Source organism: Vanellus vanellus (assembly GCF_965231255.1).
Source record: "Vanellus vanellus genome assembly, contig: HAP1_SCAFFOLD_45, whole genome shotgun sequence".
Taxonomy (NCBI): domain Eukaryota; kingdom Metazoa; phylum Chordata; class Aves; order Charadriiformes; family Charadriidae; genus Vanellus; species Vanellus vanellus.
The window spans coordinates 502781-573069 of record NW_028128545.1 but is presented as its reverse complement, the minus strand read 5'-3'; the positions used below and the strand labels follow the sequence as shown (position 1 = coordinate 573069).

The following is a 70289-nucleotide window of genomic DNA, read 5'->3' as shown; positions in this document are numbered from 1 at the left end:
CACTTGCCCTTGTTGAACTTCATTATGTTCCTCTCCGTCCAACTCTCCAGCCTTTCCAGGTCTCGCTGAAATACAGCACAGCCTTCTGGTGTGTCAGCCACTCCTCCCAGTTTTGTATCATCAGCAAACTTGCTGAGGGCTGCAAGCACACATTGCCGGCTCATGTCCTAGTTTTCATTGGCCAATATCCCCAAGTCCTTTCCCACAGGGCTGCTCTCAGTCCATTTATCCCTCAGTCTACAGTGACAGTGAAGATTGTCCTGACCCAGGTACAGGACCTTGCACGTGTCCTTCTGGAACTGCATGAGCTTTGCATGGGCCCACTCCTCCGGCTTGTCCAGGTCCCTCTGGATTACATTCCTTTCACTCTTGACTGCATGTCAACTGCACCACTCAGCTTGGTGTCATCTGCAAATTTGCTCAGGGTGCCCTCAACCCCACTCACTCTGGCACTGTTGAAGCTATTAAATAGTATCAGTCCCAACACAGACCCCTTAGGAAACACCCTCATTACTGGTTTCCAGTAAAAACTGAGAGTGTCTGTGCCCTGAAGCAAAGCCTTTGCACGTGTGGGGTCCTGGGCCCTTGTTCCCATGTTTCCCTGTAACAAGTCTGTGCTGGGCCCCCGTGCCACAGCTGAGGTGCTGCAGCTCAACTGTGCACAGGCAGGAGGAGCTGGAGAAGAGCCAGGAGGTGCTGGAGCCTCACAGCGCTGTGACATTCTTTGGTAACATGAGATGTGGTGGGACAGCTTGCTCACCTGGGGCTCTGCAGTGGAGGGATAAAGACTCTGCAGGAGAGAGTGGCAGAGAGGATGCGGAAGGGGGACGCCACTCTGTCCCTTCATCCAGGTCATTGATGAATGTATTGAACAGGACCAGACCCAGTGCTGACCCCTAGGGAAAACCACTTGTTACAAGCCTCCAACCAGACTCTGCACCACTAACCACAAGCCTCTGAGCTCTATCTGCCAGCCACTGTTCAATCCACTGCACTGTCCATTCATCTAACCCACACTCCCTAAGCTTGCCTGTGAGGATGGTGGGGGAGACAGTGTCAAAAGCCTTGCTGAAGTCAAGGTAGACAACATCCACTGCCCCCCCCGCCCCCCATCCACCCATCCAGTCACGCCACCATAGAATGCTATCAGATTAGTCAAACATGACTTCCCCTTGGTGAATCCATGCTGACTACTTCTGATAACCTTCCTTTCCTCCAGATGCTTGAAGATGATGCACCGAAGAAACTATTCCATCATCTTTCCAGGGATGGAGGTGAGGCTGACTGGCCTCTAGTTTCCCGGTTCATCCTCCTTGCCCTTTTTGAAGACAGGACTGACAGTGGCTCTCCTCCAGCCAGACACCTCACCTGTTCTCCAGGATCTACCAAAGATGATGGAGAGCAGCCCAACAATGACTTCCCTCAGCTCCCTCAGCACTCACACGTGCATCCCATCGGGCCCCATGGACTTGTGGATATCCAGTGTACTGAATTGTTCTCTAACTTCTTCTTCTTCAACCAAGGCAAAGTCTTGCTTCATCCAGACTTTCTCTGTTACACGCCAAGTCGGGGACTCCCGAGGACTGGCCCAAGCAGTGAAGACAGAAGCAAAGAAGGCATTCAGCAACTCCACCTTCTCTCCATCATCTGTCACCATGGCACTTGTGTCATTCAACAGTGGGCCCACATTTTCCCTAGTTTTCCTTTTGCCTCCTATGTACTTCAGGAAACCCTTCCTGTTGACGTTGACATCCCTCACCAGGCTCAATTCAGAGGTTGCCTTGGCTTTCCTCATTACACCCCTGCAGACCCTGACAGCATTCTTTTACTCTTCCCAAGCAGACAGCCCCTTCTTCCACGTACTGTAAACCCCCTTCTTCCAAAAGAGATTTTTCAGAAGGTCCCTGCTCAGCCATGCAGGTCTCCTGTTTCATTTCCTGATTTCTAGCTCTTAGGGAGGCACCAATACTGAGTTTGGAGGAAGTGATGCTTAAATATCAGCTGGTTCTCTTGAGCCTGTGATTGTGAGGCAATTCTCACCTGTCTGTAGAAGGCCTCATCGTCTTCCCCATCCTGATCAGGTGGCAGGTAATAAACATCCGCAACAGTGTCTCTCCTGTTACCCTGCCCCTTAATCCTTACCCACAAGCTCTCAGCTGGCTCTTTGTCCACCTCAGGGACAGCTCGATGCATTCCAGTTGCTCTCTCACATAAAGAGCAACCCCACCACCTCGCCTCGCTGGCCTATCTTTCCTACAGAGAACATAGCCCTCCATGACAGTGTTCCAGTCAGGTGAGCTATCCCACCGTGTCTCAGTAATTGCAATGAGATCATGGCCCTGTGACCACATACAGATCTCTAATTCTTCTTTGTTTGCCATGCTGCATGCATTAGTGTATAAGCATTTCGGAGAGGCCATTAAGTGAGTAGTTTTTGCCCTTGAGGGGTGGTGGGCCTTCCAATCCTCAAAAATACTAGCACTCTGCCCCACAAGTGCTGAGCTCCTACCCCCAGGCGCCTCTCTAGCGAGCCCAGTTACGTGCCCATCCCCATTCCAACCTAGTTTAAAGCTCTCTCAATGAGCCCTGATGACTCAAGTCCTAGAACAGTTTTTCCCCTGAGAGACAGGCTTTTACCACCTGCTACCAGCAGGCCTGGTGTTGTGTGAATCAGGCCATGGTGGAAGAACCCGAAGCCCTGCTGGTAGCACCAGACTTGGAGCCAGTCCTTGATCTGCTGGCAGATGGTGAAGGAAGCAAGGCAGAAAGAGTGCAAAAGAGAGAGGCCTGGTCTGTGCCATGTTTCTTGGGCACCCCAGAGAACCTGCCCCAGGAAAATTGTCCCAGACCAGTCCCACACACCGGCCATTGCTGTCTGTGACCATACACCTCACCTCTGGGTCTTCCTTTATTTTCCCTTTTTGAAAACAGGGGTTATGTTTCCCCCTTTCCAGTCAGCAGGAAACTCACCAGACTGCCACAACTTCTCAAAGTCACACTCAAAGAGTTGTGGTCAAGAGCTCCATGTCCAAGTGGAGACCAGTTACGAGTGGTGTTCCTCAGGGGCTGGTACTGGGACCGGTGCTGTTCAACATCTTTGTTGATCAAGGTTCTGCTTGGAAATACATACAGAATATGGAGGGATGTAACTTGTAGCGTCCTGCAGGGGTCTATACCACAACCTGCATGGGTTAATGCGTTTCTAATGACTCAGAGGAGTCAAGAGTGCTTATTCTTAAGATTTGTAGAAGACATCACATCGAGGAGAGCATTATCTTCTTTTCCCGGTATCATTTTGAGAAGGGGGAGCAAGTGAGCAGCTGGTTGTCTGGCTGGCTGCTGGTCAAAGATAACCCTCCACAGAACGGCATCAGCTCTGCTGTGCCCAGTATGGGGCTCCCCAGCACAAGACAGACCCTCGCAGACTGGAGCAAGTCCTGCAGAGGCCGGAAGTATGGTTGTGGCCTGGAGCACATTATGGACAAGGAGACCCTGGGAGAGCTGGGTCTACGTTCATATTATAGATGATGCTCAATCCCGACAGCATATGCCCTCTTTTCTGCCTCCACCGGCCAAACTCGGCAGAAGAGCACGAGCACCCTGGGCTTCCGCAGGCAGCTCCCGTATCTCGTATCCCATATTATAGCAGCTTTCCAGTATCTGAAGGGGGCCTACAAGAAAGCTGGAGAGGGAATTTTTGCAAGGGCATGTGGGGATAGGATGAGGCGTATTGGCTTCAAACTAGAAGAGGGGAGACTTAATGTAGACATTAGGAAGAAATTTTTCACTCTGAGGGCGGTGAGGCACAGGAAACTTGTGGATGCCCCATCCCTGGAAGTGTTCAAGACCAGGCTGGATGAGGCTTTGAGAAACCTGGTCTACTGCCCATGGCAGAGGGTTGCAGCTAGATGATCTTAAATGTCCCTTCACACCAAAACCATTCTATGATTCTATGATCTCACCAGTGTCCCTTTCCTCTTCCTACTGGGTGTCCAATGACTCCCATGGAACTTGTTTGTGGGTACCCCGATTGTATGCTTTACTTTTGAGGGACTTCACCTTTGAGGGTGTTTCACCTTCTGAGTCTCCATTCACTCCCAGCTCAGGAAACGTGGCCAGTGCCCATCCTCTCCTGACCTCTCCAAATTCATTTCCAGAGAGACCTCTACGTGACATCAGTCCTGTCATACAGGATGCAGCCAGAGGTCATTGGGAGCTCACGCACCACCTTCTGCCATCGGATACCAAGCAGAGCCTGTAAAAGCAGAACTGTTGATACAATAGAACCCAAGGGTACCGTGTGCTTAACCCCAAACACAGGAAGAAACCAAAGAGAGCAGAACCTTTAAAAGAGAAATTTGTGCAGCATTTTTTTTTGGCAGTAACTCTGGAGGAAGAGTCCAGGCTTCAGGCACTGCACCCAGGAGATGCCCTTTTATTGAAGACCTGCTATTGGACATTGCTCGTCTAATTCAGTAATGTGAAAGTGTCAGACACAACATGATCAAGCCTGAGGAGAAGTAGTATAAGCCTAGAATATGATCTATAAGAAAGATTATCAGAAGGGAAAAAATTAGGCACCTGGCCAAAGATAAAGTCCAGAAAAAAGTGCAGAGAAGGGGAGAGAGGTTAGGGTTGGTGAAACAATGTCCATTGAGCCAGTTTCCATAGGGCATCCTTGAGCTCCTGGTTCCTAATGCTGTAGATGAGGGGGTTCACTGCTGGAGGCACCACCGAGTACAGAAATTACACGAACAGGTTCAGGGACAGAGAGGAGATGGAGGGGGGCTTCAGGTGGGCAACCATTCCAGTGCTGAGAAAGAGGGAGACCACGGCCAGGTGAGGGAGGCACGTGGAAAAGGCTTTGTGCCGTCCCTGCTCCGAGGGGATCCTCAGCACCGCCCTCAAGATCTGCATATAGGAAAAGAGAATGAAAACAAAACACCCGAATCGTAGTAAGGCACAAACTAGAAGGAGCCCAGCTTCCCTGATGTAATCTGAATGTGAGCAGGAAAGGTTGAGGATCTGCGGGATTTCACAGTAGAACTGGTCCAGGGCATTGCCCTGGCAGAGGGGCAGTGAAAATGTATTGGCTGTGTGCAGCACAGCATAGAGAAAAACACTGCCCCAGACAGCTGCTGCCATGCGGACACAAGCTCTGCTGCCCAGGAGGGTCCCATAGTGCAGGGGATGGCAGATGGCAACGTAGCGGTCATAGGCCATGACAGTGAGAAGATAAAACTCTGCTGAAATGAAAAAGAAAAAGAAAAAGGCCTGAGCAGCACACCCCTGGTAGGAAATAGCCCTGGTGTTCCAGAGGGAATTGGCCATGGCTTTTGGGAGAGTGGTGGAGATGGAGCCCAGGTCAAGAAGAGAGAGGTTGAGGAGGAAGAAGTACATGGGGGTGTGGAGGCGGTGGTCGCAGGCGATGGCGGTGATGATGATGCCGTTTCCCAGGAGGGCAGCCAGGTAGATGCCCAGGAAGAGCCAGAAGGTCAAGAGCTGCAGCTCTCTTGTGTCTGCGAATGCCAGGAGGAGGAAGTGGGTGATGGAGCTGCTGTTGGACATTTGCTGCCTCTAAGCATTGGGCACTGTCCAAGAAAGAAAAGGCAGTTCAAAGATAGTGAAGACTTTTATAAGAAAAAAAACTGCTTTCTATCTCTCTGAAGCTTCAGAGACTGCATTCTGCTCTTAAAGACGACCTTTGGCACGTCCCTCTTGTGAGCTCTGCTTTGTGGTGGCTGAGGGTGCCCCAAGGAGCAGAGAACTCTGCTGTGAGCTCTGGAGGGGTCAGTCATACCTTGCAGAAATGGGCAAATAGGAACATGTTGTTATCTCAGATTAAATCCACTCATAATGTCAAAGAGCTTTTTAGCATTGTTGCTCCCAGTTCACCTGACTGCAGAGCAGAGCTGTGGGGATCTTGGTTTGTTTGTACTGTTCTTGTTTCCCCCACGCACCTGAGGAGTGTTTTTAAGGCAGAAATTGTTGGACTTTCTGCCGCACTCCGTGTGAAGCCTTGTGGGTCCTGAGAGGCCGAGGGGCTGTCCCTCAGTGTGGGGTGAGGGCAGTCGGTCTGTCCAGCAGCCCTGCTCTCAGCTGCCCTGTGCTGGCACCTCTTGGAGCTGGATGATGATGGACTCAGCTGTTCCCCTGAGAAGGAACTGGCCACTGCTGGGACCAGAGGAATGCATGTTCCATGTGCCCCTCTCCAAAGCCCTCAGCCCGCCTCATCGTACCTGAGGAGGATCTCAGCCCTCCCCTCCCAGACAGGGACACAGAGGACTCCCTGCAGCTGCCTGCGCCAAGATGCCCGGCAGCATTGCCGTGACCTCAGCACTGAGGGGTGTCCTCCATGGGGCTGCTGGATAACACAGAGATGCCACAGGAATGCTGTGACCGTCTGGAGATGAGCCTGCAGCCTAGCACGAGCCCCTCCGAGAAGGATTTAAATGTCCTATGGGTGGGGTGTCTGGAAGGGAGAATTGGGTCATTTGTTTTGCCCTGAGCCCACAGATTATGAGGAGACTTTACTCCCATGGACATGTCGTCATGGCAGAAGCCAGAGGGTTGGTCTGTTAACTGCAGCTTAGCCCCAGCCCTCATCCCAGCAAGGCAAGTGCTGACAAGAAGGGGAGCAGACAGAGGAGGGGAAAACTGGAGAAATGCCCCAGTGCTGCTGCTGAGGGCGGCAGAAAGGGACAGGCGGTCGGGGATTGGGTCATTTCCCCTCTGCAAGGGTGAGGCCGCTGGGCAGGTGCCCCATGGCCGTCAGGACAGAGGCTGGGCTGGGTGGGAGAGGAGAGCAGGGGTGGCTCCAGGGAAGGCGTTTGCCCTGCAGGGGATGGTGGGAGGTGCCGGGATCCCCCCTGCCCGGGCATTTCTGGCAGCAGCTCCCTCTCTCCCTGCCCATGTCTGGGCTGCCTGGAGCTGCCCCTGCTGGGAGTCTTTTCTCTGTCCCCATGTCTCCTTGCTGTCACTACTCATAGACCCCATCCCACACTCTCTCCAGCTCTGCCCCGCAGACCCCTCCTGGCAGCAGGGCAGTGCCCAGGGGCATCTCTGGGTCTGTGTGGGATCAGGAGAGGCTCAGACAAGTGCTAACAAGAAATGGGTGCCAGCTCTGGAGTGGAGAAATCCATTCCCACCTTGCACTGCCCACCCAGCCAGCCAAGAGGGTGCATTTCCAAGCACAGACTCCTTCCTTTTCAGCTGAATGGTGCCTTAATGTCCTTCTTGAGAAGGACCCTCTGCAAATGACCCTGGGGTGATCTGGAGCTGTGAGCAGCCCTGACCCCCGCAGTACCCTCGTCAAATCAAAAGGAACCTGCCCTGCCCTGCCCTGCCTCGCCAGCGATCACTCCTTCTACCCAAAGATATTTCTCACACCACGGTGGGGAGGTCTCCGGGCAGGCAGAGAGCTGACCCTGGCAGGCGGCAGAGGTCCTGCCGCAGCACACAGCCCCCGGGGTGCAGGGACCCTGCTGGCAAGGACAGCCCTGCCCACCCCTGCCTGCACACCCCTACGCACACCTCCACAGCCATCCCCGGCAGAAGGCAGCTCTCAGGCTCTCTTCCTCTCACTGGGCAGCAGGGAAGCCCTGCTCTGGAGCACATCCTCCTCCTCTACAGCACAGAAACTGAGAGAGTCCTCCTACACAGAGCCCATCAGCAGTCAGATGGACCAGCTTGAGAAGGTCTCTCCAGGAACTGGAGATGCATTGCCCGGCACCCAGAGACTTACCACGCAGAGGGCGGTGAAGAGTTCTGCCCCTTTGAGCTCTCAGCACCCCCCACTCCCAACTGCCTTTAAGCTCTCTCTGCCTCGCAGGTATCCTCTCGCTGCCTGCAGGAAGTGCCCTCAGCCCTGCTCCTGGACAGAGCTGTCTCTCTGCAGCGCTGCCCACTTGCCAGGAGCTCCCTCCGTCCCATCAGCGCGGCCCAGCTCAGCAGCAGAGGACCAGCCCACGGTGGCACTGCCTCTGTCTCCTCTGGGCTCCCTGGAGGTGTCCTTGGGGCTCCAGGGGAACCTGCTGGGACACTGGATGAAGTCATCTCTGGTGTTCCCTCCTTCAGCTGGGGAGAAACTATTCTTTCCAGCAGTGTTGTTTCTCTTACCAGAGTCAGATTTCGGTCCTATAATGCCTTTTTCTTGTCCTGTCATTAGATGGGACAGTCAGACAGGGACAGGCAGGGATCTCTACCCCTGCTGAGGGAAGGGATTCAACAGACTCAGCTGAGGCTTTTGTCCTTGAGATCAAATCTTTGGGCTGTAAAGGGGACTGAGCTCCCTTCTGTGCTGACAACAAACCCATAGAAGTTGGGGTTCCTCTTGCTTAGTTTCTGGCATGCATAAAATCAGCACCTGCATGTGAGCTCCTTGTCTCAGCTCCCATGGTAGTTAATCACCGTTACAGTTTGAAGGGACCTTGAAGATCATCTAGTTCCAACCCCCTTCCCTGGGCAGGGACGCCTCCCACCCGCCCAGGTTGCTCCAAGCCCCATCTGTCCTGGTCTTGAACACCTCCAGGGATGGGGCCTTCACAGCTTCTCTGGGCAACCTGTCCAGTGCCTCACTACCCTCACAGGAAAGAATTTCTTCTTAATATCTAATCTAAATCTACCCACTTCCAGTTTAAAAGGGTTACCCCTCATCCTATCATGACACTCCATGATCAAGAGTTCCTCCCCACCTTTCCTTTAGGCCCCGTTTAGGTACTACAAAGGGCTATAATGTCTCTCCGGAGCCTTCTCTTCTCCAGGCTGAACAACCCCAACTCTCTCAGCCTCTCCTCATAGCACAGGTGCTCCAGCCCTCTGATCATCTTTGTGGCCTCATCCGGACCCTCTCCAACACGTCCTTCTCCTTCTTTTGTTTGGGACTCCAGAGATGGACGCAGTACTCCAGGTGGGGTCCCACGAGAGCAGGGTGGTTCCCTGAGTGGCACGTTTGACCTCGATCAAAGTTGGGTCCAACACATGCTTCTCCGCTGTCACAAGAGACCCCCACCAATCCAAAGACCTTTCAAAAATTATATTCCACAGAAGTATCGATCTTCCCCTGTAACTTCATTGCCACTACTCTGTCTGTTACATGGTGTTTTTAATTTCTCTTATCTTTCAGACCTGTATCACCTGTCTTGGTACAATGACCATTTCTAAAGTCAGCTTTTCAGATGCAGACTGTCTTGACAAAGGCCTTTTCTATTGCACTCCACTTTTCTCCTTCCCTTACTCTTTCTTCATTCAGATTCCTGTCACCTATCCAGCTGCAGCTTTGAGCTTGAGGGAGTTAAAAATTTGCCTGTCTTTCAGTAGTCTGATTATCTTCTTTAGCCAACTCTATAACTGCGTTTATATCTCTCTTTTTGTACGTATCCATCTAAAGCATTTCAGATAAGATCATCCCTTGTAGCAAATCACCCTCATTAGAGGCAGCTCGTCCTGAGCACCTCATTGCAGAGTGCGTTTTATTGTTTATCAAACTTGATCATGCTTTACTTTGCTTGCAAAGAGGAAAACTCCTGTGTCTGGGTGCAGCCAGGTCCCTGAGGAGCACAGGTGGTAGATGGTGCAATGGAGCTGTGACACCCTGCTGCAGACTTCAGTGGAGAAGTCAGAGGTAAGGGAAAGTGATGCAAATCCCAGTTGGCCAATGACAGGGGTGGTGAGGGAGGGGAGGTGAGGAGCAAGGCTGTCCATACAGTGTCAAACCTCAAGGGACTTCTTTTCCTGGCTGTCCAGACCTCCTGAGGGGACACTCTGCATCAATATCAACTGCTGACTGCTCCTATCACCTCTTCTCTAACTGAAAACTAAATAAAAAGAACCTTTGAAATAAAAAAAAAATATATATTTTTTTCTATTAGTTTCTCTTTAAAATCTTCCTTCTAAATTACACTATGAAACAAGTCCAATTAGCTGTAGAAGCATTGAAGATTGAAAAAAATTACAGGAAGAGAAATAGCTCGTTAGGACTTTCTGTACTTTAACGAGCCCCATGGTATATTTGGCCCTGAGTCCATCAACCTCAGATACTGAGAAGAGACTGAACAAACTGCTCAAGAAGTCCAAGTCAGAAGCAAAGTACCTGGAAGCCTTGATTGGCCCCACTGAGGGTCGTTACTGCCAAAGCCCCCCCAGGGACTCGTTAGAGGAGATAACTGGAGGCTGTGGTTGCAGGTAGGCAGAGGCACTGTGCAGGTGGCTGTAATGCTGAGGAACCCCTTGGCTTGTTTGATGCAGCAGAAAGGCCAAACCCTGACCCCCAGGCCCTGGGAAGGCAGGTCTTGCCCCTCACTGCTGGCTCAGGGCTCTTCCTGGGGGTGGTGGGGTGTGAGGGGGAGCGAGGCCGAGTGTAGGAAAATTCTGTGACACCTCCTGGCCTCCCAAAAAGGGGCAAGGACAAAATAAAGTCCGGAGTCCCAGAAGAATCATAGAATCATTTAGAATTGCAGAAGACCTGTAAGTTCATAGAGGCCAACTGCAAACCTAACACTGCCAAGTCCACCACTAAACCATGTCATTATGTGCCACATCTACACGTCCCTTAAATACCTCCAGGGACGGTGACTCAACCACTTCCCTGGGCTGCCTGTTCCAGTGCTCGAAAGCCCTTTAGCTGAAGAAATTGTTCCTAATACGCAGTGTAAATCTCCCCTGGAGAAACTTGAGGCCATTTCCTCAAGTCCTATCTCTCATAACTTGGGAGAAGAGACCAACCCCCACCTCGCTACAACGTCCTTTCAGGGAACTGTAGAGAGCGAGAAAGTCTCCCCTCAGCCTCTTCTTCTCCAGGCTGAACAACCCCAGCTCCTTCAGCCGCTCCTCATAAGACTTTGTCATAAGACTTTCTCTGGACATGCTCCAACACCTCAATGTCTTTCTTGTACTGAGGGGCTCAAAACTGAACACAGTACTCGAGGTGGGGCCTCACCGGTACCGAGTACAGGGGGATGATCACTTCCCTAGTCCTGCTGGCCACACTATTACTGGTACAAGCCTGGATGCTGTGGGCCTCCATGGCCACCTGGGCACACTGCCAGCTCATATTCAGCCACCAACACCCCCAGGCCCTTTTCTGCTGGGCAGCTTTCCAGCCACTCTGCCCCAAGCATGTAGCGCTGCGTGAGGTTGTTGTGACACAAGAGCAGGACTGGCACTTGGCCTTGTTGAACCCCACATCATTGGCCTCGGCCCGTAGGTCCAGCCAGTCCAGATCCCTCTGTAGAGCCTTTCTACCCTCAAGCAGATCAACACGCCCACCTAGCTTAGTGTCATCTGGGAACTTACTGAGGGGGCACTCCACCCCCTTGTCTAGATCGTTGATAAAGGTATTAAAGAGAACCGGCCCCAGTACTGAGCCCCAGGGACATCACTTGTGACCGGCCGCCAAATGGATTGAACTCCATTCACCAGCACTCGTTGGTCCCGGCCGTCCAGCCAGTGTTTTACCCAGCGAAGTATACACCTGCCCAAGCCATGAGCAGCCAGTTTCTCCAGGAGAATGCTGTGGGAAAAAGTGTCAAAGGCTTTAATGAAGCCCAGGTAAACAACACCCACAGCTTTTCCCTCATCCACTGAGTGGGTCACCTTGTCATAGAAGGAGGTCCAGTTTCTCAAGCAGGACCGCCCTTTCATAAGCCCATGCTGGCTGGGCCTGATAGTCTGGTTGTCCTGTACGTGGCACATGATGGAATTCAGGATGATCTCCTCTATAACCTTTCCCAGCACCGAGGTCAGACTGACAGGCCTGTAATTCCCCAGGTCCTCCTTCTGGTCCTTCTTGTATTTGCGTACCACGTTTGTTATCTTCCAGTCAACTGGGACCACCCCAGTTAGCCAGGAATGCTGATCAATGATGGAAAGTGGCTTGGTGAGCACTCCCGCCAGCTCCCTTAGTACTCTTGGGTGGATCTCATGTGGCCCCATAGACTTGTGTATTTCTAAGTGATGTAGCAGGTCCCTTGCCAATTCCCCTTGGATTGTGGGGGCTTCATTCTGCTCCCCACCCGTGTCTTCCAGCTCAGGGGGCTGGGTCCCCAGAGAGCAACTGGTCTTACTCTTAAAGACTGAGGCAAAGAGGGCATTAAGTACGTCAGCCTTTTCCTCATCCCTGGTCACTGTGTTTCCCTCCACATCCAATAAAGGACGGAGATTCTTCTTCACCCTCCTTTTGTTGATGATGTATTTACAGAAACATTTTTCATTGTCGTCTATGTTTTGGGCAATTTAATTTCTAGTTGGGCTTTAATCCTTCTAATTTTCTCCCTGCATAACCTCGTGACACCCTTGCAGTCCAACTGAGTTGCCTGCCACTTCTTCCAACTGTCATAAACTCCTTTTTTCCCCTCAGTTCCAGCCAAAGCTCTCTGTTCAGCCAGGTCTTCTTCCCTGACGGCTCGTCTTTCGGCACATGGGGACAGCCTGCTCCCGTGCCTTTAAAAGTTCCTTCTTGATGGATGTCCAGCCTTCCTGGGCTCCTTTGCCCTTCAGGACTGCCTCCCAAGGGACTCTGTTAACCAGACCCCTAAACAGGCCAAAGCCCGCCCTCCTGAAGTCCCAGCTGGCAGTTCTGCTGACCCCCCTCCTAACTTCTCCAAGAATTGAAAATTCTGTCATTTCATGATCACTATGCCCCAGACGGCCTCCAGTCCTCACATCCCCCACAAGCCCTTCTCTGTTGGTAAACAACAGCTCCAGCGGGGTGCTTCCCTCTTCTGCTCCCTCCCCAGCTGCGTCGGGAAGTTATCCTCAACGCACTCCAGGACCCTCCTGGGCTGTTTCCTCTCCACTGTATTGCATTTCCAGCAGACATCTGGTAAGTTGAAGTCCCCCACGAGGACAAGGGCTGGCTATGGTGACACTTCTCCCAGCTGCTTCTAGAATGTTTCATCTGTCTTTTCATCCTGGTTGGGTGGTCTATAGCAGACTCCCACCATGATATCTGCCTTCTTGGCCTTTATTTAACACCTCCCAGTACAGACTGCGTCCTGTCCCAGTACAAAGTGGATTATTTAAATGTTTGCCAGTATAGACGGGGCCCAATCCCAGTATCAATAGGATCCCCTGATCCCCGCAGAATGCAGACTGGGCACCATCCAAATACAAACTGGATCTCCTGGCAACCGCCCAGCACAGACTGGGCCCTTTCAAGTCCAAAATGGTTCCCTTTTAACCAAGCCCAAGAAGACTGGGCCCTGTCCACGTACAAACTGGCTCCCCAGTCCACTCCCAGTACAGACTGAGCCTTGTCCCAGTATAAACTGCATCCCTTTAACCCCTCCCATGACAGACTGGGCCCTGTCTCACTAGAAAGTGGATCTCCTCAACCCCTTTCAGTAGAGACTGGGCCCTGACCCAGTACAAAGTGGATCCCCTCAACCTCTGCCAGTAGAGATGGGGCCCTTTCCTAGTACAAACTTGATCCCCTCTTAGTAAAAACTAGTTCCTGTCCCAGTAAAAACTCGACTGCCTAATCCCCTCCACACAGAAACTGGGTCAGGCGCCAATACAAACAGGATCCCATGGACCCCTCCCTATAACGACTGGGCCCCATTCCATTATATGGTCACTACATGATCATTAAAGGTCATCTAGTCCAACCCCCTCCTCCATGAGCAGGGAAACCTTCAACTGGATCAGCTGTCTCCAAGCCCCGGCCAACCTGGTCTGGAATGTTTCCAAGAATGGGGCATCTACCGTCTCTCTGGGCAACCTGGGCCAGTGTCTCACCACACTCATTGTTAAAAAGGTCTTTATATCTAGTCTAAATTTCCCCCCTTTTAGTTTAAACCTTCACCCTTTGTCCTATCACAACAGGCCCTGCTAAAAACTCTGTCCCTGTCTCTCCTGTAGGCCCCCTTTAGGTACTGGAAGGGCACAATAAGGTTTCCCCACAGCATTCTCTTCTCCAGGCTGAACAAGCCCAACTCTCTCAGCCTTTCCTCACAGCAGAGGTGCTCCAGCCCTTGGAGCATCTTTGTGACCTCCTCTGGACCCACTCCAACAGGTCCATGTCTCTCCTGTGCCGAGGGTACCAGAGCTGGAGCAGCACTCCAGGTGGGGGCTCACCAGAGCAGAGCAGAGGGGCAGAATCCCCTCCCTCGACCTGCTGGTGACGCTTCTTTTGATGCAGCCCAGGACACCGTTGTCTTTCTGGGCTGCGAGCGCACATTGCCAGCTCATGTCCAGCTTTTCATCCCCCAGCACACCCAAGTCCTTCTCGGCAGGGCTGCTCTCCATCCCTTCATCCCCCAGGCTGTATGGATATCAGGGATTGCCGCGACCCAGGTGCAGGACCCTTCACTTGGCCTTGTTGAACCTCATGTTGTTCAGACGGGCCCACTTCCTGAACCTGTCCAGGTCCCTCTGGATGACATCCTGTCCCTTGAGAGCATCAACCACACCACTCAGCGTGGTGTCATCAGCATACTTGCTGAGGGTGCACTCGATCCCACTGCCTGTGTCATTGATGAAGATATTGAACAGTACTGGTCCCAGTATGGATCCCTGAGGGACACCACAAGCACCAGTCTCCATCTGGACATGAGGCCATTGACCACTACCTTCTGGATGGGACCATCCAACCAGTTCCTCATCCACCGAACAGTCCACCCTTCAAATCCATGTCTCTCCAGTTTCACAGAATCACAGAGAGGTCAGGGTTGGAAGGGATTTCTGGAGATCATCTCGTCCAACCCCCCTCCCAGAGCAGGGTCACCTACAGCAGTTGCACAGGATGGTGTCCAGGCGGGTTTGGAATGTCTCCAGAGTGTGAGACTCCACAACCTCTCTGGGCAGCCTGTGCCAATGCTCTGCCACCCCCAAAGGAAAGAAGTTCCTCCTCATGTTAAGATGGAACTTCCTATGTTCAAGTTTGTGCCCGTTCCTTATAGTCCTATCACTGGGCACCACTGAAGAAAGACTGTTCCCATCCCCTGACACCATCCCTTTAAGTATTTATAAGCATACATAGGGTCCCCTTTCAGTCGTCTTTTCTCCAGACTGAAAAGCCCCAAGTCCCTCAGCCTTTCCTCAAAAGAGAGATGTTCCAATCTCCTAATCATCTTTGTAGCCCTTTGCTGGACCCTCTCCAGCAGATCCCTGTATTTTTTGTACTGGGGAGCCCAGAACTGGACACAATACTCCAGATGAGGCCTCACAAGGGCAGAGTAGAGGGGGAGGTTGACCTCCCTCGATCTGCTTGCCACAGTCTTCTTGATGCACCACAGGATGCCATTGGTCTTCTTGGCCTCCAGGGCATATTGCTGGGCATCCTGTTGTGCACCAGGACATGCTGCTGCATGTTCCCCCAAGATCTTCCTTTCTTCCAGCTGGACAAGCCCAGATTTTTCAGCTTCTTCTCACAGCACAAGTGTCCCAACCCTGACCACTTTGGTGACCCTCCACTGAACGGGCTCCAGTTTACCAGTGTCTCTCAGGTATTGCGGGGGGTCAGAACCTAGGGGAGGATTCTGGATCTGTTCTCAGATGTGCTAAGCCCAGGGCGATAATCACTCCCACTGGCTGTGCTCGTGCTCATACTGCCCAGGATGCTTTTGGCCTTTGCTGATGGCTCCTTGTTTTGCCTAATGAAACCAAAGGACCACCAGAGCCTTCCTGCAGTGCTGATACCAACCTAGGCAGTCCCTGCCCTCTGTCACTTCAGGCTCTTAGTCAACCTCAGGGAAAGGACTTTAGATCTGTCCTTGTTGGATAACATGTTGTTACTATTGGCCCGTCCTTCAAGCCTGTCTAGGTCCATTGGGATGGAAACCTAATATAGTATCTGCTCTCCTCAATGAGGTGTCATCTAAAATGGTATGAAAAAAGCATTTTCTCATCTCCTTTGGGTAATTAAGAGCCCTTGAAACATGGTGGAACCCTACTAGATACACCCCTCTGGGCAGAACACTACGCATTCAGCACATTCCTCCAAGCCCGACTATCCACCTCAGTTATTACCCATCTACTTATCCAGCCAATCAGACCATAATGTCCTAACTGGACACAAGAATATTGTGGGGAATGAGGCTGATATAGCATAGTGTTCATCGCAGAGTCTAGTTGGAGGCCTGTAAGTAGCAGCGCTCCCCAGGGGTCAGTACTGGCCAGTCTTGTTCAACATGTTAATCAACGTCCTGGATGAGGGGACAGAATGTCCCCTCAGCAAGTTTGCTGACATCTGTTGGAAGGGTTACACAGCAGGGCATAGGCAATTGGGGAGGTTCTTGGGTTTTATTGACAACTTCTTTCTCCAAGTGGTAGAGGAGCCAACGAGGAGAGGAGCTCTGCTGGACCTTGTCCTTTCCAACGAGGAGGGGCTGGTAGGCAGTGTCAAGCTCAAGGGTAGCCTGGGCTGCCGTGACCATTAAATGGTGGAGTTGGAGATCCTCAAGGCAGCGAGGAAGGTGCTCAGTAAGCTGACCACCTTGGACTTTAGCATAGCTGATTTTGGCGTCTTGAAGAATCTGCTTGTTATGAAGCCATGGAAGGAAGTGCTGGAGGGAAGAAGGGCACAAGCAAGCTGGTTAATATTCAAGGCCCACCTTCTGCAAGCTCAGGATTGATGCATCCCTACAAAGAAGGCGTCAGGCAGAAAAGGCAGGAGGCCTGCCTGGATGAACAAGGAGCTCCTGGACATGATCACAAGTAAAAAGGAGACCTAGAGGGATTGGAAACAGGGGCGGGTAGCCTGGGAGGAATACAGAGAAATTGTCCAAGCAGCCCGCGATCCGGCTAGGGAAGCTAAAGCCCAGATAGAACTAAATCTGGCCAGGGGCATCAAGACAAACAAAAAATCCTTCTTTAAGTATGTCAGCGAGAAAAGAAAGACTATCAAAGACGTGGGCCCTCTCTGGAAGGAGAAGAGAAGAACGTCACCCGGGACAGAGACAAAGCTGAGGTCCTCAATGACTTTCTTGCCTCAGTCTTCACTGGCAAAGACTGCAGCCACACTACCCGTGATGCATAAGGCAAAGACAAGGAGCTGGAAAAGGAAGAACCACCCAGTGTAGGTGAAGATCAAGTACGAGACCACCTGAGGAACCTGAAGGTGCACAAGTCCATGGGACCTGTTCAGACACATCCGCGGGTCCTGAGGGAACGGACAGATGAAGTTGCTAAGCCACTGTCCCTCATATTTGAGAAGTCGTGGCACTCTGGTGATGTTCCCACTGACTGGAAAAATGGGAAAAATAACCCCTATTTTCAAAAAGGAAAAAAAAATGAAAACCCAGGGAACTACAGGCCAGTCAGTCTCACCTCTGTGCCTGGCAAGATCATGGAGCAGATCCTCCTGGAAACTCTGCTAAGGCAGATGGCAAACAAGGTGACTGGTGACAGCCAACATGGCTTCACCAAGGGCAAATCCTGCCTGACAAATTTGGTGGCCTTCTATGAAAGGTTTACAGTGGCAGTGGACAAGGGAAGAGCAACTGAAGTCACCTACCTGGACTTGTGCAAAGTGTTTGACACTGTCCCACACAATATCTTGGTCCCTAAATTGGAGACACATGGATTCGACAGACGGGCCACTCAGTAGATAAAGAACTGGCTGGACAGTTGCAATCAAAATGTTGTGGTCAATTGCTCCATGTCCAAGTGGAGAGCAGTGACGAGTGGCGTTCCTCAGAGGTCAGTACTGAGACCCGTGCTGTTCAACATCTTTGTCGGCGACATGGACAGTGGGGTTGAGTGCACCCTCAGCAAGTTTGCCCATGAAACCAAGCTTGTGGTGAGGTAGACACGCTGGAGAGGAGGGATGCCATCCAGAGGGAACTGGACAGGCTGGAGAGGTGGGCCCAAGCCAACCTCATGCAGTTCAACAAGGCCAAGTGCAAGGTCTTACATCTGAGTCGGGGCAATCCCAAGTACACATACAGGCTTGGCGGGAAATGGCTGGAGAGCAGCCCTGAGGAGAAGGACCTGGAGGTGCTGATAGATGAGAAGCTCAACATGAGCCAGCAATGTGCGATCGCAACACAGAAGGCAAAGCAGATCCTGGTGTCCATAAAAAGCAGCATGGCCATCAGGTCAAGGCAGGTGATTCTGCCCCTCTACTCCGCTCTCGTGAGATCACACCTGGAATATTGCATCCAGCTCTGACACCCTCAACATAAGAAGAACATGGGCCTGTTAGAGCAGGTCCAGAGGAGGCCCTGAAGATGATCAGCAGTCTGGAGCAGCTCTCCTATGAGGACAGGCTAAGAGAGTTGGGGTTGGTCAGCCTGGAGAAGAGAAGGCTCCAGGGAGACCTTATAGCCCCTTCCAGTACATAAAGGGGACCTACAGGAGAGCTGAGGAAGGACTTTTTACTAGGGCTTGTAGTGATAGGACGAGGGGGAATGGCTTTAAACTGGAAGAGGGTGGATTTAGATTAAATATTAGGAAGGAATTTTTCACTTTAAGGGCTGTAAGGCAGTGGCACAGGTTGCCCAGAGAAGTTCTTGAGGCCCCATCCCCAGAGGTGTTTAAGGCCAGGCTGGATGGGGCTTTGAGCAAATTGGTCTAGTGGGAGGTGTCCCTGCCTATGGCAGGGGGGTTGAAACTTGATGATCTTCAAGGTCCCTTCCAACCTAAAGCATTCTATAAAACAAGAAGTGCTTTTTTAAGTACTTTAATAGTAAAAGGAGGTCTAGAGAAAACATTGGACTGATAGTTGTTGAAGATGGTGATCTGACTAAGAGGGATGAAGAAAAAGCAGCGGTGTGCAATGCTTCTTTTTGACTCACTTGTTAGTCATGCATCTAGAGCTTGGGCTGCCTGGTCCCCTGAGTCGGAGGGCCACGAGTATGGAAACAAAGACTTTCCATTTGTGGGACGGAAATTGCCAGAGAACAGCCGTATCAGCTGAATGTTCACAAGTCCATGGGGCCTGATGAGATTCATCCCAGAGTATTGAAGGAGCTGGTGGATGTGCTGGCAGGACCTCCCACAACTTCTCTGGGCAACCTGTTCCAGTGCCTTAACACTCTCAAAGTGAAAAATGTCTCCCTAAACCCTAATTTAAATCTACCTTCTTCCAGTGTGAACCCATTCCCCCTTAACCTATCAAGTCCTTCCTAATTAATAATCAGAGCAGATATGCTGGACCTCAGCCAAGCACCAGGACCAAGCTCAGATGCGTAACAAAGAAAGGCAGTACCAAGTGCCCAAGGTGCCATTCAAGGCAAAGTTTCTCTTCAGAGCATGCAGGGGTGGATGGCAGATGGCACTGGGAAGAGGAAATGAGGTGACCCAAAGGAGAGCAAATCCTCGGGCCCACAGAGATGCAGGGCTGGACTGTGCAGCCCTGGCAGGAGAGGGCTTTGCTGTCTTGGACGTCTCTGCAGCCCTGCAGGGCCCTGTGGTGCAGGGGAAGCTGATCTCCAGGAAGGACAGGGTGCTCTGGAAAATGTCCTCAGCAATGTACATCCCATGATCCAACAACACTGGGAAAATCATTACTCTGTTCCTTGTTTGCATCATCAAAGGGGTGACTGAAGGCTGTGGGAGAAGCACTGCCTACATCTACTGGATGGAGATGGGACAGGACTTGCCTCACTGCACCTGCCTCAACAAAAGCACTGAATGTCCCTGAGGTTCTTTTGAGGTCTGTTACACGGCTGCTCTGAATGGCGATTGTGTTCCTGCAGGTCTTGTGCTGTCCCTGCAGGCTGCCTGCGGCTGTGCAGGAGAGCCCTGGCACCTCCCGTGGCACCACAGGGTGTAGGTAACCTTCCAGTGGAGCAGCTGCCCTGAAGGAGGTTAGGCACTGTAGGGGTGTCTGTGAGAAACGGGCCATGGGTGCCAAAGGAGATGTGGTAAACACAGCTGGTGGAGGAGAGACAGATTCTCAGCTCTCCTGATGAGAATTACTCCATTCGCTCAGCGGAATACCTCTATAGGGTGCCCTTGACATCATGAGCAGGATCAGGCTTGATTTTCCTAAAGGTGGGCATCTGCTGACACTTCATCAGGCCAAAGACATGCCCCAGCAGCCTCCAAAATGATGACCCTAGACGCTGCCCTGTCCCTCTGAATTGCTCCATCAGTTTCCTGCAACTGTCTGGCAGCACCTCTGGCACCTCATGTGTCACCTGTGCTTTGCATGGCTACAGGAGGAACATGACATTCCTGCCTTTCACTGCCTGGGTGTCTATCTGCAAGTGGGACAAGAAGAGGGGATTCTTGGACCGAACTCTGTCTCTCACAGGGGAAATGACACTGCTGGAAAGAAGTTTCTCTGCCCAGCTGATGGACAAAACATCAGTGCTGACTTCAGCTTGTTTCCCAGCAGGTTCCCCTGGAGCCCCAGGGACATCTCTGAGGGAGCCCAGAGGGCACAGAGACAGTGCCACCGTGGGCTGGTCCTCTGCTGCTGAGCTGGGCCGGGCTGCTGGACCGGAGGGAGCTCCTGGCAAGCGGGCAGTGCTGCAGAGAGACAGCTCTGCCCAGGAGCAGCTCCTCTGCACAGCGCAGCAGGGCTGAGGGCACTGCCTGCAGGCAGCGAGGGCAGACAAGAGAAGGGAGAGAGAGGTAAAGGCAGTCTGGCGTGGGAGGACAGGAGAGAGCGCACCGGGGAAGAACCCTTCACAGCCTTCCCCATGGTAAGTCTCTGGCTGTGGGGCAGTGCGGATGAGTTCCTGGCAGTGTCTCCTACACCTGGCACATGCCATGGCTGATAGGAGCTGTCAGGACAGCTCTCCTGGCTTTTCTGGTGTGGAGCAGGAGGACGTGCTTCAGAGCAGGGATGTCCTGTTGCACCTTCAAAGGGACAATGAAGGTCAGCTACCCTCTCCCAGGGATGGCTCTGGGGTTTGAAGATAGGTGTGCAGGCAGGGGTGGGCAGGGCTGTCCTTGCCAGCAGGGTCCCTGCACCCCAGGGGCTGTGTGCTGGGGCAGGGACTCTGCCGCCTGCCAGGGTCAGCTCTGCGCCTGCCCAGAGTGCTCCCACAAAGATTCTGTGGGGAGAAGCCGTGGGTGGAAGGAGCAACTCCTTGCATGGCAGGGTTCTGCTTCTGCGAGGGAGAAGTGCGTGGGTCAGGGCTGCTCACAGCTCAAGGGCAGTGGCAGAGGACACTTTTCAAGAAGAACATCAAGGCAGGGGTACCTGAAAGGGAAGGATTTTGTGCTTTCAGTCTTCTGCTTTTCTGTTTCTGTGTGAGGAGTGAGACATGGAGATTCATCTCCCCATTCTTGAGAAGGCACTGAGTCTCCAAATTTGAGAGGGGAATAATTCTGGGATCAAGAAAAATCAATGCCTTACAGCTTACAGACAGCACCCAGCATCACCTTTGCAGCCTTATCAGGGTCGGTCAGATGTTCCTGTCAGAGCCTGCGCCCACAGGGATGCTCCTGGGCAGTCTTCTGCTGCCAGGAGGTGTCTGCAGGGCAGAGCTGAGCACACAGCGTCTAGGATGGGTTCTGTGTGCACTGCCGGGGAGGAGACGTGCTGCCAGAGAAAGAGCTCCCAGCAGGGACAGCTCCAGGCAGCAGAGCCCTGGGCAGGGAGAGAGGGAGCAGCTCCCATGTGCCTTGGGAGGGTGATTCGGGCACCTTCCTGCCATCTCCTGTAATGAGGGCGCCTTCTACTGAAACCACCCCCGGTCTCCTCTCTCACTCAGCAGAGCTTCTGACATCAAGGCTGTGGGGCTTCTGGCCAAGGTGCCTCCTCAGCAGCCACACACCAAGGAGGAGAAACTCCTGAGCACTGTCTATAGGTCCCTTTCCTCCCTCAGCAGGAGCGTTTCTCCATCTTCCCCTCCTGTCCATGCTGCTCTTGTTCTTACCCTCGTACTCTACGGGGACAAGGGGGTTCAGGTGGTAGTTTATCTGGCATTCTCCTGATGGAAAATGATGACCAGCTTGTCTTCATGACACATGGGTTAGCGATGAGGCAAACGGTGACTTTCAGAAGCTGCCACACGTTCCCAGATGCCCACTGCTGTCGAGCAGGAGTGACTGCTCGGGAGCCCGTGGGCAGAAGCCTTCTCCTTGTGTCATCTTTGGCCAGCACAAAGCAGAGCTTGGAACTTGGGGAAGTCAAAAGTTTCTAAAAGGAAAGAGGAAGGTCATGTGTGTTTGGGAAGGACAGAGGAGAATGAGACACAGGGAATGTGAGGAGATTTGCTCAGAGCAGTCCTAACTTGTGAGTGTGCTTTCCTCCTTTGGCAGAACCTCATGTACAAACAGATCAGATGTCCAACAACAGCTCCATCACCCACTTCCTCCTCCTGGCATTCGCAGACACACGGGAGCTGCAGCTCTTGACCTTCTGGCTCTTCCTGGGCATCTACCTGGCTGCCCTCCTGGGAAATGGCCTCATCATCACCGCCATCGCCTGCGACCACCGCCTCCACACCCCCATGTACTTCTTCCTCCTCAACCTCTCTCTTCTTGACATGGGCTCCATCTCCGCCACTGTGCCCAAAGCCATGGCCAATTCCCTCTGGAACACCAGGGTCATTTCCTATGCAGGATGTGCTGCACAGGTCTTTTTCTTTTTCTTTTTCATGTCAGCAGAGTTTTATCTTCTTGCTGTTATGGCCTATGACCGCTATGTTGCCATCTGCCATCCCCTGCACTACGGGACCCTCCTGGGCAGCAGAGCTTGTGTCCGCATGGCAGCAGCTGTCTGGGGCAGTGGGTTTCTCAACTCTCTCCTGCACACGGCCAATACATTTTCACTGCCCCTCTGCCAGGGCAATGCCCTGGACCAGTTCTTCTGTGAAAACCCCCACATCCTCAAGCTCTCCTGCACAGATGCTTACCTCAGGGAAGTTGAGCTTCTTGTGGTTAGTTCCTGTTTTGTATTTGCGTGTTTTGTTTTCATTGTGATGTCCTATGTGCAGATCTTCCGGGTAGTGCTGAGGATCCCCTCGGAGCAGGGACGAAACAAAGCCTTTTCCACGTGCCTCCCTCACCTGGCCGTGGTCTCCCTCTTTGTCAGCACTGGCATATTTGCCCACCTGAAGCCCCCCTCCATCTCCTCCCCATCCCTGGACCTGTTGGTGTCCCTTCTGTACTCGGTGGTGCCTCCAGCAGTGAACCCCCTTATCTACAGCATGAGGAACCAGGAGCTCAAGGATGCCCTAAGGAAACTTATGACTGTTTTCTTTTCAGAAGCAGGAATTACATATCCAATCTTCTTCTACAGATAACACATGACGTAACACATTAGAGGCCCAGACTCTCTTGACTAGTTTTTTTTTTTCCTCTCTTTCCTTTGCTTTTTAGCTTTTCTGGGTTGTATTAATGCTGTGAACAAGAGTCACCCTTTATCCTATTTCTATGTCAGCATCTGCCTGTCTTGTGTGAGCCAGAGACCTTGTGTAAATAAGAAGCTGCTCTCTCAGTGTGTTTAAACAAAATAAAAGACCCTTTGCAAACTTATTTGTTCAAGATCGTTTCTCCAAGATCTTCTCTGGAGCTCAAGGGGCAGCGTCTGTGTGCTGAGGTGGAGGGGGCAGGACTCACCTGAGCTGGGTCTGCCTCCCAGCCTGACCAGCATGGCCCTGGGCACCACAGCCCCCAGCTCTGCAGAGCCACACCACCAGCTCAGGGGCTGTGGGATGCCTGGGGAGGGGGTGCAGGAATGGCTGGCCAGGCCAGCACAGATGAGCTCTCTCGTGAAGAGGCTCTGAGGGGAGATGGGCTGTGCCGGGAGAAGAGGAGGGCAGACATGGACAGAGAAACCCTTTTGCTGTAGTGGGGCATCTTGGCCAGGCTGCCCTGTCCCTGGGGCAAAAGGACTTTCCTGAGGATGCCCTGGGCCAATTCTCTCATGCCACCCTGGGCAGGAAGGTTGTCAGCTGGGGCTGCAAGCTGTCTGGGGAGGAGATCTCCTCAGCATGCCGGCTGGGTGACATTCTCACTGGCCTCCATGTGCTGCTGTGGGACCAGTCCCAATGGGTCTGCTCTGCTGGGCTGCACTGGGGAGAGGGCAGGAGGTGGCCAGATTCAGGGAGGGTCTGGGCTGGCAGGGCTGGCAAGTGCCCCGGAGAGGAAATTGCCAGGGAAGAGCTGAAGTGTGGCAGTGTGCAGGCTGGGGGCACACAGCAGTGTCCTGGCACAGCCGGGCTCCTGCGAGAGACATGATGGACCAGCAGAGCAGCGTCTGGGCTGTGCCTGTGCCCACTGGACAACCCAGGGAAGTTGTCCCAAGGCCGCCATCATGCTCTTGCCAAGAAAACCTCCATTTCTAGCAATGGCCTTTCACCCCAGCTCGGAGAGGTTCTTTGTCCCTTCAGATAGAGGGACACCAAATGAGGAGGTCAGAAGTCCACCTTTGCATTGTACAGATGCGTCCTAAGTATGCACAGCATGTGCGTGTGGGTAGATAGACAAGGGTGAGCATAAATGCCATCAGCTTTCCTGGGGGTGCCATGAAGGCGAGTGTGACAGATGAGGTCACTTCACTAGGAGAGTAACATCCGCTGGGGAAACACCTGGATCCAGCACTGGGATGTGCTTCCTGGAACCGAGATCCCCGTGTCCATCCTCCGGAGGAGAGCAGAGCAGGGCGACACACCGCAGGGATGCGGTGCCTCCCAGATTCTGGGGGTGGAGGCAGGGGGTCAGAGAGACACTGTGACTGCTGCAGTGCACTGCCTCTGCATGGGCAAGGGAAGGACTCGTGTCTCTGATCAGCCGTGTGTGTATGAGGAGTGCCCGAGGCCAGCGGAGGTGTGGGCACCTGACAGAGCTCTGACATTTCTGTGTGTGACTGCAGGAACAAATCCCCACCGTCAGCCTTCCTCAGTCCCTTGGAGGGTGATGGGGTCCGTCCTCCCGCATCCATCTCCAGGCAGTGGAAGGACAAGAAAGGCTTTGCTGGACCAGAATAGTTAGGAGAAACAAGGGCATGTTGTGTGCCTTGCCTTGTGCATGGTCTTTGACATCATCTCCTTATAGCCATATTGATGCTCTCTGGGCTGAAGCAGTGGATGGTGTGGTGGGTGGGAAGTTGGCTAGATGATCAGGCCAAAATGTCCAGAGTGGCACAAAGTGCTCCCAGAAGCCAGTCATAACCAGAATCCCTCAGTGGTCAGCATTTGAGTCAACACTGTTGAGTGCCCTTATTGCCCCCCTGAACGTGGAAACCCCACCCAGGAAGAGGACATGGCTATGGGTTGGCATGTCCCTTCTGCCTGAGTATCTGAAGGGACAGCAGCAGGCAGATGGCTTGCCTATGTCTACCCACAAAGCTGAAAGGGCAGCAGCAGCAGCCAGGTGGTTTAGAAGATCACCGTGAGGTCACCACTATCTGGTCAGGTGAAAGGCCTGATGGTGTAAGTCACTGATGAGTGAGGTCACCTGCCTGGAGGGTGCTTTCTGAGATTTTTGAGCTTTCCTTGGAAGTGGGAAAATGCAGGAGAGAGAAAAAATGCTGTATAGTGCAGCTGGGAAAGTGGAGACTGGACAGGAGGAAGAAGCAAGGTCACATGAAAGGTAGAGCTGTGATGCAAGAGGTCACCCAGAGAGAGTTGGTGATCAGCCCGTGCCTTTGTGTTCCAAGAAACAGCCTGTTAGGGCACAGCGACATCAGTGAAGGTACAGAAAATCCCAGGGGAGAGCAAGGGGAGGAAGCAAGATGGGTGTCTACAGCCTGGAGGAAAACTGGGGCAGGAGTGGGACAACCTGCACTGGAAATGGCCAAGGCTGCTGGCAAAGCTGGAAGGCACAAACAGAACCCAGGTCTTTGCCATCTGGGTGATTGCATTTCTCTTGGCTACCAAGGGCTATGAGACCATCCAGATCTTAGCTCAAGTCCCCCATGAGGACCAGGACCGCAGAAGGCCTCGTCTAATTCTTTCTCCTCCCCTGCAGATCAGCAGGTCTGTAGCAGACACCCACCATAGCATTGCCCATGTTGGTCTGCATGATAATCCTCAGCCATCAACTCTCAGCTGACTCTTTGTCCATCCCCAAGCAGAGCTCCATGTGTTCCTGCTGCTCTCTCATATGGTCCCTTCCCTTCCTCGTCCAGATCTATAAGCCTACAAGTACCAGAGCCCCAAGACCCCACAGTTTGTCCAGCAGAAGATTTGGACCACCTGCTCCCTCCACTAGCCAGCTCCCAGAGCCTCTGGTCTCTCCGGTATCCAGTCATGGTCTCTCTCATACCTGGCTCCCAGGTCTCTGTCCCACTGGCTGACTTCTCCAGCCTCATGTTTGCCAGCAGTTACACACACTGACCCACCCAGCAACACGAGAAGGATGCACGCTGGGCTCTCCATTTCTGCCCCCTTAGGTGCACAAGCCCCTGTGACTTGTCATCCACACTCCGGTGGCTGGCGCTCACAGCTCCATACCTACCAAGAGCAGAGAGACCCCTCACCCCAGCAGCACTTTGGTGGAATTGGAGAAGAAGACAGGAGAGGCTGGGCTGATCACTTGCAGGCCATGGCCACACAAGGGGCTTTACCAGCAACCTCTTTAAACATGATGGGCTACTTTTGCCCTTTTCTTGAGGTTTACCCAAACTTGTCCATTCCCCAAAAAAACTTCATTCCTCCCTTGGTGTTTCCTAGACATTTAGTGGTAAGTCTTGCACAGGCCCAAAGTGCTGTTTCTGTTAACACACAATGAGCGTCACACTCCCAGAGGCAGTAACCCCCACCCTCAGTCTGGAAGGTCACCCCAGGAAGTTCTCCCATTGACCTGTGTCACTTGGCCTGTCTGGAGTCAAGTTAATTTTCCTCACAGCAGTCTGTGTGGTGCTGTATTTTGGTTTGTTGCCTAAACAGTATTGACAACACACTGCTGGTTTGGTTGTTGTTGAGCAGTGCTTGCACAGTGTTGAGGTTGGGGTTGGGTTGTTTTTTTTTTTTGGTTTGTTGATTTTTGAGATCTTTTTCCTCACTCTGCCCCACCAGCAATTAGGCTGGGGATTCTCAGCATGATGAGAGGGAACACAGCCAGGACAGCTGACCCAGACTGACCAAACGGATACTCTGTACTCTTTGACATCATGCTCAACCGTAGAAGCCAAGAGAAAGGAGGAGGAAGTGGGGCAGGTTCAGAGTCATGGCATGTGTCTTCCCACATAACTGTTATGCATGACGAAGCCCTGCTTGCCTGCAAGTTCTTCTCACGGGAGTGTGGGGGAATATAGGTCAGATTAAAAGGTTGACATGGGATATGTGTGAAACCAAGTGGACTCAGTGCCTCCCACCTGACTGTGACCCTGACCTGAGGACATGGACTCCACAAAGCTTTTCTTTGCACAGATCATGCATGATGCAATGGGTCTGGCTGGGATGGAGTTACTTTTCTTCATAAAAAGTTCCTGGTGCTCTTTTTCAGATTTGTGACCAAAACAATGCTGATAACAAACCCATGTTTTGGCTGTTGCTGAGCAGTGTCGGCACAGCACCACGGCCTTCTCTGTTCCTCACTCTGCTCCCCCCACAGTAAATAGACTAGGGGTGCACAAGAGGTTGGGAGGGGACACAACCAGGCAGATGACCCCAACTAACCAAAGCGATATTCCCTGCCATATAATGTCATACTCAGCACTAAAGCAGAGAGGAGAAGTTTTGGGGAAGCTCAGCCATCTTTTGCTGCGCTCTACCTTTGGGAGGTTGTGAGTAGTTACCTTTGCATTGCTTGTTTTGTTTTCTTTTCTCACTTTTTTGTTCTTCCACTTCTTCTTTGCTTATTAATCTAATTTTATTCTGAGTTATGAGTTTCCTGCTTGTACCTTTTCTTTCCTCTTTCATCGTCCCACTTGGTGGAAGTGAGTGCATGGCTGTGTGGTGTTGAACTGCCTACCGGGCTGATCCCCATCCATCCCTGGGTGTTCTCCTCCAGGATCTTCCCTCAAACCACAGAGGCCTGCAAGACCTTGCTGGGGAAGACTGAGGCAAAGAGGCCATGGACAATCTCAGCTCTCCCTACACCTGCTCTTGTGAAACTCAGCAGTGGCCACACAGTAGCTTTGTTGCTTCTTTACCTGTTCCTGCTGTAGTAAACACTCCTAGTGGTGCCCTTGAATTGCCTTTTGAGTTTAGACTGAGTTTCAATCCTTACTGTGCTTGGAGGATGCTGTCCTTGAAGACCAGCTGTGGCACCAGAAAAGCTGTGACACGCCTCGAGGAATCCTTGTACCAAGTGTCTGAGACCTCACCTATGCAAATGCTTTTCTTCAGAGCAGATACGGTACATTGACAAACAACAACTGAATGTCTTTCTGGCCCTGGGACTACAGACCCAGGATGAAATGCCCCAATTCACACAATGGAATCGCCCCCCCCACCCCCCCTTCCCCGGCTTGGAAATCTTACATCCTTCTCTTACAGCCCCCTGGTGTCCTGTCCAATACTAGGAGAGGCGATTCTCACATCCAACTCTTTTTCCAATAAAAGGAATGCCGCAGGAGATAAGTCTCCTCCAGCTGAGGGAGGGAACATCCGTGATTACTTCAGCAGGTCCCCTGGAGCCCCAGGGATGCCTGTGGGAGCCTGGAGGGAGAGAAGAAAGTGCCTCCTTGGGCAGGTCCTCTGCTGCTGAGCTGGGCCAGGCTCCCAGGAAGGAGGGAGCTCCTGGCAAGCGGGCAGCGCTGCAGAGAGACAGCTCTGCCCAGGAGCAGCTCCTCTGCACAGCGCAGCAGGGCTGCTGCTTGGTCCTGAAGGCACCGAGGGGAGACAAGGGAGGCAGAGAGAGCGCAAATGCACTCTGGAGTAGGAGGACAGCTGACAACTCACTGGAGGAGAAATCTGCACAGCCCTTAAACAGGGTAAGTCTCTGGGTGCAGGGCAATGCAACTGTGGTTCCTGGAAGGATCTCGGAAAGATGGTATAGCCCACAGCCTATGGGATCTCTCTCCAGTGTAGAGGAGACATGCTTCAGACCAGGGATCCCTTGCTGCACCATCAGAGGGACAGGGCAGTAGGATTGCCTTCTCCCAGCAATGGCTGGAGGGGTGTGAAGGTGGGTGTGCAGGCAGGAGTGGGCAGGGCTGTCCTTGCCAGCAGGGTCCCTGTAACCCGGGGACTGTGGAGGGGGGCAGGGACTCTGCCGCCTGCCAGGATCAGCTCTCAGCCTGTCTGGGGAGCTCCTCACCATGCTGTGAGAAATATCTTTGGGTAGAAGGAGTGACTCCCGGCAAGGCAGGGCAGGGCAGGGCAGGTTCCTTCTGCTTTGAAGATGGTGCTTTGAGGGTGAGGGCTGCTCACAGCTCCAGATCACCCCAAGGTCATTTGCAGAGGGTCCTTCTCAAGCATGACATCAGGGCACCTTTCAGCTGAAAAGGAAGGTGTCTGTGCTTGGAAATGCCCCCTCTTGGCTGGCTGGGTGGGCAGTGCGAGGTGGGAATGGATTTCTCCACTCCAGAGCTGGCACAGAGACCCCTTTTCTCGTTAGCACTTGTCTGAGCCTCTCCTGATCCCCCGCAGACCCAGAGATGCCCCTGGGCAGTGCCCTGCTGCCAGGAGGGGTCTGCAGGGCAGAGCTGGACAGAGTGTGGGACAGGGTCTGGGAGCAGTGACAGTGAGGAGACATTGGGGCAGAGAAACTGGTCCCGACAGGGACAGCTCCAGGCAGCAGAGACATTGGCAGGGAGAGAGGGAGCTGCTGCCAGAAATGCCCGGGCAGGGGGGATCCCGGCACCTCCCACCATCCCCTGCAGGGCAGATGCCTTCCCTGGAGCCACCCCCTCCTCTCCTCTCCTACCCAGCCCAGACTCTGCCCTGATGGCCATGGGGCACCTGCCCAGCGGCCTCACCCTTGCAGAGGGGAAATGACCCAATCCCCGACCGCCTGTCCCTTTCTGACGCCCTCATCAGCAGCACTGGGGCATTTCTCCAGTTTTCCCCTCCTCTGTCTGCTCCCCTTCTTGTCAGCACTTGACTTGCTGGGATGAGGGCTGGGGCTAAGCTGCAGTTAACAGACCAACCCTCTGGCTCCTGCCGTGATGATAAGTCCATACAGTCCCCTCATAATCAGTGGCTCAGGGCAAAACAAATGACCCAATTCTCCCTTCCAGACACCCCACCCATTAGGACATTCAACTCCTTCTCGGAGGGGCTCGTGCTAGGCTGCAGGCTGCTCTCCAGACGGGCACAGCGTTCCCGTGGCATCTCTGTGTTATCCAGCAGCCCCACAGAGGACACCCCTCAGTGCTCAGGTGATGGCAATGCTGCCGGGCGTCTTGGCGCAGTCAGCTGCAGGGAGTCCTCTGTGTCCCTGGCTGGGAGGGGAGGGCTGAGATCCTCCTCAGGTACGATGAGGCGGGCTGAGGGCTTTGGAAAGGGGCACAGGGAAACTGCATTCCTCTGGTCCCAGCAATGGCCAGTTCCTTCTCAGGGGAACAGCTGAGTCCATCATCATCCAGCTCCAAGATGTGCCAGCACAGGGCAGCTGAGAGCAGGGCTGCTGGACAGACTGACTGCCCTCACCCCACACTGAGGGACAGCCCCTCGGCCTCTCAGGACCCACAAGGCTTCACACGGAGTGCGGCAGAAAGTCCAAATATTTCTGCCTTAAAAACACTCCTCAGGTGCATGGGGGAAACAAGAACAGTACAAACAAACCAAAATCCCCACAGCTCTGCTCTGCAGTCAGGTGAACTGGGAACAACAATGCTGAAAAGCTTTTTGACGTTATGAGTGGATTTAATCTGAGATAACACCATGTTCTTATTTCCTATTTCTGTAGGGTATAACTGACCCCTCCAGAGCTCACAGCAGAGTTCTCTGCTCCCTGGGGCACCCTCAGCCACCACAAAGCAGAGCTCACAAGAGGGATGTGCTACAGATCGTCTTTAAGAGGGAAAGGCAGTCTCTGATGCTTCAGAGAGACACGGAGCAGGTTTTTTTTCTTATAATAGTCTTCACTATCTTTGAACTGCCTTTTCTTTCTTGGACAGTGCCCAATGCTCAGAGGAAGCAAATGTCCAACAGCAGCTCCATCACCCACTTCCTCCTCCTGGCATTCGCAGACACACGGGAGCTGCAGCTCTTGACCTTCTGGCTCTTCCTGGGCATCTACCTGGCTGCCCTCCTGGGAAACGGCCTCATCATCACCTTCATCGCATGCGACCACCGCCTCCACACACCCATGTACCTCTTCCTCCTCAACCTCTCTGTTCTTGACCTGGGCTCCATCTCCACCACTCTCCCCAAAGCCATGGCCAATACCCTCTGGAACACCAGGGCTATTTCCTACCAGGGGTGTGTTGCGCAGGCCTTTTTCTTTTTCTTTTTCATTTCAGCAGAGTTTTACCTTCTCACCGTCATGGCCTATGACCGCTATGTTGCCATCTGCCATCCCCTGCACTACGGGACCCTCCTGGGCAGCAGAGCTTGTGTCCGCATGGCAGCAGCTGCCTGGGGCAGTGGGTTTCTCTATTCTCTCCTGCACACGGCCAATACATTTTCACTGCCCCTCTGCCGGGGCAATGCCCTGGACCAGTTCTTCTGTGAAATCCCCCACATCCTCAAGCTCTCCTGCTCACATTCAGATTACCTCAGGGAAGCTGGGCTCCTTGTAGTTAGTGCCTTACTAGGATTCGGGTGTTTTGCTTTCATTCTCTTTTCCTATGTGCAGATCTTCAGGGTGGTGCTGAGGATCCCTTCACAGCAGGGACGGCACAAAGCCTTTTCCACATGCCTCCCTCACCTTGCCGTGGTCTCCCTCTTTCTCAGCACTGGAATTGTTGCCTACCTGACACCCTGAACCATCTCCTCTCCATCCCTGAACCTGTTGGTGTCCATTTTGTACTCTGTGGTGCCTCCATCAGTGAACCCCCTCATCTACAGCATGAGGAACCAGGAGCTCAAGGATGCCCTATGGAAACTGGCTCAATGGACATTGTTTCACCAACCCTAACCTCTCTCCCTTCTCTGCATGTTTTCCCAAGTTTATCTTTGGCCAGGTGCCTATTTTTTTTCCCTTCTGATAATCTTTCTTATAGATCATATTCTAGTTTTATACTACTTCTCCTCAGGCTTGATCATGTTGTGTCTGACACTTTCACATTACTGAATTAGACGAGCAATGTCCAATAGCAGGTCTTCAATAAAAGGGCATCTCCTGGGTGCAGTGCCTGAAGCCGGGACTCTTCCTCCAGAGTTAATGCCAAAAAAATGTTGCACAAATTTCTTTTTTAAAGTGTCTGCTCTCTTTGATTTCTTCCTGTGTTTGGGGTTAAGCACACGGTACCCTTGGGTTCTATTGTATCAAGCGTTCTGTTTTTACAGGCTCTCTGCTTGGTGTCCGATGGCAGAAGGTGCTGCATGAGCTCCCAATTACCTCTGGCCGCATCCTGTATGACAGGACTGATGGCATGTAAAGGTCTCTCTGGAAATGAATTTGGAGGGGTCAGGAGAGGATGGGCACTGTCCACTTGTCCTGAGCTGGGAGTGAATGGAGACTCAGAAGGTGATACACCCTCGAAGGTGAAGTCCCTCAAAAGTAAAGAACTCAATCGGGATACCCACAAACAAGTTCCATGGGAGTCAGTGGACAAACAGCAAGGGTCTGTCTTGTGCTGGGGAGCCCCATACTGGGCACAGCAGAGCTGATGCAGTTCTGTGGAGGGTTATCTTTGACCAGCAGCCAGCCAGCCAACCAGCTGCTCAGTTGCTCCCCCTCCTCAAAATGATACCAGGGGAAGAAGATGATACTCTCCTCAATGTGATGTCTTCTACAAATCTTATGAATAAGCACTCTTGAGTCCTCCGAGTCATTAAAAACACATTAACCAGTGCAGGTTGTGGTATAGACCCCTCAGGACCCTACAAGTTACATCCCTCCGTATTCTGTATGTATTTCCAAGCAGAACCTTGATCAACAAAGATGTTGAAGAGCACTGGTCCCAGTACCAGCCCCTGAGGAACACCATGGACTCTCTGAAATGCTTATACACTAATGCACGCAGCATGGCAAACAAAGAAGAATTAGAGATCTGTGTGTGGTCACAGGGCCATGATCTCATTGCAATTACTGAGACATGGTGGGATAGCTCACCTGACGGGAACACTGTTATGGAGGGCTATGTTCTCTGTAGGAAAGATAGGCCAGCGAGGCGAGGTGGTGGGGTTGCTCTTTATGTGAGAGAGCAACTGGAATGCATTGAGCTGTCCCTGAGGTGGACGAAGAGCCAGCTGAGAGCTTGTGGGTAAGGATTAAGGGGCAGGGTAACAGGAGAGACACTGTTGCGGGTGTTTATTACCGGCCACCTGATCAGGATAGGGAAGATGATGAGGCCTTCTACAGACAGGTGAGAATTGCCTCACAATCACAGGCTCAAGAGAACCGGCTGATATTTAAGCATCACTTCCTCCAAACTCAGTATTGGTACATCCCTAAGAGCTAGAAATCAGGAAATGAAGCAGGAGACCTGCATGGCTGAGCAGGGACCTTCTGACAAAGCTCTTTTGGAAGAAGGGGGTTTACAGTACATGGAAGAAGGGGCTGTCTGCTTGGGAAGAGTAAAAGAATGCTGTCAGGGTCTGCAGGGGTGTAATGAGGAAAGCCAAGGCAACCTCTGAATTGAGCCTGGTGATGGATGTCAAGGTCAACAGGAAGGGTTTCCTGAAGTACATAGGAGGCAAAAGGAAAACTAGGGAAAGTGTGGGCCCACTGTTGAATGACACAAGTGCCATGGTGACAGATGATGCAGAGAAGGTGGAGTTGCCGAATGCCTTCTTTGCTTCTGTCTTCACTGCTTGGGCCAGCCCTCGGGAGTCCCCAGCTTTGCGGGTAACATAGAAAGTCTGGAGGAAGCAAGACTTCGCCTTGGTTGAAGAAGAAGAAGTTAGAGAACAATTCAGTACACTGGATATCCACAAGTCCATGGGGCCTGATGGGATGCACCTGTGAGTGCTGAGGGAGCTGAGGGAAGTCATTGCTGGGCTGCTCTCCATCATCTTTGGTAGATCCTGGAGAACAGGTGAGGTGTCTGGCTGGAGGAGAGCCCCTGTCAGAGCCATCTTCAAAAAGGTCAGGGAGGATGACCTGGGAAACTAGAGGCCGGTCAGCCTCACCTCCATCCCTGGAAAGATGGTGGAATAGTTTCTTCGGTGCATCATCTTCAAGCATCTGGAGGAAAGGAAGGTTATCAGAAGTAGTCAGCATGGATTCACCAAGGGGAAGTCATGTTTGACTAATATGATAGCATTCTATGATGGCGTGACTGGATGGGTGGATGGAGGGGGGGGCAGTGGATGTTGTCTACCTTGACTTCAGCAAGGCTTTTGACACTGTCTCCCCCACCATCCTCACAGTCAAGCTTAGGGAGTGTGGGTTAGATGAATGGACAGTGCAGTGCATTGAACAGTGGCAGGCAGATAGAGCTCAGAGGGTTGTGGTTAGTGGTGCAGAGTCCGGTTGGAGGCTTGTAACAAGTGGTTTTCCCTAGGGGTCAGCACTGGGTCTGGTCCTGTTCAATACATTCATCAATGACCTGGATGAAGGTGTTACAAGTTGATCACACAAATTGATGCGAGACAGAGTCAATTAAAAATTTGGAATATTTATTTAGCAAGCGGCAGCAAGCAAAACAGTGCTGGGTGGCCCAGGAGTCTCACTCCACCGATGGCTCGCGCCCGGTTCCGGAAAGTCCCTGGTTTTATACTCTTTCTTTTTCCGGTAGAGGGGTACTCTGCATCTGCATGACACGACTTGTTGCTAGGGGGTCGTTTTCTGCTTTCCTTTTCCTCCTGGTTGTCGCAGGGATGAAAGATTCATGTCTTCCTCACATCATGTACTCTTTGTCTTCATGAGCCCCCCTCCCCTCCTCCAAGTCTTTTTCACATCCTACTTTGTTTACATAACCTGACCTTTGCAGTTTTAGCCTTGCTCACTCAACAGGATGCTGGCTATCTTGCAACAGCAGGTTCAGCAATTGCCTTTTTGTAAAACAATGTAAGAATGTAAGTTTCTAGGTTTGGTGAACAAACAGCGCTGAGCTTATCACAAAGGGACAGAGTGTACCCTCAGCAAATTTGCTGATGACCCAACACTGGGAGGGGTGGCTGACAGGCCAGAAGTCTGCGCTGCCATTCAGCATGACCTGGACAAGCTGGAGAGTTGGGTGGAGAGGAACCTCATGAAGTTCAACAAGGGCAAGTGTGGGGTACTGCATCAGGGGAGGAATAACCCCATGCATCAGCGCAGGTTGGGGGCTGACCTCCTGGAGAGCAGCTCTGTGAAAGGGACCTGGGAGTCCTGGGGGATAACAGGATGCCCATGAGCCAGCAATGTGCCCTGGTGGCCAAGAAGGCCAGTGGCATCCTGGGGTGCATCAAGAAGAGTGTGGCCAGCAGGTGGAGGGAGGTCATCTTCCCCGTCTACTCTGCCCTGTTGAGGCACCATTTAAGTATGGAAAATCAAATGTGGCGCTGGCTCTGACGCCACGTCAGTCCTTGACATGTTTCGCCAATCCAGGCAGCCAAGCCCTGCTCCACCAGGCAGGGGGATCCTTTCCCTCAAAGGATTCTCGGGGCTCTTCTTTGGGACAGTGTGATGGGGAGCGCGCAATGCTGAGTGCAGGAGAGCAATAGGACGCCTCCAAAGCGCTATGCGAGTGGAGAGGGTTTCTGCCAATGCCTCCATGTTTTCTTTGTCAGGTCTGTGTGTCTGTATTTCAGTTTCTAACCTCCCCCTTTTCTCCTTGGTTTCTTAACTGACAGGGTCCCCAATCAGATAACATCACTGGAATAAATAGTCTCACCCTCCTAAAATGTTCCCATCCATTAGTGTGACTGACCAGGTTTGGTTCTTATCACCACCTCCCTTATCATTTCTCAGTCAGGTTCGTGCCCCTGTGTTGTCCTATCTATGGCTTGCTTTCTTCCTTATTCTCCCTTGTGGCATTGAATAGGTCCTTGACCAGATAGCCTTAAAGGAAGGAGCCACTTTTCTTCCACTGTACCCTTACAGAGTACCTCAGAGCTCAGTGACAAAAGGTAACCCAACCTGTGTCGCAGCCCATAGGGGATCTCCAAGCATCCAAGCTGCCCCATTGCACAGGGGGTGTCCCCCCTCCACATCTTCTCTGCCACTCTCTCCTGCAGAGTCTTTATCCCTCCACTGCAGAGCCCCAGGTGAGCAAGCTGTCCCACCACATCTCATGTCACCAAAGAATGTCACAGCGCTGTGAGGCTCCAGCACCTCCTGGCTCTTCTCCAGCTCCTCCTGCCTGTGCACAGTTGAGCTGCAGCACCTCAGCTGTGGCACCAGGGCCCAGCACAGACATGTTACAGGGAAACATGGGAACAAGGGCCCAGGACCCGACACGTGCAAAGGCTTTGCTTCAGGGCACAGACACACTCAATTGTCACTGGAAACCAGTAATGAGGGTGTTTCCTAAGGGGTCTGTGTTGGGACTGATACTATTTAATAGCTTCAACAGTGCCAGAGTGAGTGGGGTTGAGGGCACCCTGAGCAAATTTGCAGATGACACCAAGCTGAGTGGTGCAGTTGACTTGCAAGAGTGAAAGGAATGTCATCCAGAGGGACCTGGACAGGCCGGAGGAGTGGGCCCATGCAAACCTCATGAAGTTCCAGAAGGACACGTGCAAGGTAGTGTACCTGGGTCAGGACAATCTTCACTGTTACTGTAGACTGAGGGATAAATGGACTGAGAGCGGCCCTGTGGGAAAGGACTTGGGGATATTGGCCAATGAAAACTAGGACATGATCTGGCAATGTATGCTCGCAGCCCTCAGCAAGTTTACTGATGATACAAAACTGGGAGGAGTGGCTGACACACCAGAAGGCTGTGCTGTATTTCAGCGAGACCTGGAAAGGCTGGAGAGTTGGATGGAGAGGAACATAATGAAGTTCAACAAGGGCAAGTGTAGGGTTCTGCACCTGGGGACGAATAACCCCATGCACCGGTACAGGTTACGGGTTCCCCTGCTTGAAAGACACTCTGCTGAGAGGGATCTGGGAGTCCTGGTGGACAACAAGTTGACAGTGATCCAACAACGTGCCTTTGTGGCAAAGGTGGCCAATGGTATCCTGGGGTATAATGTAATATAATATAATGGGGTGCATTCAAGAAAGACAGGGATCTACTGGAGAGAGTCCCGCAGAGGGCTACAGAGATGATCAGGGGACTGGAGCACCTCTCTTGTGAGGAAAGGCTGAGAGAGCTGGGTCTGTTTATCCTGGAGAAGAGAAGGCTGAGAGGGGGTCTCCTCAATTCCTCAATGCTTATCAATATCTAAAGTGTGGGTGTCAAGAGGATGGGGAAAGACTCCTTTTTGGTGGTGCCCAGCGACAGGACAAGGGGCAACGGGCATTACTGGAAGACAGGAAAGTCCATCTCCACATGAGGAAAAACTTGTTTACTTTGATGGTGCCAGAGCACTGGAAGAGGCTGCCCAGAGAGGCTCTGGAGACTCCTTCTCCAGCAAAGCTCAAAATCCACCTGGATGCATTCAAGTCCAACCTGCTCTAGGTGACCCTGCTTTGGCAGGGGGGTTGGACTAGATGATCTCCAAAGGTTCCATCCATTCCATTCCATTCTATGATTCTGGGATCCTTTGATCTTCTATCATTTCAGTTGGCCAAAAGGATTGCCCACCAGCATCCAGGACAATGCCCCCAGATGCTGCCCTGTCTTTCACAATTGCTCTGTTAGAGCTTGCAGTTCCTGGCACATGTCCTGAACCACCTCTGGCACCTCAAATGTCACCCGGTGCTTGCATCGGACAAGCTCCTTCCTGGCCTCTGTCTCCGTTACTCACAGAGCAGCTCAGATAAGGAGCTCACACGGATTTTGGGCAGCTGAGCTGAGGTAAGACGAATCCACCTCCAGTGGGTCTGTGGGGTGCCCTGGAGAAGCTGAATGTCCCTCTGGCCTCAGGAATACTGCTGAGAGCTGAGGTGCCTCCATTGACTTGGCTCCATCCCTGCCCTGCACCGGTGGGAATGATCCCTGGCCTGTCACTGCCTCTGTGCCCTCCCTGGCAATGTGGCAGCAATGGGGTTTTTCCAGAGGGGAACATGGACACCTCCTGTAGATCCGCAAACACTGGCAGAGCAATTCCCACTGCAGGAATCACTCTGTCCAGGGGTCAGAGAGGGACGGTCGGTGATGACTTCCTTCTGCTTCAAACTCTGCTCCCCAGGAGAGACCCCGCTGCCTTTGAGGAGCTGTCAGCCCTGGAGGCACAGGGACACCTTGAGGGATTGGGGCAAGGCGGGGAGGAGGCTTCATTGACTTAAACATAGGAATGTGCTGACATTTCAGCTGGCCAAAGGCATGACCGACCAGCCTCCAAAATGATGACCCCAGATGCTGTCATTTCCCTCTGAATTGCTCCATCAGTTACCTGCAAGTGCCTTGGAGCACGTCTGGCACAAGAAATGTCACCTGTGCTTTGCATGGCTAGAGGAGGAACATGAAATTCCTGCCTTTCACTACCTGAGTGTGCTGTCTGCTAGTGGGACAAGAAGAGGGGATTCGTGGACCTAACTCTGTCTCTGACAGGGGAAATGACACTGCTGGAAAGAAGTTTCTCTGCCCAGCAGAGGGAGAACACATCAGTGCTGACTTCAGCTTGTTTCCCAGCAGGTTCCCCCGGAGCCCCAGGGACATCTCTGAGGGAGCCCAGAGCGGACAGAGACAGTGCCAGCGTGGGCTGGTCCTCTGCTGCTGATCTGGGCCGGGCTGCTGGGGCGGAGGGAGCTCCTGGCAAGCGGGCAGCGCTGCAGAGAGACAGCTCTGCCCAGGAGCAGCTCCTCTGCACAGCGCAGCAGGGCTGAGGGCACTGCCTGCAGGCAGAGAGGGCAGAGCAGGGAGGCAGAGAGAGGTAAAGGAGGTCTGGGGTGGGAGGACAGGAGAGAGCGCACAGGGGGAGAACCTTTCACAGCCTTTCCCATGGTAAGTCTCTGGCTGTGGGGCAATGCGGATGAGTTCCTGACAGTGTCTCCTACACCTGGCACATGCCATGGCTGATCGGAGCTGTCAGGATGGCTCTCCTGGCTTTTCTGGTGTGGAGGACGACATTGTGCTTCAGGGCTGTCAGGGCTGCTCACAGCTCAAGGGCAGTGGCAGAGGACACGTTTCAAGAAGAACATCAAGGCAAGGGTACCTGAAAGGGAAGGATTTAGTGCTTTCAGTCTTCTGCTTTTCCTTTTCTGTGTGAGGAGTGAGACATGGACATTCATCTTCCCATTCTTGAGAAAGCACTGAGTCTCCAAATTTGGGAGGGGAATAATTCTGGGATTAAGAAAAATCAATGCCCTACAGCTTACAGACAGCACCCAGCATCACCTTTCCAGCCTTATCAGGGTCGGTCAGATGTTCCTGTCAGAGCCTGCACCCACAGGGATGCTCCTGGGCAGTCTTCTGCTGCCAGGAGGTGTCTGCGGGGCAGAGCTGAGCACACAGCATCTATGATGGGTTCTGTGTGCACTGCCGGGGAGGAGACGTGCTGCCAGAGAAGGATCTCCCAGCAGGGACAGCTCCAGGCAGCAGAGCCCTGGGCAGGGAGAGAGGGAGCAGCTCCCATGTCCCCTGGGAGGGTGATTCGGGCACCTTCCTGCCATCTCCTGTAATGAGGGCGCCTTCTACTGAAACCCCCCCGGTCTCCTCTCTGGCTCAGCAGAGCTTCTGACATCAAGGCTGTGGGGTTTCTGGCTGAGGTGCCTCCTCAGCCGCCACACACCAAGGAGGAGAAACTCCTGAGCACTGTCTATAGGTCCCTTTCCTCCCTCAGCAGGAGCATTTCTCCATCTTCCCCTCCTGTCCATGCTGCTCTTGTTCTTACTCTCGTACTCTCTGGGGAGAAGGGGTTTAGGTGTGGCTCACACACCAACACTGCCATGCAGCTGTGTCCGTGGGACCAAAGTCCTTCAAACCACCCAAACCTGTGGGGCTGTGGAAAATGCAGTGTGGAGCTGGGGGGTGAGCTGCCTCTAATTAGATCGGTAAAATTTTTGCACTTCTGAGAGTTTCCCTGGCATTCTCCTGCTCGAAATGCTGACCGGATTCTATTCATGGATTACTTATGAGAGAAATGGTGATGTTTAGAAGCAACCATGTCTTTAAAAGATGCCCACTGCTGTCGAGCAGGGGTGACTGCTCGGGAGCCCATGGGCAGAAGCCTCCTGCTTGTGTCTTGTTTCGCCAGTACAAAGCAGAGCTCGGAACCTGGGGGAGTAAAAAGGTCCTGAAAGGAAGGAGGAAGGTCATGTGTGTTTGGGAAGAACAGAAGTAACGGGACACAGGGAATGTGAAGAGATTTGCTCAGAGCAGTTCTTACTTGTGAGTGTGGTTTCCTCCTTTGGCAGAACATCATGAGCAAAGGAATCAGATGTCCAACAGCAGCTCCATCACCCACTTCCTCCTCCTGGCATTCGCAGACACACGGGAGCTGCAGCACTTGACCTTCTGGCTCTTCCTGGGCATCTACCTGGCTGCCCTCCTGGGAAACGGCCTCATCATCACCGCCATCGCCTGCGACCACCGCCTCCACACCCCCATGTACTTCTTCCTCCTCAACCTCTCTTTTCTTGACCTGGGCTCCATCTCCGCCACTGTGCCCAAAGCCATGGCCAATTCCCTCTGGAACACCAGGGTCATTTCCTATGCAGGATGTGCTGCACAGGTCTTTTTCTTTTTCTTTTTCATGTCAGCAGAGTTTTATCTTCTTGCTGTTATGGCCTATGACCGCTATGTTGCCATCTGCCATCCCCTGCACTACGGGACCCTCCTGGGCAGCAGAGCTTGTGTCCGCATAGCAGCAGCTGTCTGGGGCAGTGTTTTTCCCTATGCTGTGCTGCATACGGCCAATATATTTTCACTGCCCCTCTGCCAGGGCAATGCCCTGGAACAGTTCTTCTGTGAAGTCCACCAGATCCTAAAGATCTCCTGCTCACATTCAGACTATCTCAGGGAAATGGGGCTTCTTGTGGTTAGTGTCTTAATAGCATTTGGGTGTTTTGTTTTCATTCTGGTGTCCTATGTGCAGATCTTGAGGGCTGTGCTGAGGATCCCTTCACAGCAGGGACGGCACAAAGCCTTTTCCACGTGCCTCCCTCACCTGGTCGTGATCTCCCTCTTTATGAGCACTGTCATGGTTGCCTACCTGAAGCCCCCCTCCATCTCCTCAAGATCCCTGAACCTGTTGGTGTCATTTCTGTACTCGGTGGTGCCTCCAGCAGTGAACCCCCTCATCTACAGCATGAGGAACCAGGAGCTCAAGGATGCCCTAAGGAAACTGATGACTGGTTTCTTTTCAGAAGCAGCAATGAACTGCCCATCTGGCTCTGCATATCACTCATGATGTACCTCATTACAGTCCCAGACTTACTTTGGTATATTTTTCTTTTTGTTTCTTTGGGTTTTAGCTTTTCTGGGTTGTATTAATGCTGTGAACAAAAGAGAAGAGTCACCCTGTATATTATATCTATGTCAGCATCTGCCTGTCTTATGTGAGCCAGAGACTTTGTGTAAATAAGAAGCTGCTCTCTCAGTGTGTTTAAACAAAATAAAAGACCCTGCACCATCTTGCTTGTCTGATATCCTTTCTCTGAGATGTTCTCTGGAGCTGCAGAGGCAGCATCTGTGTGCTGAGATGGAGGGGGCAGGAGCCACCTGAGCTGGGTCTGCCTCCCAGCCTGACCAGCACGGCCCTGGGCACCACAGCCCCTGGCTCTGCAGAGCCACACCACCATCTCGGGGGCTGTGGGACACCTGGGGAGGGGGTGCAGGAATGGCTGGCCAGGCCAGCACAGATGAGCTATCTTGGGAAAGTCTCTGAGGGGGATGGGCTGTGCTGGGAGCATAGCAGGCCAAACATGGACAGAGAAACCCTTTGCTGTGGTGGGGCAGCTCAGGGCAGGCTGCCCTGTCCCTGGGGCAAAAGGACCTTCCTGAGGATGCCCTGGGCCAATTCTCTCATGCCACTCTGGGCAGGAATGTTGTCATCTCGGGCTGCAAGCTGCCTGGGGAGGAGATCTCCTCAGCATGCCAGCTGGGTGGACATTCTCAGTGGCCTCCATGTGCTGCTGTGGGACCAGTCCCAATGGGGCTTCTCTGCTGGGCTGCGCTGGCGAGAGGGCAGGAGGTGGCCAGATTCAAGGAGGGTCTGGCTGGTGGGGCTAGCAAGTGGCCCGGAGAGGAAAACCCCTGGGAAGAGCTGAAGTGTGGCAGTGTGCAGGCTGGGGTCACACAGCAGTGTCCTGGCACAGTCAGGCTCCTGCGAGAGACATGACGGACCAGCAGAGCAGTGTCTGGGCTGTGCCTGTGCCTTTGGACACCCCGGGGAAGTTGCCCCAGGGTCACCATCGTGGGCCAGTCAAGAACAATCTCCATGTCCAGCATTGGACATCACCCCAACTCAGAGACGTTCTTTGTCCCTTCAGATAGAGGGACACCAAATGAGGAGGTCTAACTTTGCATTCTACAGATGAGACTTAAGCATGCACAGCGTGTGCATGTGGGGAGATGGACCCGAGTGAACACAAAAGCCATCAGCTATTCCTGGGGGTGCCATGAAGGCGAGTGCGACAGATGAGGTCACTTCACTTGGAGAGTAACATCCCCTGGGGAAACACCTGGATGCAGCACTGGGATGTACTTCCTTGAACGGAGATCCCCGTGTCCATTCCTCCGGAGGAGAGCAGAGCAGGGCGACACACCGCAGGGCTGCGGTACCTCCCAGCCTCTGGGGGTGGCGGCAGGAGGTCAGAGAGACACTGTAACCGCTGCCGTGCACTGCCTCTGCATGGGCAAAGGAAGGACTTGTGTCTCTGATCAGCCATGTGTGTATGAGGAGTGCCCGAGGCCAGCTGAGGTGTGGTCAACTGACAGAACTCTGACATTTCTGTGTGTGACTGCAGGAACAAATCCCCACCTACGAGGGACGTTCACCTCCACTGCCGTGGACAGGCTCACTGCAACTGCTCGTGTCTGCTATGCCACCCTGTCCTGTGATTCTGGATTATGCCCTCAAATGTGCCAGAGCAGCCAGACACGTTCAAAGGTCTATGGAGAAGGCAGATGTCAAACCCATCTTCAAGAAGTGCAGGGGTGAGGATTCGGGTAATTACAAACTGGACAGCCTTCCTCAGTCCCTTGGAGGGTGATGGGGTACGTCCTCCTGCAACCATCTCCAGGCAGTGGAAGGACAAGAAAGGCTTTGCTGGACCAGAATGGTTAGGGGAAACAAGGGCATGTTGTGTACCCGGCATTGTGCACGGCCTTTGACGTCATCTCCTTATGGCCATATTGATGCTCTCTGGGCTGAAGCAGTGGATGGTGTGGTGGGTGGGAAGTTGGCTAGATGATCAGGCCCAAATGTCCACAGTGGTACAAAGTCCTCCCAGAAGCCAGTCATAACCAGAATCCCTCAGTGATCAGCATTTGGGCCAACACTGTTGAATGTCCTTATTACTGCCCTGTATGGTGGAGCCCCACCCAGGAAGAGGACATGGGTATGGGTTGGCATGTCCCTTCTGCCTGAGTATCCGAAGGGACAGCAGCAGGCAGATGGCTTGCCTACGTCTACCCACAAACTGAAAGGCCAGCAGCAGCAGCCAGGGGGTTTAGAAGATCACAGTGAGGTCACTTCTATCTGGTCAGCTTAAAGGCCTGTTGATGTAAGTCGCTGATGAGTGAGGTCACCTGCCTGGAGGGTGCTTTCTGAGATTTTTTTGAGCTTTCGTTGGAAGTGGGAAAATGCAGGAGAGAGAAAAATGCTGTATAATGCAGCTGGGAAAGTGGAGACTGGACAGGAGGAAGAAGAAATGTCCCTCCAAGGGTAGAGCTGTAGTGCAAGAGGTCACCCAGAGAGAGTTGGTGACGATCCCATGGCTTTGTGTTCCAAGAAACAGCCTGTTAGGGCACAGCGACATCAGTGAAGGTACAGAAATTCCCAGGGGAGAGCAAAGGGGGAAAGCACCATGGGTGTCTACAGGCTGGAGGAAAACTGGGGCAGCAGTGGGACAACCTGCACTGGAAATTGCCAAGCTACTGGCAAAGCTGGAAGGCACAAACAGAACCCAGGTCTTTGCCGTCTGGGGGATTGCATTTCTCTTGGCTACCAAGGGCTAAGAGACTATCCAGGTCTTAGCTCATGTCCCCCATGAGGACCGGGACTCGCAGAAGGCCTCGTCTGCTTCCTTCTGCACCTGCAGATCAGCAGGTCTGTATCAGACACCCACCATAGCATTGCCCATGTTGGTCTGCATGATAATCCTCAGCCATCAACTCTCAGCTGACTCATTATCCATCCCCAAGCAGAGCTCCATGTGTTCCTGCAGCTCTCATACAGTCCCTTCCCTTCCTGGTCCAGGCCTATAACCTTACCAGTACCAGAGTCCCAAGACCCCACAGTTTCTCTTGCAGAAGCTTTGGACCACCTGCTCCCTCCACTAGCCAGCTCCCAGAGCCTATGGTCTCTCCGGTATCCAGTCATGGTCTCTCTCATGCTCCCAGGTCTCTGTCCTACTGGCTGGCTTCTCCAGCTTCATGTTTACCAGCAGTTACACACACTGACCCACCAAGCAACAAAATAAGGATGCACGCTGGGCTCTCCATTTCTGCCCCCTCAGGTGCACAAGCCCCTGTGACTTGTCATCCCCACTCCAGTGGCTGGCGCTCACAGCTCCATACCTACCAAGAGCAGAGAGCCCCCTCACCCCACCAGCACTTTGGTGGAATTGGAGAAGAAGACAGGAGAGGCTGGGCTGATCACTTGCAGGCCATGGCCACACAAGGGGCTTTACCAGCAACCTCTTTAAACATAATGGGCTACTTTTGCCCTTTTCTTGAGGTTTACCCAAACTTGTCCATTCCCCAAAAAAACTTCATTCCTCCCTTGGTGTTTCCTAGACATTTAGTGGTAAGTCTTGCACAGGCCCAAAGTGCTGTTTGCGTTAAGACACAATGAGCGTCACACTCCCAGAGGCAGTAACCCCCACCCTCAGTCTGGAAGGTCACCCCTGGAAGCTCTCCCATTGACCTGTGTCACTTGGCCTGTCTGGAGTGCAAGTTCATTTTCCTCACAGCAGTCTCTAAGGTGCTGTATTTTGGGTTTCTGAGCCAAACACACCCAAACACACTGCTGGTTTGGTTGTTGTGTAGCAGTGCTTACACAGTGTTGAGGTTGGGGTGTTTTTGTTGGCTTGTTGATTTTTCAGATTTTTTTCCCTGGTGACGATGAGGCCGTTTCCCAGGAGGGTAGCCAGGTAGATGCCCAGGAAGAGCCCGAATGTCAAGAGCTGCAGCTCCAGTGTGTCTGTGAATGCCGGGAGGAGGACCTGTGTGATGGAGTTGCCACTGAACATTTGTTGGACTCTGAGCATGGAGCACTGTTGTAAAAGAAGAAAACAGTGACAAGACACAGCAGACTTCTTTGAGCCTCCATTGACTCAGCTGAATCCCTTCCCTCCAAACAGGAAAAGGAGATTGCTCCCTGGCATTGTCTGCATGTCCTGTCTAATAAGAAAAGAAAAGAGATATTCTTGTCCCTCCATCTGTCTCTGATTGAGAAATGAAGTGCTGGACAGAAGTGTCCCTCCCAAGCTGAGGGAGGGAACATCAGGGATGACTTCAGGCTTTTTCCCAGCAGATTGGCCTGGATCCCCAAGGACACCCCCAGGGAGCCCAGAGGGGGCAGAAATGCTGCAGTGCTACAGCCCAAATATGTGCTCTTGCCCTCAGGCAAGGGCATAGCCAGGATGAGCTGGAGCATGTGCTTTTTGACATCCATGGCGTAACTGCCAAGGCATGGTGAGACAAGGCAGACCCCTTGGGGAATGGGATAGGAACTGGCTTTTCAGGAGAGACAGGCTGGAAGGATCTGGCGTGGGGTACCCCCAAAGAGATGAAGTTTCTTTGATGTATGGAGCTCCTTAATGGTTAAGGCTACAAGTTGGGTGAGCCCTTGTGAATGAGGGTCAGAGGAAGGGCCAGTCAAGGTGACATGGTGGTGGGAGACGAGGAACCCGCAGTGAAAGTGAGGAAGCTGGCACAGTCTTGTTTAAGGAACCCAGTGGAAGTGTCTGGATGTAGGAGCCTGGGCCTCACTGGGGACGTTAACGGCCCTGGTGTTTCCTGGAAGGGGAACACAGCAGTGTGAAAGAGTCCAGGAGGGTTCTGGAGTGTCTTGGGAGAGCTCCTCAGCACAGCTGCCAGACAGGCTGACAAGGGCAATGCAAGCCTGGATGTGATCCTTGCCAGCATGGAAGAGATGGTCAGGGACTTGAAGGTCCTTGTAAGCCTTGGCTCTCGTGACACTGAAACAGTTGCAACACAGCTCCCAAGGAGAGTGAGGAAGGAAAGGCAAATGCCAGACATCAGAGGAGCAGACTTCAGCCTGGTGCTGGGAGTTTGAGTGGGGATCTCATGGTTGTCAGCTGTGAAAGGCAGCCGAGCTCAGTACAGCTGGTCTTCAAGGACAGCATCTTCCAAGCACAGAAATGGTCTATACCAAAACTCAGCTGAAACTTCAAAGTCAATTCAAGGGCACCATAACGACCTGGTAGTACTTCAGGGACAGTGGAAAAAGAAGCACAGACAAGACAGTATCACTGCTAAAATGTGGGCATAGATAGACCTGAGATACGTTGTGCGCTCCCTGACTGCATTATCCCCAGCAAGGTCTCCCAGGCCTCTGTGCCTCAAGGCAGGACTCTAGAGGAAAACAGCCAAGCGTGGATAGGAATCAAAGCAGGGGCTACTTGAGCAAAGTCAAATGTTACCAGTCAGAAGGGACCAGATGCATAATTCTGTACTTCCAGAGAGGGAGAGAAAGGGCCATCAGCTTGCTGGTGCATGTCCATGGCCTATGAACCAATAATGACAATTTACAGACCAGCATCAAAGTTGAGAATGTGAAGACTTCTTACACACTTCTAACACCAAGTTGTTTCAGCTTCTGCCTAACATCTTCCTTCAGGGATTGATGCAGTTGCCCAGACAGAAGTGGCCACTGCCTCAGAGATAACCGTGGGTAGGTGATGCTCCCACATGGCCCTGGGAAAGGTGACTCAGGGCAGCTGGGAGACTTTCTGGAGCAGGAGCTGGTGGACAGGTGGGGTAGGCCAAGGCATCTCACTTGAGACAACTCATTTCTCTCCCTTTGAGTAAAGGGAGTTCTTGACAATTGCACCCAAGCTGTCCAGCGCTGGAGGGGAATGAGTAACGAGTGCGTCTAGATGCTGCAGAGTCTCCTAAAGGTTCTCCTGTAACCCAGATACACTGGGATTACTGCCGATTTGGCTATTCAAAAGAGAGCATTTTGTTCACTTTGTCTCTTTGCTTCCCTCTGTGGATCGAGGGAGCTCATGACATCAACGTGTGCCTCACTCTGAGCAAAGATTGAATATGGAGAAAGAGAGGCCATTACAGGGTGGGCTTTGGGGTCTTTGGATCTGGGCTTGGCAGACAAATGTGTTTTCTGTTGGTCTCAGGCCATCTGCTGTGAAAAGTGGACTTCAGAGGAAGTAATGTGGACTTCATTTAAAGCAGAAGAGTGTATTTTATTTTTTATTGAACCATCTCCTCCTTTGTTTTTGTTTTTGTGACATTTAAGAAACATCCCTCTGTGTCTGCGTGCAGCTTGTTCTCTAGGTAAACCAGGTGGAAACTGGTGCCAATGGACTGCAGTGGAGGAAGCTCAGCTGTGAACAAGGCTGCTGTAGTCCCGGGTGGCTGAAGAGAGAAATGGGGGTTGGGGGGGTTGGGACAAAGACCGCCCACAGAGTGTCTGAGAAAAAGGGTCTTGACTACCCTACACATTCAGCCTCCATTTGGAGATGTTCGCTTTCAGTAGCGTTTGGAGATTGCCAATATCACTTAATGTGTAAGAAGACAAATGAAGACAAGTGGGGAAAAAAGGAAGTCCTTCCTTACAGTTTTTTAGTATTGAAATATTGTCACTGTTGACATCTCTCTCATTAAGCAGATAAGAACTGAGGAGTGGAGGAAATCATGGTCAGAGACCTGGCTTGAGAGCTGTGCATGTGAATGAGCCCTCTGGTGCCACGTTCCTGAACTGCAGATCCTGACAGACTGACCAAGCCTCTGGAGAAGTAAAAGGCAGCAGCAAAGCTGCAAGTTTCTGAGGGTGTTAGCGAGCCCCACTGAGGGCCATCACTGGAGAGACCATGGAGGGAATGACCAGGAAAGGGACCATCCCTGGGGGCTGGTGAAGCAGGAAGTCAGAGGCACTGGTTACAGGTTGAAAATGCAATGTGTATGTGACTGGGAAAGCCCTGGATGTGTATCATCAAGCTGGATGTTCGAGCCCTGACCCGCTTCCCCTAGCAATGGGGATCCTTTCCCTCAGGAATGGGATTTCTTTCCCTCATGGGACACTCAGGGCTCCTCCTGGGGGCAGTGAGATTTGGGGGTGTGTGATGCCCAGTGTAGGACTATGCGAGGGCTCCTCCTTGGCTCTATGGAGTAAGTGGGTGAGTGAAGTGGTAGGAAAGTGCTGGAGCTGAAGGGACCTGGTGTCCTCTTGGGATCCTCATGGGAAGAGACAGCAGACATAATTGGTTGCACGAGGATTTCAGTTCTCTTGAGCAGTCCCAGCCCCCACAAAGGGGCCATCCCCACCACAGGCTGTCCTACACTGTCCTATGCCAGTGACTATTTTTCAGCAGATACTGACCACCAACACTGCGTCCCAACCTAACCCTGACCCGATGACATCCCAAGCTCTAATGATGACTCTCTGTCCTCACTGAGTATAGCACAGAGAAAACCACTATGTTTTGTGTCTCTGCTGCCCTGAGGGCCTGTGGTGGAGGTGAAGCTGATCTCAGGAAGGAAGAGATGATGTTGAGAGTGTCCTTAGTGTGGACATCATGTGGTTCAGGACCACTGTGAAAATCATTGGCCTGATCCATGATCATGTCATCAATGGTTAAACACTGGAGGAGAGAAGAACCAGCAGAGTTAGAGAGCAAAGGAACACAGTAGGAGAGCCTGGTGTGATGTGTTTGCTGTTCATGCACTCTACTGGAGAGAGAAGGGCCAGAGCTTGTGCCACTGCAGGGGTGGGATTCGGTCACTGGCCCAAAGGCACCCACTCTGTCTGAGATGCCCTGGGTGATGCCTGTCACACAGCCAGGCTGGGTGGGGACGGAGTTCCTGTCCTGGACCTCTGCTGTCTCTGTCAAGTGCATGCAGTCGTGCTGGAGAGCCCTGGCACCTCCCCGAGCACTACAGGACGGAATCTGTAAACTAAATTGAGGTTCCCCTGCCATGAATTAGGTCAGGCAATGAAGAAATGCACGTGAGACAACTGCCATCGTACTCCAGGGACATGTGGAAAAGACAGCTGATGGAGAAGAGAAAGAGAGAGACTGAACTCTGCCTGTGCCACGTGACTCCATTTGGTCAGCTGAATCCCTCTATGGGCTGCCCTGGGCAGAAGGAAGAGTTGCAGGGGCACTTGTCCTCCACGTGGACACCTTGTGTCATTGAAGTTTGCCAAAGGGATTTCCCACCAGCCTCCACCAAGATGCCCCCAGTTGCTGCCCTGTCTCTCTGAAATGCTCCACTACAGCTTGCACTTCCCAGCATGCCTCTTGGTCACATCTTGCACCAAAGATGTCCCCAGGTGTCTGTGTCCGAACATCTTCCTCCTGCCCTCCCTCTCCATTACTTCACAGGAGAGCTGAGACCAGGAGCTCACATGCAGGAGCCGCTTTTGTGCCCTTGTGAAGTGAGGCCAGAGGAATGCCACCTGCTGGGGGTTTGTGGTGGGCATGGGATGGAGCTAACTCCTCTTGTATGCCCAGGGACTACAAACCCAGGCTTAGAAGCCTTCATTGACTCATCAGAATCTCTTCCCTCCAAACAGGAAAAGGAGATTGCTCCCTGGCATTGTTGTGGTATCCTGTCTAATAAAAAAAGAAAAAAGTTATTCTTGGACCTCAACTCGTCTCTGATTGAGAGTTGAAACTCCTGGACAGAAGTGTCTCTCCCCAGCTGAGGGAGGAAAACAAGTGATGAGTTCATCCAGTTTCCCAGCAGGTTCCCCTGGAGCCCCAGGGACACTTCCAGGGAGCCCAGAGGGGATAGAAAAGCTGCTGCCCTGGGCTGGTCCTCTGCTTCTGAGGTGGGCCGGGCTGCTGGGCCGGAGGGAGCTCCTGTCAAGCGGGCAGCGCTGCAGAGAGACAGCTCTGCCCAGGAGCAGGGCTGGGGGCACTGCCTGCAGGCAGCGAGAGGAGACCTGCGAGGAGGAGAGAGCTTAAAGGCAGTTGGGAGTGGGGGGTGCTGAGAGCTCAGTGGGGCAGGAATCTTCACCGCCCTCTGCGTGGTAAGTCTCTGGGTGCCGAGCAATGCAGCCCCAATTCCTGGAGGGATCTCCTCAAGCTGCTCCATCTGACAGCGGCTGGGCTCTTTGTAGGAGGATACTCTCAGTTTCTGTGCTGTAGAGGAGGAGGATGTGCTCCAGAGCAGGGCTTCCCTGCTGCCCGGTGAGAGGGACAGCGCCTGAGAGCTGCCTTCTGCCGGGGATGGCTGTGGAGGTGTGCGTAGGGGTGTGCAGGCAGGGGTGGGCAGGGCTGTCCTTGCCAGCAGGGTCCCTGCAGCCCAGGGGCTGTGTGCTGGGGCAGGGACTCTGCCGCCTGCCAGGGTCAGCTCTGCGCCTGCCCGGGGAACTCCCACGGCGCTGTGGGGAGAAGCGGCGGGTGGAAGAGTGAGCGCCAGCAAGGCAGATGCCTTCTGCTGTGGAGAGGGACCTGTGTTGGTCTGGGCTGCTCCCGGTTCCGCATCACCCCCAGGACATTTGCAGAGGGTCCTTCTCAAGAAGGACATCAGGTCTGCATTGCACTGAAAGAGAAGGAGTGTGTGCTTGGAAATTCCTCCTCTTGGCTGGCTGGGTGGGCAGTGCGAGGTGGGAATGGATTTCTCCTTTGTGGAGCTGGCATGGAGACCCCATTTCTCTTTAGCACTTGTCTGAGCCTCTCCTGATCCCCCGCAGACGCAGAGATGCCCCTGGGCAGTGCCCTGCTGCCAGGAGGGGTCTGCAGGGCAGAGCTGGACAGAGTGTGGGATGGGGTCTGGGAGCAGTGATAGTCAGGAGACATCGGGACAGAGAAACAGGTCTTGACAGGGATAGCTGCAGGCAGCAAAGACATAGGTAGGGAGAGAGGGAGCTGCTGCCAGAAATGCCCGGGCAGGGGGGATCCCAGCACCTCCCGTCCATGTCCTGCAGGGCAAACGCCTTGCCTGGAGCCACCCCCTGCTCTCCTCTCCCACCCAGCCCAGCCTCTGCCCTGACGGCCATGGGGCACCTGCCCAGCGGCCTCACCCTTGCAGAGGGGAAATGACCCAATCCCCGACCGCCTGTCCCTTTCTGCCGCCCTCATCAGCAGCACTGGCGCATTTCTCCAATTTTCCCCTCCTCTGTCTGCTCCCCTTCTTGTCAGCACTTGACTTGCTGGGATGAGGGCTGGGGCTAAGCTGCAGTTAACAGACCAACCCTCTGGCTCCTGCCGTGACGATGCGTCCATACAGTCCCCTCATAATCTGTGGGCTCAGGGCAAAACAAATGACCCAATTCTCCCTTCCAGACACCCCACCCATTAGGACATTTAAATCCTTCTCGGAGGGGCTCGTGCTAGGCTGTAGGCTGCTCTCCAGACGGGCACAGCGTTCCTGTGGCATCTCTGTGTTATCCAGCAGCCCCACGGAGGACACCCCTCAGTGCTCAGGTGATGGCAATGCTGCCGGGCGTCTTGGCGCAGGCAGCTGCAGGGAGTCCTCTGTGTCCCTGTCTGGGAGGGGAGGGCTGAGATCCTCCTCAGGTACGATGAGACGGGCTGAGGGCTTTGGAGAGGGGCACATGGAACATGCATTCCTCTGGTCCCAGCAGTGGCCAGTTCCTTCTCAGGGGAACAGCTGAGTCCATCATCATCCGGCTCCAAGAGGTGCCAGCACAGGGCAGCTGAGAGCAGGGCTGCTGGACAGACTGACTGCCCTCACCCCACACTGAGGGACAGCCCATCATCCTCTCAGGACCCACAAGGCTTCACGTGGAGTGCGGCAGAAAGTCCAACAATTTCTGCCATAAAACACTTCTTTGGGAGCATTGGGGAAACAAGAACAGTACAAACAAAACAAAATCCCCACAGCTGTGCTCTGCAGTCAGGTGGACGGGGAGCAACAATGCTGAAAATACAGAGGGGTCTGGAGGACAAATCTTATGAGGAACGACTGAGCGAACTGGGGTTGTTCAGCCTGCAGAAGAGGAGGCTGAGGGGAGACCTTATCACCCTCTACAACTACCTGAAAGGAGGTTGTAGAGAGGTGGGGGCTGACCTCTTCTCCGTGGTGACAAGTGATAGGACGAGAGGAAATGGGTTTAAGTTATGTCAGGGGAGGTTTAGATTGAATATTAGGGAACACTTTTTCACTGACTGTGCTATTAAATATTGGAATAGGCTTCCCAGGGAGGTGGTGGATTCACCATCTCTGGAAGTGTTCAAAAAAAGTGTTGATGTGGTACTTGGTGACATGCTTTAGAAGTGGTGTTGTCAGGGTAGGTTAATTGTTGGATTTGATGATCTTAAAGATCCATTCACACCTCAGCAATTTTATGATTCTATGAAAATCTCTTTGACATTATGAGTGGATTTAATCTGAGATCACGCCATGTTCCTATTTGCCTATTTCTGCAGGGTATGACTCACCCCTCCAGAGCTCACAGCAGAGTTCTCTGCTCCCTGGGGCACTCTCAGCCACCACAAAGCAGAGTTTAAAAGAGGGACGTGCCAAAGGTCGTCTTTAAGAAGGAAAGGCAGTCTCTGGAGCTTCAGAGAGATACAGAGCAGTTTTTTTCTTATAAAATTTTTCACTATCTTTGAAGTGCCTTTTCTTTTTTGGACAGTGCCCAATGCTCAGAGGCAGCAAATGTCCAACAGCAGCTCCATCACCTACTTCCTCCTCCTGGCTTTTGCAGACTCATGCGATCTGCAGCTGTTGACCTTCTGGCTCTTCCTGGGCATCTACCTGGCTGCCCTCCTGGGAAACGGCCTCATCATCACTGCCATCGCCTGCGACCACCACCTCCACACCCCCATGTACTTCTTCCTCCTCAACCTCTCCCTCCTCGACCTGGGCTCCATCTCCACCACTGTGCCCAAAGCCATGGCCAATTCCCTGTGGGACACCAGGGCCATCTCCTATGCAGGATGTACTGCGCAGGTCTTTTTCTTTTTCTTTTTCTTTTTCATGTCAGCAGAGTTTTTTCTTCTCACTGTCATGGCCTATGACCGCTACATTGCCATCTGCCATCCCCTGCACTACGGGACCCTCCTGGGCAGCAGAGCTTGTGTCCACATGGCAGCAGCTGTCTGGGGCAGTGTTTTTCCCTACGCTGTGCTGCACACGGCCAATACATTTTCACTGCCCCTCTGCCAGGGCAATGCCCTGGACCAGTTCTTCTGTGAAGTCCCTCAGATCCTCAAGCTCTCCTGCTCAGACTCCTACCTCAGGGAAGTTGGGCTTCTGGTGGTTAGTGCCTGTTTAGCCTTTGCGTGTTTTGTTTTCATCGTGTTGTCCTATGTGCAGATCTTCAGGGCAGTGCTGAGAATCCCCTCTGAGCAGGGACGGCACAAAGCCATTTCCACGTGCCTCCCTCACCTGTCCATGGTCTCCTTGTTTGTCAGCACTGGCATATTTGCCTACCTGAAGCCCCCCTCCATTTCCTCCGCATCCCTGGACCTGTTGGTGTCATTTCTGTACTCAGTGGTGCCTCCAGCAGTGAACCCCCTCATCTACAGCATGAGGAACCAGGAGCTCAAGGATGCCCTACGGAAACAGGCTCCATGGACAGTGTTTCACCATCGATAACCTGCCCCCACTTGCTTTACTCTGCTTCTCTTGAGGCTTGGTCTTACTGTGTCTTATCTGTGCACAACACTGTGTCAGGTGTGGCCTGTCAGATAATTGCTCTTCAATAAAAGGGCATCTCCCAAGTGCAGTGCCTGAAGGATGGGCTATTCCTCCAAAGTTCCTGCCAAAAACATGTTGAAGGAATTGGTCTTTTAAGAAGTCTCTTCTCCTTGTGTTCTCAATGTTTTTGGAGCTAAGCTCATGGTACTATTGGGTTCCACTGCACCAAATGTTCTGGATTTAAAAGCGCTCTTCTTTGTGTCCAATGGCATGGGAGATGGTCCATGAGCTCCCATTATCTTCTCAGTCTTCTTCACGTATGACAGGACTGACGGCATATGCCAGACATTCTGGAAATGCATTGGAAGTGGGAGGAGAGGCGGGATTAGGGACTCAACACGTGCCCTTGGGCTGGAACGGATAAAGACTCAGAAGGTGAAACAGCCTCAAAGGTGAAGTCCACCAAAATAAAGCCCTGAATCACTGTGTCCACGCACAAGGACTCTGCAGTGCCGAGGGAGTCATGAGTGACTCAACAGGCACAGGGAGGGGAGACAGGGGAGACGCAGGAGCTGCCTGAGGGAACCCCAGGGCCAGGACTGCTGTGCTGTCCTGGGGCATGGGGCTGCCTGGGGAGAGAAGGGGGCAAATTCAGTCAGGGCTGGGGATCACACACAATATGAATTCTGGAGAGGCAGAGAGTAACCAGCCTCTTTTTCCTCCTTCCCTCAGAACCAGCACGAGCCCCGGGGCTGATGGGCAGGCTGACCTCCTTGTCTGTCCCCCAGGAGCTGCTGTGCCCTTGGGAGGAGCTGGGGCTGTGCGATGAGTGCCCAGAGCTCTGCATCAGCCTGTGGCGGGCAGTGCTGTGGGGCCAGCCCAGACTGGGCTGCTGGGCTGGGCTGTCCTGGGGAGAGGGCAGAGGAGGTGGGCAGAGCTGGAGAGGGCTGGGAAGTGCCTGGGAGAGGAAAATGTCAGTACTAGAGCCCTTTCCAGGGAAGACGGAGGCAAAGACGTCGTTGAGTATCTCAGCCTTCTCCATGTCCCAGGTGACCAGGTCTCCCCTTTCCTTCCCGAGTGGGCCCACATGTTCCCTAGTCTTCCTTCTGTCACCGACATACCTATAGAAGGCTTTCTTGTTGCCCCTGATGCCCCTGGCCAGATTCACCTCCACCTGGGCTTTAGCTTTGCTAACCTGATCCCTGGCTGCACGGACAATTTCCCTGTTTCCTCCCACACTACCTGTCCTTGCTTCCACCCTCTGTAGGCTTCCTTTTTCTCTTTGAGATTGAGCAGGAGCTCCTTGGTCATCCGCTCAGGTTTACTGGTGTCTCTGCCTGGCTTCCTCTTTGGTGGCATGCATCACTCCTGAGCGTGGCAGAGGTAGCCCTTGGATATTAGCCAACTTTCTTGAGCCCCTCTTCCTTCCAGGGCTTTGTCTGCTCTCCTGAAGTCCAGGGTAGCGTGCTTACTGTGCGCCCTCCTCGCCACCTTAAAGATCTCAGACTCTGCCATCTCAAGGTCACTGCAGCCAAGGCTGCCCTTGACCATGACATTCCCCACTGGCCCCTCTTTGTTGGTGAGAACAAAGTCCAGCATGGAACCTCTCTTCATTGGCTCCTCTGTCACTTGGAGAAGGATGTTATTGTCAATGCGTTCCAGGAAGCTCCTGATTTGCCTGTGCGCTGGTGTTCTGTCCTTCCAACAGATATTGGGGTGGCTGAAGTTCCCTCTGAGGACCAGGGCTTGTGAACGTGAGGCTGCTCCTCATGTTCTATAGAGGGCCTTATCCACTCGGTCTTCCTGCTCAGGTGGCCTCTTGCAGAACCCCCCTGTAATATCACATCTCCGTGCCCTCCCTTAAATCTTGACCTATAAGCTCTCGGTCGGCTCCTTATCTGTCCCCAGGCAGAGCTCCATGCACTCCAGCTGGTCCTTGACATAGAGGGTGACACCCCCTCCTTGTCTCCCCTGCTTGTCCTTCCTTAAGGGCCTGTACCCATCCATTCCAACACTACAGTCATAGGAGCCATCCCACCACGTCTCCACAATGCCAATTAGATCATAGTCTTGCAGGCTAGGGAGTTCCACCGAAACATGAGGAGCAACTTCTTTGTTTTGAGGGTGTCAGAGCACTGGCACAGACTGCCCACAGAGGTGGGGGAGTCTCTGACTCTGGAGACATTCAAAACCCACCTGGACACCGTTCTGTGCAACCTGCTGTAGCTGAACCTGCTCTGGAAAGGGGTTGGACTAGAGGATCTCCAGACATCCCTTCCAACCACTCCCGTTCTGTGATTCTGTGACCTGTTGAGTGGGTGCATAGGAGGGGCACAAAGATGAACAGAGGGCTGGAGCACCTCTGCTGTGAAGACAGGCTGAGAGACTTGGGGTTGCTCAGCCTGGAGAAGAGAAGGCTCTGTGGGGACCGTAGAGCAGTCTGTCAGTAACTATAGGGGGCCTGCAGGAAAGGTGGAAAGGGACTCTTTATCGGGGAGTGCAGCGATAAGATGAGGGGTAATGATTTTAAATTGAAAGTGCATAGATTTAGATTAGATATTATTAAGAAATTCTTTACTCTGAGGTGGTGAGACACTGGAAGAGGTTGCCCAGAGAGGATTTTGATGCCCCATCCCTGGAAATGTTCAAGGCCGTGCTGCACAGGGCTTTGAGCAACATGGTGTACGTCGAGGTGCCCTTGCCCAGGACCAGGGGGGTGGGAACAAGGTGATCTTCAAGGTTCTTTCCTACTCTAACCGTTCCATGACTCTATGATTCTACCCTGCCAGGGATCCCTCCTTCCACTCACACCTTCTCCCCACAGCAGCGTGGGCAGATCTGTGGGCAGGCTGAGTGGGGATCCTGGCAGGGGGCAAAGTCCCTGCCCCGGCACACAGGGGGCTCCCTGGAGTACGGGGACCCTGTTCTGAAGGACAGCCCAGGGTACCCCTGGCTACACACACAGCTTCCCACCCCTGAAGCCATCCCCAGAAGAAGGCAGCCATCATGACCTTTGCCTCTGACGGTGCAGCAGGGAAGCCTTACTTGGGAGCACGTCCTCCTTCTCCACCCCAGGGAAGCCAAGACAGACATCAAGGCAGGTCCTGTTAGCCATGGCATGTGCCAGCTCTGGAAGACCTGTCCAGGATACTCAGACTACTTTCTTGTCTAATTGTTAGGCAAGACATGCAGACAATGGCAGGCAGGGACCTCCTTTACTCCTGGTGGGGGACAGGATTCAGCTGAGTCAATGGAGGCATCTCATCCTGCGTTTCTATTGCTAGCACTGGAAGGGGACTCAGCTCCCTCCCATGCCTGGCACAGACCCACAGGAGGTGGCACTCCTCTTGCCTCACTTCAGGCAGGCATTAAAGAGGTACCTGCATGTGAGCTCCTTGTCTCAGCTGCCATGGTAATTAATGAAGATGTAGGGCAGGAGCTGGCTGTTCTGATGAAACACCTGGTGACATCTGAGTGCCAGAGGTTGTCCAAGGACAGTCAAAGAGAACTGTACCTGTCCCTATTTACTGTTTTCTTTGCAGCCTATGCTGCCATCCACCCAAATGGTGTCCTGTAGCACAGGGAGAGCTCAGTTTCTCTCTCTTTTCTGTCGGCTGGGTTGACTAGATCTCCATCGACTATAGCGATGGTTTTTATCCCCACGTTGCCTCATGAGATTCCAGGCGGTTCCTCTCTTTGATGTCCCAACAGAGGCCTGTAGTTTTTGTGAGATGCCAAGGCTCTCACACACAGTTACATGTAGCAGGCAGGTACTGCACAGGAAAGCCATCCCTGTTCCGAGACAGTGTGGGACAGACACTCCAGACAGCCCTGCAGACAGGTTCGGTGCCTTTGTGCCAGCCACGGATTGCCACCACCACAGCGTGGCAAGGTTGGCAGTAACGGTGCTGTTGTGGTGGGAGATAAGGAAGCCACTGTTAGGGTGGGGGAGTTGGCGTAGTCTTTTCTAAGCACCCCAAGGAAGCCTCTGGATGTAGAAGCCTGGTCCTCCATGGAGACTTTAATGACCCGGCATTGTCTGGAAGGGCAATGCCGCAGGATGCAAACAGTCCAGGCAGTTTTGGGAAATCTTCATAGCACAGCTGCCAGGTGAGCCACCAAGGGCCATGCAAACCCAGATCTGATACTTGCAAGTAAGCAAAGCTGCTCAGGGACGTGAAGACTGGCTGCTGTGACCCTGAAATGGTGGGGCATGAGCTCCTGAGGAGAGGGAGAAAGGAGAGTAGAGAACTGCAGGTCATCAGTGGAGCAGACTTATTCTGGGGAGAGGTAGCCGGCATCCCATGGTCAGCAGCACTGGTGGGCAGCAAAGCTAAGTATACCTGGTCTTCAAGGGCAGCACCCTCCAAGTACAGCAGGCTTCTCTATCAAAATTTGCTTGAAACTTGGAAGAGAATTCAAGAACTCAACACTATTTCAAGAACAGTTGAAGAAATAAAGACAAAGTGTGGTCACAGCTTATCTCAGTAAGAGTAGGTGGAGACAGATGTACGCTTCACATCCTCTTTGCCTCATGTTTCATGAACAAGTTCTCCTCAGCCATTGTGCCTCAAGGCATAACTCCAGAGGAAAACAGCCAGAGGGAGACAAAGTGTCCTTAGCTGTCTGGTCCTTGTCCAGGACATATGCAAAAAAATTATGACAATTTCCAGAACAGCATCTAAGTTTTGAAAATGAAGACTTCTGACGCACTTATTACACCGAGGTCTTTTCTACATATGTTTCAACTTCTGCCTAACATCGTCGTTCAGGGGCTGATGCCCACACAGAGGTGCCCACTGCCTCCCAAATTCCGAGGCATAGCTGTAGCCTCGATGTGGGACTGGGAAATGTGACCCCGGGCTGATGGGAGCAGTTCTGGAGCCGCAACTGGTGGACAGGCATGGTAGGGCAAAGCATCTCAGTGGAGAAAACTGATTTCTTTCCCTCAGGGAGAAAAGGAAGCCTGGACAATTGCACCCAAGCTGTCCAGCGCTGTAGGAGGAGGAGCAATGAGTGGGTCTGGATGTTGCAGAGTCTGCCTGAAGATGCTCCAGTAACCCAGACACCCTGGGGTTAGTGCACATTTGGCTATGAAAAAGAGAGCACTTTGTCTCTTTGCTTCCTTCTGTGAATGGAGGGAGCTCGTGACTTCAGCGTGTGACTCGCTGTGAGTGCATATGAACAAACAGACTCTGGTGCAGGGAGTGCTTTGGGGGTTCCTGGGATGTGTGCTTGGCAAAAAAATGTGTTTTCCTTTGGACTAAGGCTGTCCTCTGTGGAGAGTGGACTTCAGAGGAGATAAGGTGGACTTCATCTACAACAGAGTATTTTATTTTCTATTGAATCATGCCTTCCTTTGGTCTCTGTTTTTGGCTACAAAGAAAATGCTGTGTCTGGGTGCAGTTCATTCCCCAAGTGAAACAAGTGGAAACTGGTGCCAACGGACTGAAAGCTGCAACTCCAGACTGTAGTGGAGAAAACTCGGATTTGAGGAAAGGCACTGGAAGACCCAGGTGGCTGATGAGAGAAACGCAGGGTTTGGATGTGGGGACAAAGCCTGCCCATAGAGTGTCTGACATACAGGGTCTTGACTGCCCTACAGAGGCAGACTCCGTTTGGAGAGGTCCAGTTTCAGTCATTTGGAAATTGCTGATATCAATGAAGATAAACACACAAATGAAGCAGACAAATAAAGAAAACAAAAGAAAAAGAAATCCTTTCTTCTCGTATTTGCTATTGAAACCTTTTCACTTCTGAAATCTCTCTAATTAACCACAGAAGAATTGTAGAATAAGAAAATTATGCCCAGAGCCTTGGCTTGTTATGGCATTTTGCATGTTAATGAGCCCTCTGGTGCCCAGTTCCTGAACTGCAGGTACTGAGAGTGGATTGAAGTGGTCTCTAGAGCAGTCAAAGTCAGCCTCCAAGGTTCTGAGGGTGTCAGCGGTCCCCACTGAGGGCCATCCCTGGCTGTCCCTGAAGCAGAAAGTCAGAGGCACTGCTTACAGGTTGGAAATGAAATGTGAAAGTGTCTGTGAAAGCGCTTGATGTGTCTCATAAAGCAGGATATTCATGCGCTGACCCCACACCCTGGCAATGGGGATCTCTTCCATGAAGGGACGCTCAGGGCTCTTCCTGGGAGCAGTGAGATGAGGGCGTGTGTGATGCCAAGGGCAGGACAGTGGTAGGACACCTCTCAGGCTCTCTGGAGGGTGGGGGAGGAGTGTCTGTAATGATCTGGAGTGCTCTCAGGGGCTCCAGTGGAAGAGACCGCAGCCATAGTGGAAAGGACAAAGATTTCAGTTCTGTTGGGGGGTCCCAGCCCCAACAAAGGGGCTATCCCCACCACAGGCTGTCCTACACTTCCCTATGCCTGTGCCTGTTTCTCTGCAGATTTCAACCACCACCCCTGCTTCCCCACCTCACTCCCACCCCATGCTGCCTCAAGCTTTACTGATGACTCTCTGACTTTGCTATTTCCTCAAACACAAGGCTATGATTTTGTGAGGTTTTGCCAATGGCTGTGAGTTCTCCATAACCTGTGCAGCTTCTTCCAAAGCCCTCCTAATGCTTCTCTGTCACCAGAGATGGAGCAACAAGAGAGAACATCACCCCTGAGCCTTCCAGCCTGTCTGTTCTGAAAAATATGCGCCCATCCATTGCAGCAACCCACACTTTGTTTTCTTCTACCACACCTTTGCAATGACTCCATCGTTGTCAATGGCAGAGGGCAGGGGTTGTGTGGATGGGTAGCAGCTCCACAGGAAAGACTTTGGTGGTCCGTGGGTTTCATGAGGCAAAAAGGAGCCATCAGCAAAGGCAGCCAACAGCATCCTTTGCTTCTCTTTTCATCCTGAAATCACGATTTATTCTTTTTTATTATCCTTATACCCTCCCAAAAGAACAGCCCACCTGTGCTGGTTTGAGGTGAAGGAGAACCCCTTTTTTGTTCAGCAATTTTACTTTGCAGCCAAGCCTCTTTGAACCAACCAAACTCTCTGAAATTAACAGCATATTGTGGTGAGACTGTTCAGAGTGATAAAACCTGATCAGTTGTAATTTATGCCAAGGAGTGGTATGCAGAATTCTCTTTCTTATACTTATTGCTATAACACCCAAGGCCGGCTAAGTTTTGTCTTTGCCCCATTGGAGGGTCAGAAGGAGAAGAGCATAGAGCGGTTGCACCTGCGGGGAGGAGCAGAAAGGAGAGGTGTCCTCAAACTGACCATCAGGGTAATCCATCCCATCTGCCTCACGCTCAGTATAAAAGCTGAGGGATCAAAGGGTCAGCACTCTTTCTTCAATGGTTGGTGTCCCAGGAGGACTCTGGCCTTTTGTCTGCCTTTGATCCTGATCTGTGCATTCCTGAATCCAGTTCCCATCCGTCACTGAGTCGGGTCTGGGACTTTCCCCATGTCTGCTGGTGATGTGATTGTCCTGGGAGCTTGATCCAGTTTAATATATATTTCCTTATTTCTTCTTTATTTTATTAATAATATGTCATTCAAGTAGTTAAGTTCCTTCTAAATTCACAAGTCTCTTTCTCTCTCTCCCTCCTTCCCTTGGAGAGAGGGGGAGGGAAAGCATCTGTCGTTTGCTGCAGTGGCCAGTGTGGCCCAAATCACAGTAAGAATAAGGGAACTGCACTGTTGGACTGAAGGCAGTTCTTACTCCTGCACACAGAATTCCATCAACAAAAAACTCATGGACAGCAGGGCCAGGGATCCCTGTGGGGCCGTGTGTACGTCGCCTCTGTTTCTGCTTGAGCCCCACAGGTGAGCTGTGCCAGCAGCCTGGTTGCTGGCAAGGGTCTGAGGCTCCACAATGGGCTTTGGGAAGCCGTTGCCTGGCCACGGGGGACAAGCGGGACCTCCAGTGAGCCCCATAAGGGTTGCCCAAGCTCCCTCCCAGAAGCTCGGGCCGCTTACCCACTGCTGTGCCATGTGCTGTTCACAGCCCAGCACAGGGCCAGCAGGACGAGGACGGGGAGTCATCCCTGCCAGCAGTGGCACGTGGCAGCTGCAAGAACCGAGGGCTCGTGGCCACCAGTGCAGCAGCCAACGTAGTGCCCACAGTTCTCACGGTGCCTGCGGTGCCCTTGTTCCCAGGGCTGATGTCACAGAGTCGCTGGTTCCGGGCGCTGGGCACGGTGGCCTCTCGGGGGGAAGGAGGGGCAGCCTGGAGGGTTCCAAGCAGGAGGGGAGGCAGAAGCTGGGATGGGACACCCCCAACAGACCCTGCTGAATGCTCTTCCTGTGGCATGAGGGTGTGCAGGCCCTGTGGCAGGCAGCAGCGTCTGGCTCCGAGCACTGCCTGCTGACAGCTCGCAGGAACAAACCAAGCGTGGCATCATTGCCCTTTAGGCAGTGCCTGCTGCAACAGGGCAATGGGTAATGGTTGATTTAGACTCCATAGAAGTCTTTTCCTCTGTTTTACCAGTTAGAGAAGGGAGCAGCCGGAAATGGACAGATAATGCACATCAACCCCCGGCTACGTGGCTGATGCTGTCATCAGGGTTTTGGCTTTTATGACAATAAATATGAATATGGCCTGTTAGAGAGGGATGGGATCCACCTGTCTAGAAGAGGTAAGGGAATCTTTGGCAGCAGGCTGGCCAGCTTGGTGAGGCGAGCTTGAAACTGAAGGAGGGGTCAAGGGGGCAATGCTCATGCCATCACATCTTACTGGGCAATAATCACGGCCAACCAGAGCAGTGACAAATATTCCTTAGCAGACTCCCAAGGTGATATCCAGAAAGCCAACCACCTCCAGGCTGTGTATGTCTGTGATGGATCCTCTTGCTCTCCTCCAATGAAACCTGCATGCTTGATGACCTCTCTGAAACGCCTGTACACACGCAGCGTGGTTAATGGACAGGAAGAACTACAGATCTGTGTGCGGTCACAGGGCCATGATGTCATTGCAATTACAGAGACATGGTGGGATAGCTCGCATGACCTGAATGCTGTCACAGATGGCTGTGTACTTTTTCGGAAAGACAGGCCAGCAGGGTGAGGTGGTGGAGTTGCTCTCTATGGGACAGAGCAAACGGAATGTCTCGAGCTCTAGCTGCAGCTGGATGAAGAACATGTTGAGAGCTTATCATTAAGAATTAAGGGACAGGCTAATCTGGGAGACACTGCTGTGGGTGTTTACTACAGAACACCAGATCAGGAAGAGGAAGGTGATGAGGCCTTCTACAGAGAGCTGGAAATAGCCTCACTATCACAGGCCCTGGTTCTCATGGGGGACCTCAGCCACCCCATTATTTGCTGGAGAAACAACACAGCCAGGCACACACAGTCCAGGAGGTTTCTGCAGAGCATTGATGAGAACTTTTTGACACAGTTGGTGGGGAAACCAAGGAGGAGAGGTGCCCTGCTGGACATTTTATTGACAAATAAAGGAGGACTAGTTGGGGATGTGAAGGCTGGGGTAGTCTTGGCTGCAGTGACCGTGAGATGGTGGAGTTCCAGATCCTGCATGGAAGAAGCAGGGCAAAAAGTAGAATTACAAGCCCAGACTTCAGGAGAGCTTTGGCCTCTTCAAAGACATACTTGGAGGAATCCCATGGGCAAAGGCTCTAGAAGGAAGGGGGGTGCAGGAGAGCTGCTCCACTTCCTCCAAGCTCAAGATCAGTGCATCCCTATGAGTAAGAAATGAGGCAGAGGAGGCAGGAAATCTGCATGGATAAGCAAGAACCATCTGGAAAAACTTAGGTGCAAGAGGGTAGTTTACAGAGTGTGGAAAAAGGGACTGGCCACTTGGGAGGAGTATATAAACGTTGCGAGAGTATGTAGGGATGCAACGAGGAAGGCTAAAGCCCACTTGGAATTAAACCTGGCAAGGGATGTCAAGGACAATAAGAAGGGCTTCTCCAAGTACATCAGTAGTAAAAGGAAGACAAGGGAAAATGCGGGCCTGCTAGTGAATGAGGTGGGTGCCCTGGTGACGGAGGATGCAGAAAAGGCGGAGTTACTGAATGCCTTCTTTGCTTCAGTCTTTACTGCTAAGGTCGGCCCTCAGCAATCCCAGACCCTGAAGTGATGAGAAAGAGTCTGGGAAAAGGAGGACTTTCCCTTGGGCAAGGAGGATCGGGTTAGAGATCATTTAGGCAAACTTGACACCCACAAATCCATGGGCCCTGATAGCATGCACCCAGGAGTGTTGAGGGACCTGGCAGATGTTATTGTGAAGGTGCTCTCCATCATCTTTGAAAGATTCCACTTCTAAAGAGGCATTAGCCCATTATGTCTCCACTAGTGCCTCTATAACAGTGTATAACACTAGGTCAGAACTGAAACTCTCACAGCCTCTCTATAACAAAATGGCATCTACTTTGTGCTATGCACAAACACTGGTCCTTTCTTCCAAAGCTGGTCTCAGGAGAAGGCTTGAGCGCTTGCATCCCCAAAAGGACTGTTGCTTTTGGGTTCTTTTAGAGCTTGAAGATTGGATTTAGGACTCACTCGTCAGCATGTAGTGACAGTGGAAGCAATGGCTGGTCACTGAGTGGCATAGCCAAGGCTGTCACATACAAGCCATGACCGACAACTTTATTCTCAAGTGGGAAACTGAGCCGCCTGGATATCCCCTGGGCTCTCAAAGAGCCGTGTATGCCTGGGGAAGGTATCGAATGGAGCCCCACAAAGTGAGAAATCACCCAAGATGGAGTCACCAAGCTGAGTGGTGCGGTTGACAAGCGTGAGGGACAGGACGCCATCCAGAGGGACCTGGACAAGATGGAGAAGTGGGCCCGTTTGAACCTCATGAAGTTCAACAAGGCCAAGTGCAGGGTCCTGCACATGGGTTGGGGCAGCCTCTGATATCAGTACAGGGTGGGGGGATTAAGGGATTGAGAGCAGCCCCGCTGAGGAGGACCCGCAGTAAGGGGCAATGAAAAGCCGGACATGAGCTGACAATGTGCGCTCGCAGCCCAGAAATCCAGCCATGTCCTGGGCTGCCTCAAAAGAAGCATGGCCATCAGGGAAAGGGAGGTGGTTCTGCCCCTCTACTCTGCTCTCGTGAGACCCCACCTGGAGTGCTGCATCCAGCTGTGGAGTCCTCAGCACAGGTGTCGTGGTTTAACCCCAGCCAGCAGCTAGGACCATGCAGCCACTGGTGCAGTTCTCCCCCTACCCCCAGAAGGAAATGGAGAAGAGGGAGAAAAAGAGGGGAAAGGGAAAGAAAACAAACAAACAAACAAACAAATAAAACCACCCCAAACTCATGTTGTGGTAAAGACAGTTTAATAGAACAGTAACGAAAAAGGAAAACAACAAGAGCAACAACAATAATACTCCTGCTGCTACTAATGACAATACACGTCACTCTCTCCACTCAGTGAATTGGTACCTGCCTGAGAAGTGTTCGCGTGTACCCACCCCCTGGCTGAACCCATCCAAATACTGAGCATGACCTCTGTGGTATGGAATATTTCATTGCCCATTCCATCATTCTCTCCAGGCCCCTTTGACGTTCTACAGAAAGCTGAAAATAAAGTCCTTGAAAAATATGAACAACACCTGGCGACAACTAAAACAATATGCATTATTGACATTCCTTTCCTACCAAATCTGAAACACAGCAGCCACTGGAAACAAAATGAGAGTTGCAGTCAAGGGCTCCATGTCCAAGTGGCGAGCAGTGACAAGTGACGTTCCTCAGAGGTCCGTACTGGGTCTGGTGCTGTTTAACATCTTTGTTGGTGACATGGATGTTGGGATGGAGTGCACCCTCAGCAAGTTTGCCAATGACATCAAGCTGTGTGGAGCAGTCAACATGCTGGAGGGGAGGGAACCCATCCAGAGGGACCTGGACAGGCTGGAGAGGTGGGCCTGCGGAAATCTCATGAAGGTCAACTACACCAACAAAAGAAGGACATGGACCTGTTGGAGAGGGTCCAGAGGAGTCCACGAAGATGATCAGAGAGCTGGAGCATCGCTGCTATGAGGACAGGCTGAGAGAGTTTGGGTCCATCAGCCTGGAGAAGAGAAGGCTCCGGGGAGACCTTATAGCAGTCTGTCAGTACCTAACGGGGCCTACGGAAAAAGTGCAGAGGGACTGTTTATGAGGGAGTGTAGTGATAGGACGAGGGGTAATCATTTTAAACTGAAAGTGCACATATTTAGATTAGATGTTAGGAAGAAATTCTTAATTCTGAGGGTGGTGAGGCACTGGAACAGATTGCCCAGAGAAGCTGTGGTTTCCCCAACCCTGGTTCAAGGCCACGTTGTATGGGGCGGTGATCAACCTGGTCTAGTAGGAGGTCTCCTTTCCCAGGGCAGTTGAACTAGATGATAGTTAAGGTCCCTTCTCTCTAACCATTCCATGAGTCTACGATTCTAACCTTCCAGGGATGCCTCCTTCCACTCACAGCTTCTCCCCAGGATTTCAGTTCTGCTGGGGGGTCACAGCCCCAACAAAGGGGCCATCCTTCCACCTACCTGCCCCCCCTCCCCACAGGCTGTCCTACACTTCCCTATGCCTGTGCCTGTTTCTCTGCAGATTTCAGCCACCACCCTTGCTTCCCCACCCCACTCTGGCCCCATGCTCTCACAAGTTTACTGATGACTCTGTCTTCACCAACTATTTCCTCAAAAAGAAAGCCATGATTTTCTGAGCTTTTGCCAATGGCTCTGAGTTCCCCATAACCTGTGCAGCTTCTTCCAAAGCCCTCCTAATGCTCCTCAGACACCAAAGACGTCTCAGCCCAAAGACTCATTTGAATCCTCTATTTAGCTCCATGTCCCAGCACTGAACTGCACATCCTCCTTCTGCTGCTGCCTCAAAGTCAAAACTAGACCTATTTCACTTCCGTGTGGCACCCTCCTGTTATCCCAAATCTGGGTTCCTTACCCGGTGTGCAAGCCAATAACACACAGAGCAGAGGTATTTCCAAGTTTATTCCATTAATGCGCAGAAATGGGGTGCTCAGCCTGAAACGGGAGCACACCTTGCTTTCAAAAATCTCCACTTTTATGCATTGGTTATTACATATTCAAACAATTAATACATATTCATTGTTATTCTCTTGAAGGATTGGTCAAGATTTCTTTGCTTCCCATGTAAATTAGTGCACATACTCTGTCGTCTTCTTCCAGTGTCCTCTTTTGAGTAGGAGTTATCATTAGGGTATGTGGACAGTGAGTTGATGGTCGTGATCTCCCCCTGCCGGAATTACCTTTTACCTACTGCTCCTCTCATCTTGGCAGTTCCAAGCAGTTTTCTCGGTTTGCTGAGCAGGCCCACAGTTCATGGCTTTCTTGACAGGAATCCCCTGCTTATCAACAATGCTCCATTGTCTGCTGGTTAGTTCCTTAATTGAATCGTAGATAAATCATGTCTAGTTACTATTTCTCTACTTCAATATGAGGTAAATAATTAAATAAGGCTGGGGTCAGTACAAAGGGCTCAAGCAGCAGCAGGTTTCCTTGGTTGCTTCACTTACAATGACATTTTACATTTCACTGTCCTAATTTATGTCGATTTTACTGCAACAGAGAGAGCTGCCCTTTTATTACAGAGAGGCTCCTCAGGAAGGCAGTTCTGACACTGTGATGACACATTTCCAAAAGGCGTCACTATTATTGGGCACAGTAGGGTCATGCCTCTGGAGATGTGGAGTTAATACAAACATTCCTGTACGAACAGGATCATCACAGATGAAAAACAAATAAAGCCTAATCCTGCCCTGAGAAGAGCTACGAACAGCCTGTGAGGAGACACATGCACCTTACTGCTGCTGAAGGTGAACCCATGGAATCCATTTCTTCAATGCTTCTTTGATCTCCTGGTTCCTCATGCTGTAGATGAGGGGGTTCACTGCTGGAGGCACGACCGAGTACAGCACTGCCACCATCATATCCAGGAATGGGGAGGAGATGGAGGGGAGCTTCAGGTGGGCAAACAGTCCAGTGCTGAGAAAGAGGGAGACCACGACCAGGTGAGGGAGGCACGTGGAAAAGGCTTTGTACCGTCCCTGCTCAGAGGGGATCCTCAGCACTGCCCTCAAGATTTGCACATAGGACACCAGAATGAAAACAAAAACCCCAAAGAACAGACAGGCACTGACCACAACGACCCCAGCTTCCCTGAGGTAGGATTCTGAGCAAGACAGCTTGAGCATCTGCGGGATTTCACAGAAGAACTGGTCCAGGGCATTGCCCTGGCAGAGGGGCAGTGAAAATGTATTGGCCATGTGCAGCACAGCATAGGGAAAAACACTGCCCCAGACAGCTGCTGCCATGCGGACACAAGCTCTGCTGCACAGGAGGGTCCCGTAGTGCAGGGGATGGCAGATGGCAACGTGACGGTCATAGGACATGACAGTGAGAAGACAAAACTCTGCTGACATGAAAAAAAAAAAAGAAAAAGACCTGTGCAGCACATCCTGCATAGGAAATGTGCCTGGTGTTTCAGAGGGAATTGGCCATGGCTTTGGGCACAGTGGTGGAGATGGAGCCCAGGTCAAGAAGAGAGAGGTTTAGGAGGAAGAAGTACATGGGGGTGTGGAGGCGGTGGTCGCAGGCGATGGCAGTGATGATGAGGCTGTTTCCCAGGAGGGCAGCCAGGTAGATGCCCAGGAAGAGCCAGAAGGTCAAGAGCTGCAGCTCCCGTGTGTCTGCGAATGCCAGGAGGAGGAAGTGTGTGATGGAGCTGCTGTTGGACATTTGATTCCTCTGCGTAGCTGTTAATATTAACTGTGGTTATCTGTTAAGGAGGAAAAGGCAGTACTGCGTCAGGCCAGACTTCTCCCAGCAAAGTGTATTGCACGTCTCTTTGCAGCCCCACATTCAGACTTTCTGTCCAGGAGCACCTCTCTGCAGCTCCCTCACTTGAGCTCCGGGTTTTGCTGGCTGAGGCTGCCACTGGGAGCCGGGACTCTGCAATGGGCTCCCAAGAATTACTCCTTGCTGTGCAGCAAGAGGGAACTAGGGCAGCAGGGCGATCTCCAATTAAATGTAATCGTGTTATATCAAAGAGCTTTTATACATTGTTGTCTGAAATTTGCCCAACTGCACAGCAGAGGAGAGGGGATTTTGTTTTCTTTATTTTGTTCTGGTTGCACCTGCCCCATTTCTGAGGCGTTTGGGATGGCTGAAATCCCTGACATTTCTAATGCACTCCAGGTGAAGTCTTGTGGGTCCTGAGAGGCAAAGGGATGATCCCTAAGTGCAGACAGAGGAGACCTGTTCTGCCCATCAGCCCTCTTCTCCGCTGCCCTGTGCTGGCAGCTTGCAGCTGGAGAAGGATCCCTCTTGGGTGTTCCCATCAAAAGAATCAGGACACTCCGAAGAGGAGAGGAATCCAGGTTCAAAGGGCAGATATACAGACTCATTGCCTTTTCTCATCTCTCCCCTCCCAGACTGGGACCAGGAGGGATCATTGCAGCTGCCCACGTACAGCTGCCCAGCAGCACTTCCATGGCCTGAGCACTGAGATGTCTTCTCCATGTGGATCCGAGGGAGCACAGAAAGACTATGTTAGAGCTGTGACCTTCTGGAGAGCACCCTGCAGCCCCGCAGGACTCCCGGGGAAGTAGTTAATGTCCTGAAGTTGCCTGGAGGAGACCTGGGCGCGTTGCTGCCATAGACACGACTGCAGAGCAGGACCCAAAGTGTCGGCATATGAACGGGAGCCGAATCTGCCACCTGCAACCCCCACCCCCCGCACTGACTCAGTTTATCCAATGATGAGAACAAGGGCAGCTCAGGCAGGAGGGGACAGCAGTGAAGTGCCACAATGCTCCTGACAAGGGAGGAGGGACATGCAAAGCAGATGGCAATCCAGGGTTCGTCCTTTGCTGAGCTCTGGCTGCTGCAGGGACAATGCGTGCCCGAGACCCCGTGGGCTGGAGGGCAGAGCTGTGCCCAGGCTGGGAACGGAGACCAGGCAGGAGCTGCCCAGGGGAAGGTGCCTGTGCTGCAGGGACAGCACGGACGTGCCCACATCCCCCTGGCCAGTGTTTCAGGCAGCAGCTCCCTCTCACTCCCTGCCCATGTCTCTGCTGCTGGCAGCTGTCTCCCTGTCCCCGGCTCAGCTCCCGCTCAGTGCTCACAAACCCCGTCCCACTGCTGTGCGCCCACCTCTGCCTGCAAACACCTCCCAGGGACGGGGCGCTGCCCAGGGGCATCTCTGAGTGTGCGGGGGCTAAAGACCAGTTCACAGCAAACCTGATGTGGCTGCAAAGGGGAAGATGCTGCTGAGTCGGTGTGCTGCCCCAGAGGTCCTCTGAAAAATGGCATGAGGTAGAGCTGACCCGTGCTGCACTCTCTTGAGAGCAGAAGCACCATGCCCTGACCTGCTCATCCCTACGTTACTGTGCTGGGGGTCACTCCTTCCACCCACAGCTTCTCCCCACAGCGCCATGGGAGCTCCCCGGGCAGGCGCAGAGCTGACCCTGGCAGGTGGCAGAGTCCCTGCCCGGGCACACAGCCCCTGGGGTGCAGGGACCCTGCTGGCAAGGACAGCCCTGCCG

At 52.6% G+C, this 70289-nt stretch overlaps 3 protein-coding genes and 1 pseudogene across 4 annotated transcripts; 3 read left to right on the top strand and 1 right to left on the bottom strand.

Moving 5' to 3' along the window:
* Positions 1 to 22181: 22181 nt before the first annotated feature.
* LOC309684209 (olfactory receptor 14J1-like) lies at positions 22182 to 23144 on the top strand (the record flags this gene model as incomplete). Its single annotated transcript, XM_082500149.1, has 1 exon — positions 22182 to 23144. One exon carries the CDS (start codon positions 22182 to 22184, stop codon positions 23142 to 23144), a length of 963 nt encoding a protein of 320 aa, XP_082356275.1.
* Positions 23145 to 30876: 7732 nt separating this feature from the next.
* Positions 30877 to 53764, top strand: LOC309684208 (olfactory receptor 14A16-like; the record flags this gene model as incomplete). Its single annotated transcript, XM_082500148.1, has 2 exons — positions 30877 to 30942; positions 52889 to 53764. The coding sequence occupies 2 exons, from the start codon at positions 30877 to 30879 to the stop codon at positions 53762 to 53764; spliced, it is 942 nt and encodes a 313-aa protein (XP_082356274.1).
* Positions 40260 to 41231, top strand: LOC309684178 (olfactory receptor 14A16-like; the record flags this gene model as incomplete). Its single annotated transcript, XM_082500124.1, has 1 exon — positions 40260 to 41231. One exon carries the CDS (start codon positions 40260 to 40262, stop codon positions 41229 to 41231), a length of 972 nt encoding a protein of 323 aa, XP_082356250.1.
* A 13780-nt stretch (positions 53765 to 67544) lies between the features above and the next one.
* On the bottom strand, positions 67545 to 68481 carry LOC309684206 (olfactory receptor 14I1-like; annotated as a pseudogene). The gene has a single exon. The product of its transcript is annotated as an olfactory receptor 14I1-like (transcript).
* Between the last annotated feature and the right edge of the window lie 1808 nt (positions 68482 to 70289).